General features: G+C 33.7%; 8 protein-coding genes and 1 long non-coding RNA gene across 10 annotated transcripts; 5 read left to right on the top strand and 4 right to left on the bottom strand.

Annotated features, from left to right (window-relative positions):
* Nucleotides 1-3745: 3745 nt before the first annotated feature.
* On the bottom strand, nucleotides 3746-5827 carry LOC125823965 (UDP-glycosyltransferase 74B1-like). The gene is made up of 2 exons (XM_049503313.1): nucleotides 5141-5827; nucleotides 3746-4489 (listed from the first exon to the last, which is right to left on the bottom strand). Exons 1-2 carry the CDS (start codon nucleotides 5786-5788, stop codon nucleotides 3761-3763), a joined length of 1377 nt encoding a protein of 458 aa, XP_049359270.1. The 5' UTR covers nucleotides 5789-5827; the 3' UTR covers nucleotides 3746-3760.
* Nucleotides 5828-12005: 6178 nt separating this feature from the next.
* LOC125823964 (UDP-glycosyltransferase 74B1-like) lies at nucleotides 12006-14332 on the top strand. Its single transcript, XM_049503312.1, has 2 exons — nucleotides 12006-12680; nucleotides 13575-14332. The coding sequence occupies exons 1-2, from the start codon at nucleotides 12036-12038 to the stop codon at nucleotides 14301-14303; spliced, it is 1374 nt and encodes a 457-aa protein (XP_049359269.1). The 5' UTR covers nucleotides 12006-12035; the 3' UTR covers nucleotides 14304-14332.
* A 451-nt stretch (nucleotides 14333-14783) lies between these two features.
* Nucleotides 14784-20658, bottom strand: LOC125823961 (DEAD-box ATP-dependent RNA helicase 22). Its single transcript, XM_049503308.1, has 7 exons — nucleotides 20299-20658; nucleotides 18106-18390; nucleotides 17817-17939; nucleotides 17294-17733; nucleotides 15889-16210; nucleotides 15397-15549; nucleotides 14784-15010 (listed from the first exon to the last, which is right to left on the bottom strand). Exons 1-7 carry the CDS (start codon nucleotides 20569-20571, stop codon nucleotides 14930-14932), a joined length of 1677 nt encoding a protein of 558 aa, XP_049359265.1. The 5' UTR covers nucleotides 20572-20658; the 3' UTR covers nucleotides 14784-14929.
* LOC125823962 (uncharacterized) lies at nucleotides 18539-19155 on the top strand. The gene is made up of 2 exons (XR_007442748.1): nucleotides 18539-18603; nucleotides 19063-19155. It is a non-coding gene; the product is annotated as an uncharacterized LOC125823962 (long non-coding RNA).
* A 1328-nt stretch (nucleotides 20659-21986) lies between the features above and the next one.
* On the top strand, nucleotides 21987-31750 carry LOC125823963 (DNA polymerase lambda). Of its 2 annotated transcripts, none has more exons than XM_049503310.1 (14): nucleotides 21987-22128; nucleotides 22221-22358; nucleotides 26534-26851; nucleotides 26968-27061; nucleotides 27172-27302; nucleotides 27586-27648; nucleotides 28395-28574; nucleotides 28651-28704; nucleotides 29235-29323; nucleotides 29950-30040; nucleotides 30703-30783; nucleotides 31270-31337; nucleotides 31430-31514; nucleotides 31617-31750. In XM_049503310.1, exons 1-14 carry the CDS (start codon nucleotides 22024-22026, stop codon nucleotides 31710-31712), a joined length of 1593 nt encoding a protein of 530 aa, XP_049359267.1. In that variant the 5' UTR covers nucleotides 21987-22023; the 3' UTR covers nucleotides 31713-31750. The 2 variants fall into 2 exon arrangements, with proteins under 2 accessions (XP_049359267.1, XP_049359268.1); XM_049503311.1 differs by having other exon boundaries at nucleotides 22001-22128; nucleotides 22221-22355.
* An 889-nt stretch (nucleotides 31751-32639) lies between these two features.
* LOC125823951 (protein PLASTID REDOX INSENSITIVE 2, chloroplastic) lies at nucleotides 32640-34434 on the top strand. The gene is made up of 3 exons (XM_049503297.1): nucleotides 32640-32924; nucleotides 33039-33134; nucleotides 34214-34434. Exons 1-3 carry the CDS (start codon nucleotides 32691-32693, stop codon nucleotides 34406-34408), a joined length of 525 nt encoding a protein of 174 aa, XP_049359254.1. The 5' UTR covers nucleotides 32640-32690; the 3' UTR covers nucleotides 34409-34434.
* A 1398-nt stretch (nucleotides 34435-35832) lies between these two features.
* Nucleotides 35833-47925, bottom strand: LOC125823955 (uncharacterized). Its single transcript, XM_049503303.1, has 14 exons — nucleotides 47822-47925; nucleotides 46931-47006; nucleotides 46205-46571; nucleotides 44579-44737; nucleotides 43293-43373; nucleotides 41642-41740; nucleotides 41311-41406; nucleotides 41090-41233; nucleotides 39964-40071; nucleotides 39767-39818; nucleotides 39654-39682; nucleotides 38545-38851; nucleotides 37323-37490; nucleotides 35833-36080 (listed from the first exon to the last, which is right to left on the bottom strand). The coding sequence occupies exons 3-14, from the start codon at nucleotides 46538-46540 to the stop codon at nucleotides 35857-35859; spliced, it is 1803 nt and encodes a 600-aa protein (XP_049359260.1). The 5' UTR covers nucleotides 46541-46571; nucleotides 46931-47006; nucleotides 47822-47925; the 3' UTR covers nucleotides 35833-35856.
* A 3274-nt stretch (nucleotides 47926-51199) lies between these two features.
* On the top strand, nucleotides 51200-52061 carry LOC125823957 (uncharacterized). Its single transcript, XM_049503305.1, has one exon. It carries the CDS (start codon nucleotides 51306-51308, stop codon nucleotides 51840-51842), a length of 537 nt encoding a protein of 178 aa, XP_049359262.1. The 5' UTR covers nucleotides 51200-51305; the 3' UTR covers nucleotides 51843-52061.
* Nucleotides 52062-54584: 2523 nt separating this feature from the next.
* LOC125823948 (uncharacterized) lies at nucleotides 54585-57714 on the bottom strand. The gene is made up of 4 exons (XM_049503294.1): nucleotides 56967-57714; nucleotides 55492-55690; nucleotides 54954-55388; nucleotides 54585-54861 (listed from the first exon to the last, which is right to left on the bottom strand). Exons 1-4 carry the CDS (start codon nucleotides 57493-57495, stop codon nucleotides 54792-54794), a joined length of 1233 nt encoding a protein of 410 aa, XP_049359251.1. The 5' UTR covers nucleotides 57496-57714; the 3' UTR covers nucleotides 54585-54791.
* Nucleotides 57715-59056: the final 1342 nt, after the last annotated feature.

The raw sequence follows: 59056 nt of genomic DNA, 5'->3' as shown, positions 1-59056 counted from the left end.
TATCGTAGTAATTTTATATATGAAATTATGAATAATATATTTTATATCTACCTATCAAATATCGTATAAATTATATCAAAGATAATACATAAATAATTTGAATCTTATCCAGCTACCAAATAATTTAGATGTTTTAATATTCTTTGATGACTAGTCTATGCTGGTTGAATTAAAGCTTATAATTCACGAGCCAAGTTATGGTATAACAAGTGAATGTTAACATGCGATAGCAGGTTAGTTATTAATTTATCGGAGTCGATTAATGTTTTTCATTAAATATTATGTATAATTATTTTTTATTAAGTGGCGTAGCTGTATAAATATTTCTTACATCATGAGTACCTAAAATTTAAACTTGTATTGTTAAGTTTGTTCATGCGAACAATGTAAATATTTTTATACCGCCAAAACATGCTACTAACAAATTAACTCCATTTAGGTCAAATATTGCAAAATAATAGTTTCTTGATTTTATATTACTTGACTTTTATTGATGTGTCACACTTTTTAAGAAACCTTTAATTAGTAGTTTATTTTATAAATTAATAATATTTTATAACTCTAAATATTGTTTTTAATGTAGTTATTTAATACAAAAGATTGTAGAAGGAAAAAGTAACAAAACTTTCTTGATTTACTAAAGGATTAATTACTTGGGTGGATTCCTTTTAAAAAATAATTACTTATTTTAAATATACTCTCTAATTATTACTATTTATAGCAATATATAACAATATTATCTACTTTATTAAAGTTGTGTCAGCTTTCTCTCTTTCGCTTCTTTCTCTTTTTTCTGTCTCTCCTTATTAAGCAAGGATGACAAATACTTTTTGATGAATTGAATGGTGAAACAAACATATCTCAAATGGAAGTTTGCTCATCTTGATTATTACTTTTCTATTTTATTTGAATTTTTATCATGTTTATATTATTTTTTAAAAAAAAAATCTTGGTGAAAAAATATTGTTCTTTTTGTTTTTTTTTTAAACTTAAAGATGGGCAAGCCCATTTTATTGATTATTGTTCTTTTTGTTGAATAAAAAGTTTCGCACTTTTATAAATTGGAGATGTTTCCTTAATATAGTAACACAATAATCATTAGGATTAAACAATTTTATTTAGAAAAAATATTCTCTCGATATATATAGTATAATTTTCTTTGTTGATTTATTGTCAAGATTTACAATTATTAGCTTCTGTGTAACACCTTGAAGTAATGCTTAATTGTCAATATATAAAAAATTTAATACATTTTGCATTAAATGTTTAATTCTCTTCTAATTCAACTTTAATATGTGTGTAATACATTTTAATTCATTTTGCAACTTAATGTCTCTTCATTTGTTACAATTATATTACTTGTCTAATTCATTATTGATACAAGTTTTATTCAGTCTACGAATCATTGACTGCTCTTTCGTTTGCTACATTTTGCGTTTATGTTTTATTTTGTTCTAATTCAACTTTAATATGTGTGTAATACATTTTTAATTCATTTTCTAGTTTATTGGTGATGTGCAAGAAAAAAACATGACAAATCAGATTATTTCACTACTACTAAAAATGTATTACACACATATTAAAATTGAATTAGAAGAGAAATAAAAATGAATGCAAAATGTAGCAAACGAATGAACAGTTGATGATTAGAAGACTGAATAAAACTTGTATCAAGAATTAATTAGACAAGTAATCTAATAGTAACAAATAAAGAAACATAATAAATTGTCAAATGAATTAAAGTTGAATTAAAAATGTATTACAGACATATTAAAGTTGAATTAAAAGCAAACTAAACATGAGTGCAAAATATAGCAAACTAAAGAACATTATGTAATCAGTAAACTGAATAAAACTTGTATTAATAATGAAATAAACAAGTAATTCAATCGTAACAAATCAACCAATAAACTACAAAATGAATAAACTTATATTAAAAGTGTATTACACAAATATTAAAGTTGAATTAAAAGAGAGATTTAAACATGAATAAAAAATGTAACTAATGAAAGACCAACCAATGATCTATAGAGTGAATTAAACTTATATTAATAATAAATTAAACAAGTAATCTAATAGTAACAAATAATAAACTACAAAATGAATTAAATTTGTATTAAAAGTGTATTACACAATACTAAAGTTGAATTAGAAGAGAAAAATTAAGAATAAATGAAAAACGTAACTAATGAACGACAAGACAATAACCTATAGACTGAATTAAACTTGTATTATTCATGAATTAAACATGTACTATATGTGTCTTATAAATTATTTTGATTTATCACTAAGAAAATGAGAGACGGTTGCAATATGTATTAAAAATGTATTGCGCATATCTTATAAATGTATTATTAGTGTGTTACCTAAATTATTCTTGTTGGTATCACTAAGAAAGGAGTGAAGTGTGGAATATGTATTATTCATGGATAAAACATGTATTATATCTATATTTTGATTTGTATCACTAAGAAAAAGAGCGATGTTTGCAATATGTATTACAAATGTATTGTGCCTATATTAAAATGTATTACAAATGTGTTACTTAAATTATTTTGGTTGATATCACAAAAAAATGAGTGAAATTTGAAATATGTATTGAACATGTATTGTTCATGATTTTAATACAATTATGAAATATATCTAATATAACTATTCATTTAAAAATAGTTATTTAAATGAAAATTTCTAAAAGAAGAAAAAGAATTAAATAAAAAAGAGAGGAGGAAGAGAAAGAACATGCAAAGAGACGAAGAAGGAGAAAAGTAAAAAGAAGAAGCATAAGAGAAAAAAAGGTAGAGAAAGAAGCGAAGAAAGATAGACAGTACAATTTTTAAAGAAAAAAAATATTATATTTAGTTAGAAAATTTATATTGTCATAAATGATAAATTATTTTTTAATATAGGATATTTATGTGATTTACACAGATAAGTAAAATGAAACATTTAGTTTGGGGTAGGGCCTGAGAAAAATGAAACGAAAAGAGTAACTTTTACTTTTTTAAAACATTCTAAAAGGAAAGTAAAACAGATGAAACAAAACAAAATGAATATATTCAATAAAATAAAAAGGAAAGTAAAACACATTAAACAAAACAAAATGAATATAATATTCAATAAAATAGGCAGACCTCAGGGATGGTGGGCCGGACTACCAGTTTGGAACAGGCCCAATAACCAATAATCTAATTAAGCCCATCATAAAATCATGCTTGACCAATAAAGGCAGTGACAAAGTTTATCACCAAACCATGTTTCTTTGTAATTTGCAAGATTTGAACCAAATATTAGATTAAATAAAACAAACTAACTGTATATAGATACATAATCATTATGAACATATTTAGATCTCACAGAATTCTCAAAGAAATAGAACCCTTAGCACTCATCTGTATACTATTTAAATACTTCACACTTCTCAGTTTATATGACATTTTTTAAGTCATTCCCAAAAGGAACGATAGTCTTTTAATTTTAGAAACTTATGTAACTTTGAAAAATAGTCAAATTAACTTTTGAAAAGTAAAACATAACAACTAATACAGAACATAAGGAGTAATTCTAATCCAAATTATAAATGTACAATTAACACAAAACATTAAAAGTAACTTCCCATTTCAAAAGGTCAATACAAGATGAGAAAATTTAAAAATCATATAACCTAATCTTCATTGCTCTCTAATGAGCTAAGCCATGAAAATAACACTAACAATAAAACCATATTTGATTGCTAAGCAATCAAGAATGTCTACTACTTCATCTAGCAAACTAAATTTAGACTTTCCACAAATTCATTAATAGCCTTATCAGAGCTACCTCCTTCACTAACTGTTTTCTTAGCCAAATCTCTCAATTTTGTTGCATTTTTCCTAATCTCAGCACTCTTTTCCCCTTTCATTACCTCATTTAAACAAAACAACAACTCTTCTCTTTTAACAATTCCTAACATCTCATCCAACTTAGGCCTCACACCAATCTCCCATATCTCATCTATAAACTTAGCATCCGTCATTTGATCAGAAAATTGAGGCATAGCCACCATTGGTACGCCAAGGCTTAGTCCTTCAAGAGTCGAATTCCATCCACAGTGAGTCACAAAACAACCAATAGCTTGATTTGCTAGCGTCTCGAGTTGATTGCACCATGACACAATGAGTCCTTTCCCATTTGTGGATTCTATAAATCCTTTAGGCAATTTGCATTTTTCAGTATCTCTTACAACCCAAAGGAAATTCATGTTGCTTCCTATTAAAGCATATGCTATTTCTTCCATTTGTTTTTGTGTGAGTGATACCATGCTTCCAAATGAAATGTAAATTACTGATTGTTTTGGCTTTGTTTTTAGCCAATTGAGACATTCTTCACTAAGGGGTTTCCATAGACTTGCTCCATATCCTTTGTCATTTTCTATTCTTCTATCCAAATATGATGATGGCACCATTGGTCCTATCAACTTTGCTGGCCAAAACTTTGAAACTCCTCTTGCTATCTGAAATTAAAATGCCGTTTAATTTTGTAGTCTTAGATAAAGAATAGCCAAAAAAGAAAAAAAATATTCTTTTTAAAACTGACTAAAGAGAAAGATAAATATAAGTATTTAGCGTAACACAACGTATCCGAATAATCCAATATCCGGCATCTTTTTTCCTTCAACTATTCAAAGTTTAGCATAGCGTATCCGAATAATATAAGTGGTAAACATAAAGCGCTAAAGTTTTTTTGTTCTTAAAATGTTCAAATCGTACTCAGTGGCGGATCCAAGATATCGATTAAGAGAGTTTGAAGAAAGTAGTGTCTAAGATTTAAACTTGAAACCTCAACGTGAGTTTTGATATCCCCAACCACTAAGTCAACTTCTAATCTTACATTCAAGCTTAAAAATACCATATAATACAATGTAATTTTTTACCGAGAAGGTTCGGGTGAACCCCTCGACTACCTCTAGGTCCACTCCTGACAGTACCGTAAAAATAAAAATCTATTATAAAAAATGACGTAAAGTATTTTTTTTGTTTGTAAAAGGCTAGAAAATCATCTCCCCGTCCCACAAAAGTCATAAATAAAGTAACAAAAGATGCTGGAACAATTATTAGCATGCAACCAAATGTATGAGGCCCCAACCAATTATTGAAAAACATACCTCTCCTTCAAGCTCTTGAAAAGAATTATCAAAAATCCAATCAGCATTTTCAACATTAGAAAATTGGCTCATTTTCATAGCTAAATAAGCAGGATAACTTTCAGGCTCTTTAATAAATCCAGGAACATCATTTGGGTACAAACAAGGCAAACCAGGCAATAACAATGGCTCATTTTCGTCGATTTTCACAGGCAACGAAAACGTTCCATGGTGAATATGAGCAAACACAGCACAAACCATAGCTGAATTCGTAAAAAAAGATGCTCCATATATCCCATGTTTTTTTGCGACATCAAGAGCCCATGGAAAGAAGGAATCATAAACAATGCAACTTATAGGATGTGTTGAATTTTCGTATTTTGTGATTATTTGTGATAGAGTTCTCGAACCATTTTCTTTGAACGATTTGAGGAATACGTCTGTATTTTGGGCTTGAGTGAAACCACCTTCGTCAAATCCATCAGAAATTGGTTCAACTGAGATGTTTGGTGAATAAATAGAGTTAACAGTGTATTTAGTTGTGGCTATTGTTGATTTAACACCTTTTGAAGCTAAACGTTTAGCAAATTGGAGAATTGGATTAATGTGACCTTGGCTTGGGTATGGTACTAATATAACATGAGGCTCAATTGTTGTGACTTTGGCCATTTTTTTGGTATAAAATAAAGAAAACCAAACACTTTATAATTTGTTTGAAAGAAAATGGAATGATATGCATTATTTATAGGCTACAATAGTATGTTGTACAGTAGATTACCTCGACTTAATGTTTGTATTGACTTTTAACTTTTTTTATCCTGAAAAAATTAAAGGAGACTAATGAAATATAATATTTATATTGATTTTTCACTTTGACTAATTTTTAGTTTACTTAAAAGGTATTTTGACTACAATTGTATGGTGTACTAGTAGATTACCTCGATTTAATGTCTGTATTGACTTTTGACTTGATTTTATCCTGAAAAAATTAAAGGTGACTTATGAAATATAATATTTGTATTGATTTTTGAGTTTGATTAATTTTTAATTTAACTTAAAAAGGTATTTTGACTTAAAATCAGGTAAGTAAATCTAATCATGCTACAAGAGCCGTCAAGATGGGCTTAGCCCGTGGAGCCGGCCCAACCCAATCTGTTATTGGGTAGGGTTGAGATAGAATTTTTTATTCCATGTAAAACTAGGGCTTATAAGCCCGGTTCATATAAACCCTTGGACTTTGAGGCTTGATTGAGGTCGGGCCGGGGTCGGCCCATGGGCCAAATTTTTTTATTTAAGGGTAACTTACAATAATTTCACTAGTATATAATCTAATTACTTAAATACACGTTATTTTATAATATTATGAATCTTACCAGATTTTGGTACGTCCAGATACATGTATCTTGAAATATATGGACTCAAAATTAGGTTAATTTGTTCTAGATACACTCTATCCAAGTAGATTCACATGTATCTAAGATGCATATACAAATCTCACGCCCTCGCCTTCCTCTAATCTTGTTTGTCACTCTCTTATCTCGCTCGCGTATCTGGTATGCGAGATACATGTTAATTACATTAGACTTCTTGCTAGTGTTATTAAATCAACACCATTGTTGGTCATATTTGATTTGAAAACCTTCTCATTTTCTTGATGTTATAGAATTATAAGTTTGAAAAAAAAAGAAAAAAAAAAGAGCTAGCCCGCCCAAGCCCTCGGTCCTTCTAGGGTTGGGTTGGATTGGGTTGAGCATTTTCATGCCCTTCCGAATGAAGGACCAGCCTGCCATAGCCTTTCAAATTCCTTGGTCTGCGAGGCTTGAGCCGGGTGGGGCTAGGCCAGCCCTTTTTGACATCTCTACATACTACTATAAAAACAATTGAAGCAAATTAATAAAATATGGTACTAGTAGAGTGACGTCATTGCTTACATGGAGAAGTGACGTCAGCAAAACATACGTAATAATTGTGCCTTAAATTCGGTTGATATTTCCATTTCTGGTACCACGCTTAATGTTGTTGTCTATATATAGAATCACTGAGCATGGCACATGTCACAACCCAATCCATGTCACATCTTAATTGTTCATTTCGAGACGCGGATTTTTATCGAGGCGGATTCAAAATTTAAAAATTAATTTTTTTGTGTATAACTTTTTAAAGTTTGTATAAACGTGTAGTTTTCGGATTTTGTATAATATAATTTATATAATGTAATTTGTATAATATATTTTGTATAATTGTTTAAAGTTCATATGTTTATGTTTGTATCAATTCGTTATTTCGAAGTTTATCATATTTGTATAATTTCAAACTTTATATTACTCAATTATACAAAAACACGCGAATTACACAAACGTACCTGCGAAGCATAGAAACGAGATGCGAATTATACAAATTACTGTCCTCTATCGCTCGCCTCTCTCCTCCCTCTTCCAATCTCGCTCGTCATAATAAACAAATACATATGTATGTGTAATATACAATTATATAACCGATATACATATACAATTCACCTCTCTCCCACTCTCTACCCTCTCTCGCTTGCTTCTCTCCTCCCTCTCCCAGTCTCGCTCGTCACTCTCCTCCCTATAACATGTAACTACGAATGGTAATTAGCAAACTATAGTTATGGAGCGTAATTAGACTATTTTTTAATGGTTATTTGCGAAAGTTCTTTTTTTTTTTAATATAATTTTTAAAAATTGATTATTATTATTTTTTAACGTAAAATATTATATTAACTCGCTTTAAAACACATGTAATTATGTATTTGTCCAACTCAACAACATTAATATCACATAAATTAGGGTCAATGATCAGAGAGGTTTAAAATATTATATTCTGATGCGTTTAAAAATTTAGTTAGCAAAGTAATAAGTATAAGAATCCAATGACAAATGAAACAAAGTATACGGATCTTTCATATCATTCCACCTGCATTTTATAAAATTATTTTGTTTCTTCTTTGAAGTTGTAATTTAGTTAACGTGTTGTACACGCCTCATCTTCAAAAACTTCACGTCTTATTCGCCAGAACCTTATCGACGCCCACCATGCATGTGTCTTAAAAGTATACTTTACTCCGGGCCCCAGTGGCCATGTCGATAGCCTTACAAGTTACAATATATTGAGGGTAGCAAATATTTATTATTATTAATAATTTAATCTAAAAATACTTTTATTATTATTTAATAAATCAAAATATGTTTTTTTTCAAATATTATATATATATATATATATATATATATATATATATATAATTTTATCAGCAAGTACTTATCCTACTTCAATCCGATTAAAATTAAGAATCTTTTTTTAATTTTATTTTTTATCATTATTTAAATGAAAATTAAATACTTTCGTTTCATAAAAAATATTCAGAAACCCGACCGGGATTTTCACGTCACTTTCATTTCTAGCATAATAGGGAATTAAATACTCTCAAAATTTAAATTGACTATCTCAAAGTCTTCCTCCTTGATTATGTTCACATACACAATTCATTAATAGTACGAGGTTTCACTATCGCAAGTTATTTTTCTAGAAAAAAACATTTATTAAATGGAGAAATATGAGTATATGACTGATCAAAAAATTTTAGTAACTCAATTGATTAGTTACGTAAAAAATTATTTTATTTGTGGAAGTCCGAGCTTATTTAAAGGTCTTATCTTTAATAGAAAACACTTTATATTCTAAAATAGGAGTATCGGACTATTTAGTATGATCTTCAATTAGTCGAGTCCAAAATAAATACCGATCACCAAATGGTTAAACAAGAAAATAAAGTTTAAGGGAAGAATTTCCCATTCTTGTCTCATTTTGCCGTCTTTTTTGTCTCTATTCATCTCAATAATAAGTTGATATATATCCTAAGCAAAAAAAATAATAAAAAATTGATATATATATATATATATATATATATGTGTGTGTGTGTGTGTGTGTGTCGTTTTATTACTGTTGAGTCTCTATTGGTTTATATACAAGTATTCAAATTCAAATTAATCACAACAGCATATATGCAGCTTACAAATTGTATAATTATTCTAAAAAACAGATAATATTCAATTTGAATTTGAACACTTGATTTTTTTGTTTTATTTTTTAATGTCGTGTAAAATTGTTTTTCAATTTCATTCGTGCGGCATTCAATCATGTATTGCTTGTACTGGTCAAAATTCAAAATAAGTACGGCCTAAAAAATTGTACGAATTGAAATAAGTATAGATTAAAACCAGTACAAAGTACATAAATCTTAATAATTTGAGCGCTAATTAATTATATCATATTCCGAAATTTTTTTAAATTGCAATAATTTTGATTTTTTCAAAACTCGCGGATACGTTGCTCCTTCGTCTAATACATAAGAAATGGTATATAAGTTATGTATCATATACATAATTACTAATCAGATTCATATTGATTTAAGGTTGTAATAATTGGGGTAATGTATCAACAATGACATTTGTACCAACTACATTGTATAAAAACAAAGTTATAATGTATCTTATATATAGATGTGAAGTGATGTATTTAGATATTAAGAGAGAGAAGGAAAAAAAAGATTTTTCTTATTAATTAAAAAGAAAAGATATTTTAGAAATTATGTTATCTTAAGTTATATAATTGCATAAATTTATATTTATTTAAAATAGCTTAGCATTAGAAATAAGCATGAGTTAAAAATTGATATAGACGTGCGAAAAAATAAATACAAGTTTAAAATATTATCAAAACTCATGCGTTAAAAGTAGGCAATTAGGCATCAATTGAAAAGTAATCAACTAGGCATCCCGTGTTAAGCTTTATTCCCTTTTTAGATTAATATAGTAGTTCTAAATACATATGATCAAGACGTTTGAATTAAAATACAAATATGAATATTAAATATTTAAGATAAAAAAGTTTACAATATCTAAATGTATAAAAAATATTTATTTTTATTGAAAATTAAATAGAGTATAAACTTCATATAAATTAAAATATATTAGTAAATTTAATATATCAACACATTAAAGTATATGTTTTTTAAGAAAATTATTGGATGATTTAGGTGTCGCGATGACGCACTAAGAATAACTTTTGGGTGCTGACTGGCGATAATGGTGATTGTTGTCGGTAGTATAGCTAGTGATGAATTGTTGATAATGAGTTTTAAAAGACTAGAATAGTTATTTAAAAAGTTATTTATTATAAGACTATAAAGTCTTCTCATATTTTTTAAACATAGTACCTAATTAAATTAGGTCACATAAATTAAAATGAAGAAAGTATTACCTAATTCATTTGTAAGGCTATCGACATGTGAGAGAGGAAGCAAATTGCATCTGAAATTTTAACAAAAATGATGATTGAATAGCTCATGATATTGATTCATTGAGGATTTGAGGGACCCTATAACCAGCTTTTAGAATGTATATAGGATAGAGAAGTACTTCATTTGAGGGAAAATATCAACACCTTTTAGACGAAAAAAATAATCTCTATTTACTTAAAGTATTTTTTTTATTTTGTTAAATTTTCTGTTTAGTCAAAATTGGACAATCAATTTAAAATAGAGGAGTAATGTGTTTATTCCTCTAAATATTAAGATTTATATTGAGATTTGAGTATCAAATATTTAAGATAATTTAATTTGTCAACATCTAAATGTATAAAAATTAATTATATTTATTGCTATTTAAGTAGAGTACAAAGTTCAAATACAATAGTAAATTTAATTTATCAACATATTAAAATATATTTTTTATAAAATTATTTGGTGATTTGGTGGTCGCGATAGCTAAGATGGATTGTGGGTGTTAGCCGGCTATATTGGTGATGGTGGTTGATAGTATAACTAGCACTGCCCTCCTCTCATTTTATATGGTATCCTTTGATTTAACACGAAGTTTAGGAAAAAAAAGAATTTTGAAACTTGTGATTTAAAATAATCCTTAGATATTTGTGTACATAATTGAGACTTGAGACTCATTTCGATGGTGTTTAGATTGGCTTAAAAGTTGGTTTAATCTACTTTTAAGTCAATTTTTATTTTTCTGAGGTGTTTGACAAATATAAAAACAACTTAAAATAAGTTTAAAAATGACTTAAAATAAGTTGGGGAGTGTTTGGCAAAGTTAAAAATAATATAAAATAAGTTAAAAATGACTTTAAAAAATTGAAAACCAAAATTAGACCTACCTACTTTTTATTTTTTGACTTAAAAGTCATTTCAGTTTGACTTTTTATTTTTTAACTTAAAACTATTTTTTTAAGTTAATCCAAATAGGCTCTTCGTTAAGGGTAAAGGATGAATTAAAGTTAAATTGTTTCTAATTATAATAATAATGTGACATGATCTTTATGAGACAAACTAAAAAGGAAAAAACACCACATAAAATTAGAGTGAGAGAGAACTTAGTAGTGATAGTGACTAATAATTATGATTATCAATTGTTATTAAGTGGTGGCGACATGTAACTGTTGCGGATGCAATAATGACGACAGCTAATAATGATGACGACTAATAACAATTGTTAGGAATTATCCAAAAACCTATTCATTTGTAAGCCTATCGACATAAGGAAGCAAATTCCATCTGAAATTTTAACAAAAATGATGATTCAATACATCATGATATTGAGGATTTGGGGACCCTATAAACAATTTTTATAATATATAGGCCAAAAAAGTACTTCAAGTGGAAAAAAATATCAACACTTTTTATACACAAAATAAAATCACTTTTTGAAGAAAAAAAACGTCATGAACCCCGCGTAAGAATGACATCATGCCGAGTTTCTCACAAGTAGAACATATAATTGTCCTATAAATAATCTTCGATATCGTTTCATTTTTTTATCATTCAAATAAAAACGCTACCAAACACATTAATAACTTTCTTTTTTCTATCATATTGTATACACCAAAAATGGTAGGTAAAAAAATTCAACCTCATGTTATATTAGTACCATACCCAAGCCAAGGTCACATTAACCCACTTCTCCAATTTGCAAAACGTTTAGCTTCAAAAGGTGTTAAATCAACAATAGCCACAACTAAATACACTGTTAACTCTATTTATTCACCTAACATCTCAGTTGAATCAATTTCTGATGGATTTGACGAAGGTGGTTACACTCAAGCCCAAAATACAGACGTATTCCTCAAATCGTTCAAAGAAAATGGTTCGAGAACTCTATCACAAATAATCACAAAATACGAAAATTCAACACATCCTATAAGTTGCATTGTTTATGATTCATTCTTGTCATGGGCTCTTGATGTCGCGAAAAAACATGGGATATATGGAGCATCTTTTTTTACGAATTCAGCTACAGTTTGTGCTGTGTTTGCTCATATTCACCATGGAACGTTTTCGTTGCCTGTGAAAATCGAAGAAAATGAGCCATTGTTATTGCCTGGTTTGCCTTGTTTGTACCCAATTGATGTTCCTGGGTTTATTAGAGAGCCTGAAAGTTACCCTGCTTATTTAGCTATGAAAATGAGCCAATTCTCTAATCTGGAAAATGCTGATTGGATTTTTGACAATTCTTTTCAAGAGCTTGAAGGAGAGGTACGTCTTTTTTCAACTCTTCTCTCGACTTTTATTAAAAATCTCGTGCTCCTATAAGAATTTAAAATCACTTGTTATGTCATGTGACAATCTGACAGATTGAAAATATATAAGAATATATTTAAATTTAGTTAATCAAATAAAAAAATATTTTTAAAACTATCAATAATTTAGAAGCGAAACTAATTTCAGAGGTGTTTTATGAACAAAAATAATGTGAACCACTTCATTTATGTGTGTGGGGAATCATATATTTTGTTGCATTTCAATAATTGTATCCCCTATCTTTTGTCACTTTTATGATTTTCTGTCTGGCATCCTGATATTTTATTTTCTCTGGATTTGATTCGTTATACATTATCACCGACTTCTGGTGGCAAGGAAAAGTTCTCCAAAAGTTTAAAAGTGTTTGGTTTAGAAAAGACTCCCTCTGTTTTTATTTGATTATTTTTTTTAGTTTATGTAAAAAAAAATGTCTTTTTTTCCGTCACTCTTCAATTTTAATTTTTTACATATTTAAGACCACGAGATTATACGACATTTTGATATATTCTGCATATTTTTAGTTTAAGATTACAGAATTCAAAAGTTTTATTTTCTTGCTTAAGTTCAGTGTCAAGTCAAAATTAGAAAACAAATTGAAACGAAGAGAGTAAGTGTTTTTGAGTTTGCGAGTTCAAGTCACCAAGGAAGCAAAAGGGTGGGAGCTCCTAGGGAGGGTAAAAAAAAAAACTAGCCTTTTTCTCAAAAGCACTTATAGAACATTGATCAAACATAACTTACCACTCTAATATTGCTCTAACATGGACAAATTCAAAATATTTTTCAGATTGATTAGTCAAATTCGAATTGTTATGAATATAAACTCTTTTTTTTTTGTATAAAAATTTTCAGATAGCAAGAGGAATTTCAAAGTTTTGGCCAGCAAAGTTGATAGGACCAATGGTGCCATCTTTATATTTGGATGGAAGAATAGAAAATGACAAAGGTTATGGAGCAAGTCTATGGAAACCCCTTAGTGAAGAATGTCTCAATTGGCTAAAAACAAAGCAAAAACAATCAGTAATTTACATTTCATTTGGAAGCATGGTATCACTCACACCAAAACAAATGGAAGAAATAGCATATGCTTTAATAGGCATCAACATGAATTTCCTTTGGGTTGTAAGAGATACTGAAAAATGCAAATTGCCTAAAGGATTCATAGAATCCACAGAAGGTAAAGGACTCATTGTGTCATGGTGCAATCAGCTCGAGACGCTAGCAAATCAAGCTATTGGTTGTTTTGTGACTCACTGTGGATGGAACTCGACTCTTGAAGGACTAAGCCTTGGCGTGCCGATGGTTGCAATGCCACAATGGTCTGATCAAATGACGGATGCTAAGTTTATAGATGAGATATGGGAGATTGGTGTGAGGCCTAAGTTGGATGAGTTGTTAGGAATTGTTAAAAGAGAAGAGTTGTTGTTTTGTTTAAAGGAGGTAATGAAAGGGGAAAAGAGTTATGAGATTAGAAGAAATGCTACAAAATTGAGAAATTTGGCTAAGAAAACAGTTAGTGAAGGAGGTAGCTCTGACAAGACTATTAATGAGTTTGTTTATAGTCTAAATTTAGCTTGCTAGATGAAGTACAAGAAATCCTTGATTATCTTTGTCTAGATCGACTTATTTTAGGTACTTTTAAACGCTTCTATAACGTTTGGATAAGATAAAAGATGTGTTTAAGCACTTGTTTTAAGCTAAAATGCTTACAAGCTAGCTAGTGGTCTATTATATTGTATTGTTTTCATGGCTTATTAGCTCAATTGATTGCATGAAATCAGATTATATTAAACATGGAATTTTTTGTTTTTTTCATCGAGTAACTTTGACCATGAAGACATAAGGAGATAGGAAGAAATCACGTAGCATCTTTTGTTACTCAAATTTTCTATATATCGTCTTTTAAAGTATGTTTAAAGATTTGTAACCTTTCACAAATATGGTTCAACATTCGTTTAACAAGCTTCTACCTCATGTGAACAAAAAACAATAACAACTACGCCTCAGTCCTAAAATAGAACTTGTTTGTGTGATCTTTATATTCAACTTCACTTCATGACTGGGAAATGTGTTAACTTTCATATTAAATACTCTGAACTAATTAATTTCTTTTACAGTAAAGGGATATTAGAATAATACTCTAAAATACAAACAGTGTGGAGAAACAAATGCAAATAGAAACTAACTCCCAAGACAAAATCACATTTTCACCTCATGTGGGAGGAAGCTTCTCTGCCTCTTTTCTTGATTTTATTGCGAAAGCTCCTTTTTCTGCTAAATGCTTTCTCCTGTGGAAACATATCAATCTTAATATAACAACAGAACTAGTTCTCTCCAAGATGAGTATATAAAGAATCCGTCGAGAAAGTGAAGAGTTAGAAGCAACTTTTGCAGGTGTCAAGCACATTAGAAATCCATCGATAATTGCTTATTAACAGTGTCAGCACTTTTATCCAAACACGTAACTGCTTATTTATAAAATCAGTTTCAGCATAACGAGCTGTATTTCACTGTTAGAATCAAACACACACTTCTATAACTATATGAAATTTATACGTTGGTAACTACTTAAAGCGGCTAGTCTGACATAGGCTTCTTTAGGTCACTATTACTAAGCTAGTTCAGAGGGTCTTTTTTCTCCTGATCTTAAAGTGTTATAAGATATAGAACGTACCACTGGCTCTTCAATTTTTTCTGCATGACGAATGGCAGCAACAAGATCACGGTTTGATTCTGAATATAGACTCGTAACTAGGCCAGGTTGGCCTGCTCTAGCTGTACGTCCAACCCTGTGCAAGAAATCTACAGCAGACGTGGCAAACTCTGCCTACAATGAGGAGGGGAAAACTTATCATGAAAACAATTGTGTAAAAGCACGTTATCTATAGATGTATATGGAACTACAACGCCAATAATGGCATCACAAGTACACTTAAGTAACTCCTCTAATAAAATCAATGTACAACTAGCCAATTAACCCAGCAATGCAGTAAAATGCAGAAATGTTCTTTAGTGAATGAGACATCAATAAGGCGTATTGGGTACAAAACATAAAGAAAAATGATTTTGTTTTACTTTTTAATTGATTAAACCACAATATTAGGCATCAAAGAACAACCAGAAACTGATTGAGGTAAGAACAATGTATTCACTTAAGAAAACAAACCTGAATAACATGTGAAACATTTGGAATATCAATACCACGTGCTGCAGCATCCGTGCACACAAAAACACCACCTTTCTGTTGGAAATCAAGTAAATTCTTTGTGCGCTCCTCCAAAGAGCTATCACTATGGTAGCGGAAACATTCAAGTCCAGCTCCTGTCAAGATATTAGCAACAGCTTCCACAGCGTCAACGGTATTTGCAAAGACCATGGTTCGGAGCACTCCAGGAACACTATCTGCCATAGACTTCCCATTTTCCACAGCATTTATGAGAATGTCCACTTGGGTGTCAACTGAAACTTCAATCCACCTCTGCTCCAACCTAAAGTGACAGCAGGGAGGTGATAAAAGCCATACTTGTTAAAATGCTCCTCAGAAAATTATAACAAGAATTGCCATTGAACTGAAGTACTGATACCGCCAAAAGAAGAACTTGACTATCCACAAATGACAACATAATTTCCTTGGTGAAGATGTTAAGTTCTGGGACCTAAAGAAGTATCTGGACGCAAACTCTTACATAACTTTCTATAAAATTAGACGAAATAGTTGATCCTTGCCATCCCGCTCTAGTGTTGGCAAATGGGCAGGTCAAAATTGATATGGGCTGGTTGAAAATGTTTTAAGACAAAAAAACGAATAAAAATCCGACCCACTCATATTTAATATGGATAAAATTCAGCTCGAGTAACATATAATAAAGGTCCAATTTTTTGCTCAATAAGATGATAACTCGCACACACATAATTTTCCGTTAGTTTCCAACATAAGTTCAAAACTAACGTCCAATTTGAAACAAAAATGAGTAATTAGTCAAACTCCGTATGAAATCTTTAAATCTTAAAAATTCAGATTCTGCAGTATCTGTTATTTCAATTTTCAAAAACTGAGAATCAATAAAAAAAGAAAACGGAAAAACAAATGGGATCGGCAAGATTGGAATTTAGAGATGGGATTTTAATTTAGGTTCCATCAAAGTGACTCAGATACTACTTTTTTGAAGATTTCCATCTGCCTTGCAATTTCCATCAGAAATGTGAAGCATGTAAAGATTCAAAAAAAGAAGATGATTCTTGATGAACAGAGAAGTCCTTGAGGTGCGCAGATAAGAGAAGCACCGGTGGAGACCAAGACAACGAGTTCCTTGGTTCGAGCAGAGGATTATTTGCAGTGAAGCATGGATAATATGGATATGCATACTTCTACCCTTTTTCCATAATTGGTTATATTGATTGATCCATATTTGATCTGATCCTAGTAAATCAATTTTCCAACCTGTTTTTAAGTGGGGGATGGACAGATACTTGAAAATTTTATCCATTTTGTCAGCATTACCCTCCTCCCCCAGGAATTACTTAAAAGAAACGAATTATGGGACTAAAAGAAACATAGAAAAAAGTGGCACCTCGGGCTGTGCTGATGAAGATAATTTCCACTAACCCAGGTAGCTTCAGGAAACATCCGCTTCAAAACTCCTCCAGCAGTTCTCTTCCCATTTTCAGGAAGGGTAGCTGCAACAAAAATGTACTGCTTGCTCCGCTCATATATTTTTCTCACTCTTCGCCAATCTCTTCTCTTTAACCCCTTGGTATCTGTTTCTAGATTTGCTTTATCTTCGCCAACTTCAGTATCTTCATCCTCATCTTCATCTTCATCTTCATCTGCATCTTCACCATAATCTGCTTTTAGGTCCCTAAACTCTTCCAAGTCTGAAGTTGATGACATCTCAGCTCCAGAGTTTTTAGAACGAGATAACTGCTTCTCATCAAAGCGAAGCATATTTATAAGTCGGACCACTTGGTTCTGGAAACTTCCACAAAGCAGCATATCTGCCTCGTCAAAAACCTACAAACCGCCAAAATGACTAAGACTGAATATTGGGAAATCACTTTCTCATAACCAATTTACAAAAATTCCAGAACTATTACCACATATTTAACACTACGTATAAACTCTGAACGTCTTCGCCTTTCTGGGTCAATAGAATAGAGATAATTTAGAAGTGCTGCCGGAGTAGACACCATTACATCTGGTTCTTTTACAGGCCAGACCTGCATTAAATTTCTTATTTGTTAAAGACATTGCAAGTTTATGAGGAAAAGCAGAATTAACATTCACAGAAATGTCATCATGCAAAAAAAAAACTCTGATCCACAGCAAGAAAGAATCAGTGTTCACAGGTAAACAAGGATAAACAATCACGATGAGAATGCTCACCTGTCGGCCACAAACAGCTGCAATACTGAGAAGTGGTGTACCACTATCATTGCAAAGACTATTAGCCATTCGAACCACTTGCTCACATAACATAACATTAGGGCAAAGAACAAGAGAAAGACGATTGTGCTTCCTGACATCCTGACCAGCAATAGCCCCTGAACTATCAGATATTTGGCATAGCTTATCAATCAATGGCACTAGGTAACCATGAGTCTTGCCGCTACCAGTCTCTGCAGCAACCACCACATCAACACCTGAAAGTATACTTGGTATACAAGCTGCCTGAATTTGAGATTATATATCATTACTATAAGATTTAACACTACAACCAATAATTGAAAGATATACTCAGAAGAAAACTAAAATCATATATCATGGTGCTATAAGCTAAAAAATTCACATGGTGAATATTCTGCAAAGAGTTGAAACTTTTGAGTCACCAAGGGAGCAAAGTGGGAAAAAGGTCACATCTGACTCTAGGGAGAGGGGCTTGCGGTTTACTACTAAGTTGCTCGGACTCTTCACTTTTGGTGCCGCATCCGTGTCGACTTGACATGGGTGTGGGTGTGGGTGTGGGATCCGTGTCCGATTTGGTCAACCAATTTTGGGTACTTTGACCAAAATCGATGGGGAAAGTTTGGACGGTTTTAATGATTTCTATAATCAATACAAAAGCTAAGATGAAATTGAAGAAAATGGAATACCTTTTGTAGAAATTTCTACGTCACTCCTTTAATCTCCTTCCAGGATTCTACTCAAGTTCTCCACAAAATATCTCATAACTAGGTATTATAACTCTATTTTTAGATATTTTAATTATTTTTAGGTGAATCCCCGCACCCATATCCATACATGAATCCATATCCCCGAATCTTAAAAAATTAGAGCATGGAGGATCCGACCTCTAGATCCGCACCCGTATCGGACACCCGCACCCGAGTCCGAGTAACTTAGGTTTACTACATCAATAAAAGATATTCATGTGAGTTGTGACTCTGCTCTTATGCAAAAAGATGAAATGTGTCTCCAAGAAAAGGATATGATACATCAGAAACAAACTTGTATCTTTACATGACACAAATTTAGACCCCACAAGAAAGAACACACAAGGGGCAAGAACTCTAATACAGAGAGAAGTAAACATGAAGCCTTGAGTATTAAATATAATTCAGTTTTGTCTAGCTACTTGGTCTTTGAACAGTTGAACTATTCAAATGAGATACTTGAGGATTATAGAGTTTATACGTGACTTTCTCCCAACTAACTTAATCCATTGTGACCTCTCAGTGAAACTTCCATAGCATGTCCACATTTGCTACCAAGCCTACCACATGTACCCACAGCACTACAAGTCTAGAATGAAGAGCACTAAATGATCTCCGTGTGCATATTTGAAGACATGATTTCACTTCCCTCTTAGTACATAATAATGTGATGCAAAATCCACAAATAACAGCACATTCAACCAAATAGCCAGTTTGGTTCAGATTATAGGAGTGCTGATGATCAAATACATAAGTGATTCAGATTCTGAAAGTGATTTTGATCATTGGTATAAGTGATTATGGGATAACTTGATTAATATTGATCATGCACTGAAAATTTGTTAGTTATTTTCTAAAAAGTTTCTTTTTATGCACCAGCTCATCAAAAACTTGACCTATGTGAGCTTCCAAAAGAAGACCTGGTCACTAACTCAAATGAAGGAGGAGTGATGCAACCTTTGATGGGTAAAAATAGTCTAACAATAACAAATCCTTTGAATACTTGGACCTCAATAGAGCAAATAAATTGCTTATCAGGCCCCCATTTAATTCAAATTAGGCACTTATCGCAGAAACTAATATAGTTTTAAAAATAAGATTAAATCGTGTAAGAAATCTAACTAACAGACCATAAGAAGAGAGTGGTACCCTATATTGCTCCGGACTCTCCAAAATTGTTGCCACACCAGTGTCGGGTTCTCCAAAATGCACTACTTTTGGAGTATCCTACACACATCTATCGACATTTTTTGAAGAGACCGAGCAACATAGGGCTGGAACCTACTCAGTAATGCAAGATATAACATAATACAACCATAACAGCTTTTAAGGAGTTCATATTTAATCAAAGAAACCAAAAAGATTCAATCTTTACTCACAATTTCCTATAATGACCAAAACTTAACAGAAAAGAAGTACAAAATACCTGAATTAAAGAGGGTCTATCAAGGCCAATACTAGATAAAGCACGAGATAATGATTCAGACACACCCAAAGAGGTCCAAGAAACACTTTCTTCAGCAAAAAATGTCTCATTTGTATTTGCTTCAGCAACTTTAGAGGCTGAAACAGCAGACCCAAATGCTCTAATCCGACAACACTGTGGTTGGTAAGCAACAGAAGGTCGGAACAAGAGGAGGTTTGGTGGAGATGACAACCTCCATAGCTTACAAATTGAAATTGAATGCTGTAAAATCATCAGCTTTACCCCTTTTTGCTAAAATTAAGAATTGTGGTTTCTTGATAAACAGCTATAGAGAAAATGGTGTTTGCTTTTATGGGTTTTTGAAGGGTTTAAGGTATTAGTAATTAATTGTTTGAAGCATTGGGGAAGATAAGATTTGTGCACAGGGTAGTCTCATTTTCAAGAATATCAAATAGGCCCTTGTAGTTTTGATATTACCAATTCGACATGTTGACTCTTTTTTTTTTGGAGAGATTTTTATTTTCATGTTTATAGATTTGAAAAATAATTTCTTTTATTCGATTTGTAAATGGTCATTAAATCTGATTTCTTTCTAAGAAAATTACTTTGTAATTATGTGATCTTTATTATTTAGTTTATGACGTTTAGGTGTGGGAATGGTTTTGGCCAACCCAAATCAAAGTTGAATTTGAATTTTTTTGGATATTAGAGTTGGATTTTTAAATTATAGATTGAACTTTGAATTTTATTTTAAGAATTTATGAATTTTGTATTGACTATCGAGTTTAGTATTATAGATATTTGAATATTCAAAGTTTTAAAATTTTATAACTTATATTTTAAATTTGATTTTTGAGATTTAGTGGGAATCCTAATTGGCAACGCTTAGGTGAGGAATTAGTCACATGTAGCTTGTCACATCACTAAAAATTTAGGTTGTTAACTGTTAAGGGTATTTGTGGTCTTTTGAGATAATGGCGAAGACATTTTTTATTCCAAAATATATCAGAGGGTATTAGTGGTTTATTTCGCATAATTCAGTTTGATCCTATATAAATATTTATGATAGTCATCATTGATGTCATACACATAATAAATTTCAAGTACAAATAGAGAAATTTTGTATTTAAACATTGTCTATCAATTATGATCATAACTTCACCACGAAAAACTATTGATGTTTACTATATATATACTCTTTCTATCCTTGAAACTTACACAGGTGAGATGATTGCACAAGTTATTTAAGTGTAAGAGCAAGAGACGACAAATATAAAAATGAATATGAAAGTATTGATGAACAACCTCAATATCCTTTTATTAAAAGTTTGGACAAAATCTTAGTCAGTTCAAATTGTATAATATCAATAAAAAATTGAAATTTACAAAATAATTTATAACTGTAAAATTCTTACATCAAACTTAAAAAATTTAAATCTTAACTTAATTTTAAATGCATATATTCCTTAGAGTTTAATTTTCTATCCATACGAAATAACTCGTTATGAATCCATTAGAAATGTATTAGTTTTTAAACTATGAAATTTATTTAAAAATTTAAATCTAACAAGTACATTATTTTTATTTATAACATTAAAAAAATAAAATAATTTATTCATAGCTTTTTTGTTTATAAAACCTCAAATGATCGACCGTTTGTGTTATTTATAAATGGAGGCAGGTATAATGAGACATCAAAACTGAAACTTTCAGAAGAAGACTGTAATGGCGCCAAAGAAGGATAAATCTTCGCCGTCTGATCCTAACGGAATATTTTCTGGTATGGTTGTCTTCTTAATCGAAACCGGAGTTCAATCCCGGCGGCTACAGGTTTCAACCCGATGAACTATCCACAATTTCTCTTTTATTCAAATTTTTCCTTTTTTTTCTTAATTGTTTGAATTTTATTTGTTTGGTTGCAGATATGGAAGCAGAAATTGGTGCAAATGGGGGCTAAATTAGAGGACCGGTTTACTAAAAATGTCACTCATGTTTTTGCTATGGATGCAAATTTGCTTCTTCAGAAACTTGATAAAGAACGTCTGATTCGCGCCAAAGTTGTGAGCTTTATTAACTCTTATACTTTGTAGACTCTTTAATTGAGACTTTTTGATGTTTTGTTTTTTTGGTTAAATGGGTATTTATCATGTTGGTACAGCTACATGAGAACTGGTGTCTACTAGGAGCTTTAGTTTGTTTGGATAGTATAGAAGAATGTGTCCAAATGGAACGGAATTCATATTTGTCTATCCATATGTCCATTAGTCTGGGATTGATTAGTAGTAGAAGTTATAGTTAAATTTGTTTATATTTTTCTTTTGATAACCTGGTGTCTACGTCAGCTTGTGAGAGCGTCGACTAATTGGGGGAGCAGGGGTGATGCGAGCAATATGTGAGATAGGACAATTGGTTGCATTAGGGAAGTTGCAAGAGAGGTATTGGGGGTTTCAAGGGGTAGCTTTGAGGACATCTAGGGGATTGGTGGTGGAATGGTAAAGTCCGACGGAAAGTGGAAGAAAAGAAGTCGGCTTAGTGAATTTTGTGGAGGGAAAAGATGAGGGGATAAGCGAGCGAATAGGGAAAGGTAAAAAGTGGCAAAGAAGGAGACAAAGTCGGTGGTTACGACAGCAAAGTCGACAACTTTCGATCGCTTGTATGAAAACCAAGGAACGAAGGAGGAGATAAGAAGTTGTACAGTCTAGCCAAGGAAAGAGAGACGAAGGCCCAAGACCTAGACCAAGTGCGTCAAAGACGAGGAAGAAGAGGAGGATAGAGACATTGTGTTGGAGCGTTGGAGCACTCAAAAAGCCGATAGGATTTTGGGTATTGAAGAGATTATAAGGGTGTTATTCGTAGGATGAGTAGGGGAAGAGTAGTCAAGCCATATGAGATTCTGGTGGAGTTTTTGAAGAGCATAGGCAAGGCAGGTTTGGAGTGTTTAATGTCATTTTTAAGACAACAAAGATGCCTGAAGAATGGGGATGGAGTATGATGATTCCTTTGTACAAGAACTAGGGCGATGTTCAGAATTGTAACAACTATAGAGGTATCTAGCTGATAAGCCACACTATGAAATTCTGGGAGAGGGTGGTGAAGATAAGGGTGAGAAGGGGTGTATCTTTTTTCGAGAACTAGTTTGGATTCATACTAGTGCAATCAACTATAGAATTCATCCACCTAGTGATAAGACCGGTGGAGAAGTATAGGGAAAGGAAAAGGGTTTTACATATGGCGTTCATTGACCTAGTTAAGGCTTACGGCAAAGTCCCAAGGGTGATTTTACGGAGATGCTTAGAGGCTAGAGGTGTGTTTGTAGCTTACACTACGACGATTAAGGATATGGAGGGAAGACCAGGGTGAGGACAGTGGGAGATGATTTGAAACACTTCCCCTTCATGATGGGGTTGCACTGGGGAGCTACTTTTAATCTGTTCTTATTTGTTTTAGTGATGGATGATTGATGCAGCATATCCAAGGTGAAGTGCCTTGGTGTATGTTATTCGCTGATGATATAGTACTAGTTGATAGTCTCGCGGTGGAGTTAATACTAGGTTGGAGGTTTGGAGGTAAATCCTAGAGTCTAAAGGGTTCAAATTGAGCAAGACTAGGACCAAGACAGAATACTTGGAGTGCGAGTTCAGTGATGCAACACAAGAGGTTAGCATGGAAGTGAGATTGGATGCTCAGGTCATCCCAAAGAGAGGGTGGGATGTTCCAAGTATCTTGGGTCTTCAGTTCAAAGTAATGGAGAGATCGACGATGAAAATAGATGTTTTTAACATTATTTTATTCGAGATCATGTTATGAATGGTGATATTGAACTTTCTTTCGTGAGCATTGAATTTTAATTGACTGATGTTCTTACAAACCCCTGGTTGAGGAATGATTTTGCACTCTCAGAGAATCTCTTGGAATTATTTCAGATCTTCTTTTATTTAATGACTTTATCTTTCCTTATATGTTTTTTATGTGAGTTCATTATTCGTTTCCCTCAATTCTGCAAAACTTTTCCTATTTGCTGCCTTCTCTCGTCTTTCCATAATCATCATATGCCCTTTTGCTGTATTGTCCGTTCACATCACAAACCCTTGAATTGCCTCTTAACTTATATCTCTCATATTCGTCCCTTTTCTTTCTTCACTCTTCCTAAAAGTCCTATTTCTCCTATCTTGAAGTTTTCCTCATGGCTAAATCACAGAAGTGTGCTCCCCTATAACCACTCGCAAGAGTGCTAGAAACAAAGGAAAAAGAATTGTTTCTTCTCCTCTTTCCATCGATTCGGATTTCTCTGAGGAATTCTTTCACCCATTGTGATCCGATTCCTCTCATGGTTATGCGGTCTAGAGACTAAGATACTTCTGGAGAATCTAAGAAAAAATTCAAGTTTGATCTTGGTAGTTCCTTGGATGTCAAAATCGACTTTTGGTGTCCCTCTAATGAAACCATTTTTCACTCCCTTAAGGACAAAACCCTCGTGCATGGTAGAATCGTGGATTTGAATCTTCTTCTTTCCCTTGATTGTCCCATAAAAGACTTATTCGAATTTCATGGATGGGCAAACATCTTCTCAACCACTCCCAAAATCACCTATGAGCCTTTGTTTTGCCTATTTATGCTAATTTCATATCTTCTATGCGTGGTGAACTGGAAACTCTCCTTGGTAAACGAATTTTACTTGACTGTGATATCTTTGATACTAACTTTGAAATCCATTGCTTTGGTCTCTCTGCGGTGGTGAAAAACTCTTAAGTATCAAAGATATCATAGTCAAGAAAAAATCGTTTACCGAGAAGGAGAGTTTTCAGTTTGCCACGCTTAGAAGATCTGATATTAGCATAAAATAGACAGAACAAAGGTTCATAGGCGATTTTGGGGCTGAGAAGATGTTTGCCCATCCCTGAAATTCGAAGAAGTCTTTTACTGGACAGTGAAGGGAAAGAAGAAGATTCAAATCCACGATTCTACCATGCACGAGGGTTTTGTTCTTAAGGGAGTGAAAAATGGTTTCATTAGAGGGACACCAAAAGTCAATTTTGACATCCAAGGAACTACCAAGATCAAACTTGAATTTTTTCTTAGATTCTCCAGAAGTATCATAGTCTCCAGACCGCTTAACCATGAGAGGAATGACAATGGGTGAAAGGATTCATCAGAGAAATCAAAATCGACGGAAAGGGGAGATTCCTTTTCCTTTGTTTTTGGCACTCTTGCAAGTGATTATAGGGGAGCACTTCTGTGATTTAGCCATGAGAATTTTTTTCAAAATAGGATTTCTTGGAAGAGTGAAAAAAAAAGGAACGAATATGAGAGATATAAGTTAGAGGCAGTTCAAGGGTTTGTGGTGTGAAAGGAAAAGACATAATTATGGAAAGACGAGAGAAGGCAGCAAATAGGAAGAATTTTTGCAGAAAAAGAGGGAAACAAATAATGAACTCACATAGGAAACATGAAGTCATAAAATAAAAGAGGATTGAAATAATTCTTTGAGAGTGCAAAATCTTTCTTCAAGCAGGGGTTTTGTAAAAATGTCAGCCAATTAAAATTCAGTGCTCACAAAAGAAAGTTCAGTATCACCATTTATAATATGATCTCAAATAAAATGATGCTTTATATCTATATGCTTGGCCCTAGAATGATGGACAGGGGTTTTAGTCAGACAAATAGCACTAGAATTTGAACAGGTTTAAAAGACAACTCCTAATTTTTGGTTGAGCATTTTAGAATTCTCAGTGATAATTGAGTAAATGGGCACTTCGCTAATAATATATCCTCTTCCATCTGTGAATATGCCTTCCTCTGTCGGTCAGTTGGATTCCAATTTATCGTTATTCTTGATCCATTACTTTCTTGGATTCTTCAAATTTCAATGTTTTTTTCACATATATGGTTTTTGTTTGTAAGATTTTTGACCTTTCTTGCTGATGTCATTCTTATCCTGCTGCTTCAAATTACTAATCTTTTTGATAGGCTGCTTTAAGGTAACATTTTGTTATTTTAGGACAGTTGAGAATTCTGAAATTCTTCTATATTACTGCTAACCTTTTAGGAGTGGCTTATAATTTTCGTCATATAGTTACGAACTTCTGAAATCCTTTCATATTCAATGGGCTTCGGTGACCTAAATATGTTGTTTTACACAAATTGTCTGTTTGACAGATGATGCATTTTGTAGTGATTGATAAAAAAATGTTTCTTTTTCCAACTATCTTGGTGATTGTTTTTCGTTTTTCTATAGAAACTTCTCGCATATCAGTGGCTAGAGGACAGCTTAATAGAAGGAGAAAAAGCATCTGAGGATCTGTATGTCTTATCCCTGCAATCAGGAGGAGGAGAGTCCCTTAGTCCTAAAGCTGATAATGACGGTCATTCTAGAGTTGCACTAAAGAAAAGTCGAATATCTGCTGAAGATGCCAAGAATTCAAGCCCAAGACACATGAATGACAATAAAGACCGTGTTGATTCACGAGATACTAAAAGTGCCTCTTCACTCGCATCACGCTCTTCAAGCCCAGAAGTGACAAGTCCTGAGGCCATTGATTCTCTTAATAAGCCTGTAAGTTCAGCAGCAAATTCCCCTTGCTTGATATGTTTTCCTGAGCAGAGGTACAGGTGTTGCCATGTGGACGATTCTCACCCGTTTCATCTATATTTCCACCATTATTTTACCAGGTTGGAACATCAGACTCATCTTCACTTTATAAGCCTCCGGATTTAAACCGAAATATCACTCAGATATTTGGGAAGCTTCTCAACATATATAGAGGTAAAATATCTTTTCATAGATTTATTTTTGTAGCTTCTTTCTCACGAATGCCTTTGAGTTAAAAGTTTAAACTTTCAAAGTATGATACGATGACTGATAGTTAATTATAGCACTGGGTGATGACCGGAGATCATTCAGCTATTATAAAGCTATACCAGTTATTGAGAAATTGCCATTCAAAATTGAGAGTGTGGACCAGGTTAAGCACCTACCTTCTATTGGAAAGTCGATGCAAGATCATGTAAGTGAATTCCTCTATTTAAAGCCTTACTAGAAATATATTTATTTCACACCATTTCAAATTGCTTTTTGCGCGAGTGAGGTTACCAGAGGTTGGCTTCTAGCTATTCAAACTTCATGAAATGAGATTGATATGACAAGCGGAACCATTTATCCATTAAATCACTTTCTTGGATTTTGGTTTCCTGATCATGAATACCTTCGCCTCCAGCTTAAAGTTAAATCTACCGAATAAGAGGACAGTTAAATCTACCGAATAAGAGGATAGTGTTCTTTGACTGCAGATTCAGGAGATAGTGACCACAGGAAAGCTGTCCAAACTGGAACACTTTGAGAAGGATGAAAAGGTGATGTTATGGGAATCTTTCTGGTCAGAAGCGCTCAATATGTTAGCAGTAGCTCAAGTCACTTGTCAATGATCATTGCGAGATCTGTACCTGATTTGCATTGTTCTAGTGAATTGTGAAGAAGCAATTTGTCGATCTTTTCTGAATTAGCTCTACTGTTTGTGTGTATGTGTGTGCTGCTCCTACATGTTATTGGACTCTGGCTCAATAATCAATCTTTGCTAATATGTTGACAGAAGTCAAAAGCTTTCAAAATCGTGCTATTATGCCTTATTAGCATACTTCATGTTCGTATATTTTGTTCATTTCTTCTTTCTGTATCCTTGTGCTGATTCACATATGGAAGGAATTGAACTGCGACACTGTTTAGTATTGTATTTAAAATAGGGAAAGGAAAAGCAGCATAAGCTTCATATACATTCAGACATTTTGTTTGGCTATTCTAAAGTAATTTGAAGCTGAAGAGCTAATTTTAACCAAACTTACATTATACTGCTCTCTGGAAAGCTTATTGGCTTAATCTCCCTGTAGTAGGAGTTTAACCAGGTGTTGCAAGATTTTGTCTGTAATAATTGTTTAGAGCACATTCAAGTGCTTTATAGCTTTCGTTAGGAAAATGGATAATGCACTTATAATATTCGAAGAGATCATTTCTCAGACCACTCGATCAAAATATCTCTAGAGTCACCTGAACTGAGCAAGCAAAAAATTGATGCCCTTCTTCTGACATTATCATGACTTTACAGGTAAAAACAATCAGCTTATTTGGAGAGGTTTGGGGTATTGGTCCAGCCACTGCCCTAAAACTTTATGAGAAAGGACACCGAACTCTTGATGACCTCAGAAATGAGGAGTCACTGACTCATTCTCAAAGGTTAGGGTTGAAATATTTTGATGACATCCAAACCAGGATTCCACGGCATGAGGTAGCCTATTATGCTTTGCTGTTTTTACTATCATGACTACTTGTTGCTTTTTCTAAAGAGATGATTGATTATGTAGGTCGAAGAGATGGAACGTCTGCTACAGGAAGTTGGAGAGGAAATTTTGCCTGGTGTAAGGCTTTTGTCCAATTACTTGTTGAACATTACTTTCATGTTAATGTACGAATTGCTGGACATTGCTCATTCCAGTCTTGAAGTGGAAAAGAGATGCTTATAAGCTTGAATATATTTGAGACTAAATGGAATTGGAGGGCCTACAGTCATGGTCCCATTTGCAAAAGGATTATTGATGCTGGTCAAACTAAGAAGCATTGTCGAGGAAGATTATGAAGAAAAAGTAATTGGATCGATAAATTCTTCTGAAGATATATGTTCAACTAGTTAGATCTTATTCTGCATTTTTAGCATGGAAAATAACTCAAATTTGAAATTTTTCTGTTTCTTCTGGGGGGTGGGGGCGTGGAGAACTGCTTTGCAATTCTTTCAATTTTATCATTTTGGGTTTGACTCACTTATTAAGATAATTTAATGTTTAACTATATTTTGGTTTTAAGTTTGGTCTATAACGTTATGATATTGTTGAACTTGGCTAGAGAAGTTAAAATAACATGCAACTTTTATATAATGAATCCCTTGCTTTAGGTGATTGTTGTGTGTGGAGGATCATATAGACGTGGAAAGGCTTCTTGTGGTGATATGGATATTGTTTTTACTCATCCTGATAGAAAAAGGTAAGGCTCACTCGTGGTAATCTCTCAAAAAAGGCCTTCCATTTTAGTTTGGTTGATTTCAAGTGTATGCTGGTTTAACTTCTTTTTTAGGTATTCACATCCCAATGTAGGGCTTATGTCTCACTCTCACATAGATTTCTTTATACTTAGCTTTTCTCTATGAAATCTGAAGGTTGTTCGACAGATAATTCTACAGGAAACACGAAACCACTTTTGGACTTCGATTCCTTTGTACTCATAATTATACAACAACATACCCAATGTATATTCATAATAATAAAGATGAAATAATTTTCTGTATGATGTTGTAAAAGTTTATTTGGGGGGGGGGGGGGGAGGCGTGTTGCACTTTGATGTTTATAATCTACTCCATGTTTCTCTTCACAAATATTCCATTTAAACCTTAAATGAAATAGGATTAAGAGTGTTTCCAGTGCTTGGTGGTTCTTTTCCCTCTCTAATCTTCTACTAACCCACCCACCTTGGTTACTTGTTTCTGCTTGACGCGCTTGCTGATTCCCTGTAGTATTTGTGCTTAGACCCTAAATATTTTTATTAATCTCCTTGTCATGTCAATTTCATTTCAGATACTTGAAAAATATGATAATTTTGCTTCATTATTTCAGTCATAAAGGCTTTCTTCCTAAGTTTGTAAAGCGTCTAAAGGACATGGAGTTTTTGAGAGAAGATTTGGTCTTCAGTGTTCATAGCACAGAGGTAATTACTTACTTTCAGTTTACAACCTGTCCTCTTTATGTTTCTTTATTAATCATGTTCTCAGCTGTCTTTCATTTTGAGCTTTTATGTTTTCTTGAACTGGAGCTTTTAAACTTCCAATTTACCTTTTGTTCATTCTCCCTTTTATTAAAGTTCAGGTGTCAATTTAGGTGAACTCGGACAGTCTGTTTTATTCTATTTGCCTGGAGGAATTAGTAATAGTAACTCCACTTCCATGGTTAACCTCGTCAATCCAAAGCTTGGTGCCGTATTTTATCTATTGTGCCTTTCTGTTGTTATAGTGGTATATCTACGACAATGGGGGCAATTGTGAAAATTAGTAGTGTCGAGATAAGTTTACTCCAACCTTTAGTTCTTACTCCTATCTAGATTGTAAGCGTTGTTCGGGATTTGAACAGAATGTAACGTGATTTCACTTATTTGCTTTGTTCATTCGACAGACACTATTCAAAGTATGTTTTCTTCTCAGAGAATTTTGTGGGTTCACGGCTGTAGTTTTCATGGAGTTGTCTAAGAAACTAAAATTAATTCTAATAGCTATAGTTCTATCTTCTTCAAATCGTTTTCTACTGAATGTCAAACTAAACGAAATCTTATTCTTGTTAACGGTGAAACTGAAGTAATGTTTCATATGATCACAGGGTACAGATTCAGGAGTTGACACATATTTTGGCCTCTGCACCTATCCTGGTCGAGAACTGCGACATCGTATTGACTTGAAGGTAATACTGATGAGATGTCATTTGTCAGATATTTTTGGTTGTTTACAGATTAAGTGGTCTATTCAGTTGATGACACGTAAGAGGAGTGCATATCCTTGTTCTGCAATATTTTTGGTGTTTTACAGATGTAGTGGTCAATTCCATTAATAACAAGTATAAGGAGTGCATATCCTTCTTCCTGAATTTGGCAATTAATTTTGCAAAAAACAATTCTAAAAAGAAGTTCTTATGATATATGAGATGCTGAGTATCACCGACGTGTTCGTTCTTGAGAATAAACAGAAAAAATAATCAAAGAAAAGTAGCTTGGTGTGAGAATAGCTTTTGTCTCATATTGGTTCCAAGTCCTTTTAACTGTTGACCACTTTTGTTATATGTTAAGTGTAAGATCTGGATTTACTTTTTTGTTCATTCATTGCTGCTGGAAAATAACCTGCATCAAACACGAGTATGTAAAAGTTGCAGCCTCTCGATTTCTGTTGTTAGGTGTATCCAAGGGATATATATGCATTTGGACTGATAGCATGGACGGGAAATGACGTCTTGAATAGAAGGTATGCCTCGTTTACTCGCTACCCCAGCTATACCAAGTGTTCATTTCGGCCACTTCTTTATAATCAAATTCCTATTCCAATGTTTTTTACAGGCTTAGATTATTAGCAGAATCCAAGGGCTTTCTTTTGGATGATACAGGGCTATATCCAGCTACTCATAGTTCTGGTGGAAAACGGGTAAATAGTTTGCTTTTGTGGCTGCAACATATGTTTCACTTTATCCTGTCTTTCATTGTTTCTTCATTTTCGTGTTGGTGTAATTCGGCGTCTACTACACAGACTAAAGGTAGTGCAAGCTTGAAGTTTGAAACTGAGAAGCAAGTGTTCGAATTCCTTGGATTTCCCGCGCTGGAACCACATGAAAGGAATTTATGAGAATCCCTAACAAAGATTTGAATCTTGAGCTGTGCCACTTTTGCTAGCTCTTCGTGGGACTTAGGACACCGGACTCAAATCCAAGGGAGAGTTTTTTTTTTGATCAAGCTGATGTTTTGAACTCCATGTCTGAAATGTATGGAACAAAATGTTATGTGATTAAAATAGTTACTACTATGTATATAGGTGTATCAAAGGGCATGTATAAAATAGTTGCCTTCTTTCTTGTCAATGTCGAAACACACACCATCAAGAACAAGAGCAAAAATGTGAAGTCCAGTCCCTATGTTCGTCTTTCCCTTCTGGTTTTTTGAAAACAAAAGGTTACAAATGATGTTTTTGCAAAACCTTTACGGAACCTGCATAGGGAGTTGGGGCAACAATATGTGAAGCATCACTATTTTTTGCACATATTTTGGGCATTTAGTAGCTATTTTACAAGAATTAGGAGATTTACTCAATTTTTCGTGTGTTAGCTCATGATTATTTTGGTGACTTGGCTTCTAGACCATTGTTTTGCAAAACATATACGGAACCCTCCATAGGGAGTTGGGGAACCAATACGTGAAGCCTCACCATTTTTTGCACATATTTTGGGCATTTAGGAGCGCTAGGAGCTAGGCAATTTTTTTAGTTTTTTCGTGTGTGTTAGCACATGAAATATTTTGGTGAAATAACTTTTGGCTATTATTTTGAAGCACACATTTACAGAACCCTCTATAGGGAGTTGGGGGAGCAGTACGTGAAGCCTCTCCATTTTTTGCACATATTTAGTTCATTAATATTTTGGTGATATAATTTTTCGATATTTTTTGTAAGGCTCCCTCAATAGAAAGTTGGGGAAGAAATATATGAAACTAACACATAAATATTACTTTCGAATATTTTGAAAAAAAGACAGCAATAAGCTATACTTGTAGTATAGATAAGATTTTATATTTTAAGAGAAAAGGGCTGTGTTTAACTCTGGGTGCTAAGATGGCTTCGGCTATTTCACTTGTCTCTTCATCCATTCTTCTTTCTTCTTCGTCTTCGCCCTCTGTTTATCTTCCAATTTCAAATTCAGTCAATTGGGTTTCATCTTCTTCATCATACACATGTATTTCCACTTGGGTTTCTCCCAAACGATGCAGTAGTAGAAACCCACAAAACCTTATTTGCAGAGCTGCTGAATACAAATTCCCTGACCCCATTCCTGAGTTTGCTGATGCTGTAAGTTTTCTTGTTCTTCTTCTTCGTCGTCGTCTTTTGTTTAATTGGGTCTCTTTTATTTCACCCGTTCGTAAAAAATGTTCGGATTTTTATTGGGTTTTGTTGGGGTTTTAGGAAACGGAGAAGTTCAGAGATCATTTGCTTAAGAAACTTCCAAAGAAGGATGTCTATGGAGATTCTGTTGAAGAAATTGTTGGAATCTGCACTGAGGTACTTCCATTATTGTTTCATCCACTAATTCTGTTCCGGTCAGTTTGCGTATAGCTCAACTAATTTTACTCGATACCTGATATCTTACTCTACAACAACATACCCAATGTAATCGCGATACCTGCTTCTCCCTCATAAAACGTGCTTAACAGCGTGAATTTTCGTCGAGGGTGTTCATGATTTAATACGTATGTATGAAAAATAGTTTTTGACCTATATATGCAGTATAATTTTCTCTGTAAAAAGCATATAATTTGTTGATGAAGGGTGTTCAACTGACCATCATTCGTTCTATGTACTCCGCCATTGCCTGCATCTTTACTCTTGTTCACCAAAATTTGAACAAATGAGAAGATACTAACTTAGCATAAATTACCTTTATTTCCTGTAATATTTACTTTTCTGCTGGCTTTGATGTAATGGTAATTCAAGAATCCTGCATTGCAGCCCGAAAATTGTTTATGCTTTAGATGACATTATGTAGTGTGAGACATAATGGTATGTTCATTTCTGCAGGATTCCACTATCAGTCGATGTGTTTCTCTTTAGCTGTTAGATAATCACAGTACTTATCAGTTATCACCCATTGTAATAGGAGTTACTGAATAGCTTAAAGGCTATGGATTTCAATGAAATAAATCTAGGACCTCTTGGTAGGCATGTTTTGCAATTGATACTGCAGTTACGTGTGCCACCATTTGGATCTAATTAATAGAGCGGATTAAATATAGAAGATTCACATAGCCCCAACTAACTTAGGATTGAGTTTGGGTTGATTGATTGATATTACTGTATATGATTTCCATTTTTTTCTGGACGAAGTACTTGCTAAGGAACAAATAGAGAAAGCAGTGAAAAGTCTTGTTTGGGGCTATATTACACGGTTTAGTATAAACTTTACCAATATCCTTGGAAGTTGAATGTAAATCTTTTGCACAGCATCTTTTCCCTTGGCCAAGATGCTTTTTCCTCATAGGTTTTTGAGTTTGCACTTGTTATTTTCTTGCTTGAAGCTGCATTTTTCCAGGAGCTGAATACTGAAATGTAAATAACACTGGTTCAAATAATTTATTGAACAGATCCTCAACGAGTTCTTACATGCTGAGTATGGTGGTCCAGGAACATTACTGGTTGTTCCATTCATCGATATGGCAGATACCATAAACGACAGAGGTTTACCAGGAGGACCACAGGCTGCGCGTGCTGCAGTCAAATGGGCACAAAGTCATGTTGACAATGATTGGAAGGAATGGAATAGTGGTAAGAAAAAATAATCCAACAACCAAGATCCAGAAGGAATTCGAATAGTGGCAAGAAAAGATGATCCAACAACCAAGATCTGTTGCCAGAAGTTTTGATGCATGCTATTTTTTTGTTGGGAACTCCCTTTACAGTAGTATGTGATAGTATAGGACTAGAAATTAGAGAAACTAGTCAGAAATGTTTCTCATTCTCACGATGGCTCTTTGTTATATTATTATGCTCACCGTTAATGTTTTAACATTGTTACTCTATGCTCATTTTTCAAATATTAGTTATTATACGATCTGAATAAGGTAATGTATTGCTCAAGAAACTCCTTAACACCAACCCAATGTAGTACATGTCATCTTAAATCTATTATCAATATGTATATTCACCTTTAAAATGGTGCACCAGTAATAGATAGAAGGAATTTCCTCCATAGGCATGTAGATGAAAAGTTTTACATGCAGAAATGTCATTACTTCTCCCACCCTAACCATTATATTTGAAGGTCGATTAGAATTTGCATTCGACTTAACACAAGATTTCAGAGGTGAGCAAAGAATTCAAGAGTTATATAATGAGATAGTAGAAAGTAAAACAGATTACATAAAGTTAACAAAATAAAGCAAGGCAACGAAAAGATGAAGACAGTGCCATGGAAGACATTACAAGGTAATGCATGTTGGGTTCTGAAGGGTGATTGGACGTCATGCGGAAGCTTACTATTTACAAATCATATAGTTGATAAATCAAATAACAAAAACTTATACTAAAAATCAAAATATTATTATATCAAAACTAATATAAAGAAAAACATTGAAACTTTAGAGATAATAGATCTCCTCATAAACAAGACTCTTAAACTACTACATTGTGGATGTTATTGTTATATGTGTTAGAAGAAAACAAACCTATATTTATAGAGTCCTAAAACCTTTTCTTACTAGAAAAGGTGTCCTAAAGGAGAGAATAAACCAAATATAAAATAATACTATATTTTCCTTTCAAGAAAAGTAAAAACATTTATGGTAATGTTTTATTTTTTCTTTAAAGAAAAATAAATCTTAAATTATGGTAAGAAAATCACGGCAAAATCCTAACAATGCATGGCAACGGAAGGAGACACAACCATGGAAAACTATTATGAAACCAAACGTCGCTTTTGAATGATTAAGCACTCAACAGGTAAAAGGTTCAAATGTACAACTGAATGCGAGTAGCTAACCAACAAGTCAGAAGTATCTACTATAAAGAAAGTCTACATAAGTAACTGGACAGATAGTATACTCCCCTTGAACGTGTTGTACTTTTCGTCAATGACAAAAAACGAAGGCATTCCCAGTTCTTCACACTCGTGATTATATTTAGTGTATGTATACTATGGATGGACTACATACGTACAACTCCAAAAGAATGTTAATTGGAACTTCCTGTTAAAAACGACCTCCACTCTCATACTCATTGAAGCAGCATTTCACAAGACTGATCGGCTACGTTCAAGCAGCTCTTCTCTATCAATGAAGCGGTCAAGCAAGTCTTGTTCCCGGAGGACCAAACAGTCATCACTCTTCCCAAACCATTTATACCTCTCCTTGGCAACATGATCGTAAACAGCATCCCTTAAAGGAGTAGGTACAATCATGAGGCAACTCAGCGCAGCGTAAGGTAATGGCAAGTGAGCTAGAACCCTCAGTGCAGCTGCAGCAAAAATCAGATATATTAGACTTGTGATTTCCACAGCCAACTATACCATTCCAATTCTAGTAAGGAAAAAACAAAAGCAACATACTGAGTATGCTTAATTCTGCAAGAATAGGAACGATCTGCAGAAAGGCTGCTACTCACACTGGATCTCAATGTACAGAAAGCAAGCAGCCTATGAAACTCGGTATTCCACTTTCGATGAATCATGATAACTTTTTCATTATAGAACATAAAAAGAATTAAACATAAAAATAAAAGGGGGTAATCTAGCCAATAGTTGATTCCTTTGTGATTTGATTAGAAGAAAGTTCAAATGAAAAAAATTTCCCCCCAATTTATGATTGGTAAATTACCTGACAAGTCATTCCAGGATTTCTAACTACTGTAAACTTTAAAAAAGAAAAAACAACTAGTTGCAAAGGGAAGAACAATTTTTATTGCAAAATCCCCCCTGTTACCTTTCTAACTCCCTGCTCAACTGTTTTTACCTAAGAAAAACCATCCAATTCAGACTCCTGAATACTGCTTAAAAATGAAATAGCAAATTCTTACAGATTCATGTCTTCTAGTAAATGAAGAAAAAATGTATGTGGCAGGAGCACAGGCAGGATAACAACTTGTGATTTTCAACTCCATGCCACTGTCAAATTCATGGCAAAAATTAAAAAATTCACCATAACCACAACCACAACCACGTTGATTTCCAAAAATACCAGTTCAAATAAACCTAAATGCTCTAAATCTGTTTGTTTATGTGCACCTTGAAACAATGGTAGAACTATAAATTACAATTCCAAATATATTAGCTGGAAGCACATTCAGTGCAATCGGATCTGAATTCATGGGGGTAAAGCTGTCCAAAGGATTGGCAGTAGGAGTTAGCACATATCTCATTACACTAACAATTAGCTCAAGCCGATACCCATCAATATCCAATTACCAGAATGTTGAGCGCTACGTAAAGCAAACTTCATAAACTAAATTTATCATAGCTATCTGCCATAGTATATTTGCAAACAATTTCTTGTCAAAGAATGATTGTGTAGTTCATGAAAGGACAACTCGGGAGCAGTCAGATGCATTGCGTTTACAAGTTAGCCAGGCTCTCGTGGAAAAGTTTAGATGCTACTTGGACATACAAAAATAAGAAAAAATATTTATATAATGGCAATAATTGTGAAACCACAATGAAGAGGTAGTCAAGTTGATACAGTAATACAGGGTAATAGTTCTAACCAGTGGAGCCTTGATGGTATAAACCTGGGCCTTCAATGAATAAGAAGCGACGACGAACGTCATCTCGATCAAGATCACACACACTCATGTAAGGTTCAGCAGCCTTTGACTGCAAGCAACAGAACTTGATTTTCTTATCCCTGTCAGCTTTAATCACCCATTTCACACCTACATATAAAATGGCAAGAAGCTCATATAAACTGAGACGACCAATTATGCATGTACCCCTCCGCTCCTGTGTCTATGCCAACGGAAGTTTAGACCTAAAGAATAACCATTTCCCCATCATCCAATGAGACAGTCAAGCAACTATGCTTCAATCCCAAACTAGTTGAGGCAATGAGACATTAATGAAGATTTCTCTTATAAACTAACTTTCTGTTCTTCGGTTTGTACAAGTAAACTTTGCCCAAAAGTGACTTGTCACTTTCTAAATGCTTGCCAAAATACACTACTAGGACAGTAAGCAAGCTACGTTGCTTGAATTCTCAAAATGGTGGCTCCTACCATCTTCCTGCCTACTAATTTATGTGAAAGATCGTGACAAATCTTAAAATCCTATTCAAGTTGATTAGATATGTCACTGAAACATAGTAGTTTTGTCATTATATTTTTTCTTTTAAAAAGAGATAAAGCAGCAATTAATGGCTGAGGAGCTTTGGGTTCCAACTTCGAAACTTCATGTACTACATTTTTACATTTTTGTTCAAAACTGAGAAAGTTGTCTTAACTATCATGCTGTACAACTCATACATTATTAAAGGATACATGTGTCACAAAGGACATAGAATACACGATACAACAACTTGAGCTTGCAAGTGCACATTGGATGTTTTCTCTCTCGACAATCAAATGATAACCATTTCACATCAGATAAGCAGAACTCCCACCTTTACCACAAAAATTAAATTCAAATTTCAAGTCATCAAGCTAAAAAAAAAAAAAATCACAAGTGAAGCCTATGACTGGAGACTTAAATGTACATGTATAGCCATGGCTATACCAACCTCAATAAATCCTCATGCCAAATTAATAATTTCACTTTCAAAACTAAATTGATGATAGCAAATGTAACTACAAACACAAAAAACTGTACAATAATCGCACTCCTGTACTCATTTACAACCTCCGATACTCAACTGTAGTCATAAATCAAAGCACAAATGCAGTATACATCTAAAAGCACGAATAAACATACACTAGGAAGATGATAAATTAATACCGTTGTGACAAAGATGACAAACGCCGTCATAGACAACGACACCAGGCTGAAGTAGATTCGGAGCAATCTCCGCTTTGGAAGCCAAGGTAGCTAATTGATCGCCGAGCAGCAAATCATCTGCGGCGAAGTTAGCATTCAACCGAGACGAACTAGAGAAAGAGGACGTCGAGTGAGAAGAATGCCGCCGGTAAATCAACGGCGAGGAGTTCAAATTTCCGGTGGCCAGTAACCGTAAACCCCTCCTAATCATCAAAATCTTCATCGCAGATGAATGAAGCATAAGAATTTCAGTTTTCTCGAGACTTTTCTCTATTTTAAAAAAAATGGAAAGAGAATAGCGTGGGACGCAGTACTTGCATACGTGTCAAGCATCTACGGTTCTTCGAAGAACTTATCCAACGGTAGATATTTAATTCATCATGTCAAGTGTTCTAAAAACTTCTATATATGAGGATCATTTCCAAGAGATTTTTGTTTAACTTTATTGGAGTATTTTATTTATATTTTATCAAATCAAAACATGTTTATTATTTTATTCAATACTCCTATTTTTTTTTAATCATTAAAAATCACTATATAAAGTAATAGCTACTCAAATTTAAAATTTCAAAATATAATTAATAAAATTGATTTGTCTTATCGATATAATCTTTTATGAATAAATAATTATTTTTTTTGGTAGAGTAAAAAATAAAGAAATAAAATCTGATTGACGGAAAAGAGAGAGAACGAATAACTTAGTCAAACAGTTTTAGTCATTATTTCTATTAAATGTATCACAGTTCAATGAGTCTTACCACTTATTTGATGCACACACATATAATCTTACAAATGAGAGAGACATAATTTGGATCGATAATTTCGCGAGTATCTAGAGCACAGACAGACCCATTGCTGAGAATTTAAAGGTAACAATGATAACATTTGTTCCAAATACATTTACATAATTCCTAATTGCAATAACATTAATCCAAAGAGGACGCTAAATGATCCACTGGTTTCATAGCACAAACCTTCTTTAGGTTGGTAAGAATGCTGGGAGTATAAATAAATCCTTAGTCTGTACATTTTTGCAATGTACGCGAAAAACCATCAGTGTGGCTTTGTCATTTCTCTAACTCCTCTTGAATTTGACCCTCTGTATTAATAGATGTAGTTAGATTATAACTTCCATGACCTATAAAAATGACAAATTCCGAGTGTGCAAGAAAGTAACTCTTACCAGGAAGTTCAACAGCCAAGTTTGCTTGCTGATCTGCATCAGAGTTTGATTCCTATAAAACAAAAGAGTAAGTGCTATAAAAATCGTCAAGGAGAAGATAGGTAATAATTCCAGACATGAGGAATATATGTAGTTTTTACGCTATTATTGAAGTTATGTTGTGTGAATGAAAGAAGAGAAGGATGTTACAGTATTACCCGAAGGACATGAATGATGCGGAAAGAAAGGAACCTTTCCTTCAATTGTTTTGCCTGCTCAAACACCAGGGCAATGTTTTGATTTTTAACCTTCCACAGACCTTGGATCTGTTTGGCAAATTACAATCTGATTAAAGTCAAATAAACTAAGAATAGAGGACAGCTAATAAGCAAAAGCTATGTTGCTCGGACTCTTCAAGAGTTTCAAACAGTGCCTTTTGAAGGATCCGACACGGAGGTGGCATATCTTTTGGAGAACCCGAGCAATATTGAGCAAAAGAACTTCTCATCAGATCCTTATAGCTTGTCAAATATTTTTCCACTGAGATAAAATGAGACTTTTTCTAGGTTCGACCTTTTCACAGTATCAGGAATCTACCTCTTCTGAATTTTTCCTATTTTGCCAACTCATTTCAGCTCATCCTTCATTAGTATCATCGCTAAAGCATAAAATCATTACTAATCTCGAAATATTTGTTAAAATTCTCCATTCTTTAAATCATATGTTGTCCTGCACTTACACTGAACTTGAGTTGACAGTGGTAGCTGACCTACGCATGAATATATTTTTTTGGGTGATAACTACTGATTTAACCATAATAAAAGTTGAAAAGCTTTTCTTCTTTCTTCTCTAACACGGTGGTTCAGTTAGTTCACAAGGAAATTATGACTACGATATGCCAGAGAGATCAGAAGAAACTTATTCCATACAGACGAAAAATACAAAGCAGAAGAGACATGAGGAAATGGCACTATGAAATGAAATTAATCACTTCAAATCCAGTTATTCCAGCTAAAAGATTAAAGAATGTAATTACGTTTTTTATAACTGTGCTGTCCCATCAAAAACGGACAGGGCACCTGCTACCTCCCACCAGCACAGGTACCAGATTACTAACTCTATCCACCAAGGTTTGGATAGATGGGAAGAAATAACCTAATGTTTTGTCTCAGTGGAGAATTGAACGCCAGACCTCATGGTTATCAACCAACTTCATACACCACTAGATCACACTTAAAACAGTCAACAGAATGTGACATGTATACTGCAGTGTACCATAAAGGAATAATCTCACACAAGGGAAAGGAGAAATACGTGACTGAGCACATGATATAGAAAACAAACCTGCATACAAACAAGCTTGGAGTCACCTTGAACACGAATACTTGTAAACCCTTCTCTAAGAGCATGTTTCAAACCCAAAATAAAGGCCCTGTATTCAGCATGATTGCTTGTTGCCACTCCTAAACCTTCACGTAGCCTGAGGGTCTATTAGAAGGAAGGTTGTCAGTACAAGTATGAAGAACCCAAGGCAAAAGTACAATTCCAAATTTAGTGATCATTACCATGCTTCCATCATCCGCCCGTATAACAACTCCCGCTCCAGCTTGTCCAGGATTTCCCTTTGAAGCACCATCGAATTCAAGAGTACATGACCGCTGCTAAGGATAACAACTATCAGATTCTTTGTACCAGAACACAAACCAACAAGAAAAATAATAAGATCCTAGCCTGATAGTTTGCCACAGAGAGTTAAGTTTACACCATTAATCTGTAAAAAAATAGGATTTTGCTCCTGCCAACCTACCATTAAGTATAAATTCATTTTCTTTGTAAACTACACATTTAGAAGTTATTTATGCTTAAAGATTAGCCATCATCTTAACAGACACTCACACCAGATGGTAGAGCTAGAACTTGGTCGCCCTTTTGTTGTTCTAACTTGACATGCTTTCTTGCGGAATCATTTGAAACAACCGCTGATCCAACAGCATCCTGCAAAGGGGATGCCAATAAACAAAGTAATTTCCATAACAGTGTTGAGCCAAACACAGTTTATTCATGCAAAAAATGTAACTGATCAGCGTTACAACTATTTTAATACAATATAAATAACAATCTTTGCAAAAAGGCCGGTAGTAGAACAAAATACTGCAAAGAAAACAATCCACTGACTGCAACTTTTATGTGCCTCTTGTACAATAACATGTTGCAATTCATCCAATTGTATGTAGAATAAACACCACCAAGATGGTCTATTCCCAAAAGGCAACAACATTTTCTATTGACATACTTAATGCAGACTTTTTTTTATTTTTTTTTAAAGATATTTAACTTACTTACTCAACGGAAGACTTTACTTAATGCAGACTTCTCAAAAATATTAAGTCTTGCCTTTTTGTTGACAAATAAAATTACCGACAACTTCCAAATACTCCTTTTTCAACGTTAACTTCAAAATACTCTTTTTTTCAACTTCACCAAACATTTGCAAACCCCTACAAAGGCTCTAAGCAAGCACACAACAATAATTAGCCAATTTCGACGACCTTAGCTCCAATAAAGAAAAAAGTAAAAAGATCTCCCATCTAGTCATATAGCTACACTGCCCAAAAACTCAAGGGATAATTACTCTTAATTTCTTCCTAAATAACCTTGAATCATTATATGAAAATTTTCATCAATGGGGAAGTTCCAGTTTAAAAGAAATAAAGGAAAGAGAAACAGACATCAACCACTATGCAGTATGCCAGTATCAATGCACAAACATGGTAAAGTATTATCTCAGGCCATCAAACGATATCAAGTTGATCCGATTCGTGATTTAGTGCAAAGGTTAATGCAATGGTGACAAAGAGAGAGACACACAAATAAAAGTTGATTAATTTCATGTGACTAAGAAACTTTTTATGAGGAAGAAGACTAATCTGTTGTCTTTATCATCCTTTTATGGAGTACTTCCTGTAAGATGCATGTACAAGTAACCTTGCTTTTCTTTCTCTCTTTCTGAAGCCTATTATCATGAGAAATTTTCTTTTACATCTCTGGTAAATGTACCACTTACCCGAATTATCTTTTCCAGGTCTACACCTGCATTACTAGGCAATGCTGTGGGAATAGGTTTTCAGAATCACGCTGTTCCTAGTACTTCCATGTTTGAGACTTACCACCTTATGAAATGATCATTGTATCTCTAAAAAACTGGGCCACACAGACATAAAAGAAAGATCCCTAGAATTCTCTCATAACGAATGAGAATAAAAATTGAACTTGCAAAGAAGACCAACTTGTGAGAAAAAACTGGAAGCTGCGAAACCATTAGTTATGGCATCTCAAGGAAAATTCTAGAAAGGAATCTATAAATTGAAGTGCATGCAAGCATAATATGTAAGTACATTGAGTTCCTTAGGAACCAAACCCTGTTTGGAAAATGATTGAGAAAAGTAATTAAACTTGGATTGTAGAGTAAAGTGGAAACAACTTCAGAAGAAATTGCTGCAAACCCTGGTAGACTTTTCCACTGCAAAACGATATACAACCATCTTACCGCATATTCTGACCACACTGCTTCCTGTGGCCTTTTCTTTGGCAAATGATCAGATGTTCCACTTTTTGAAGAAGAAGGTTGCTGCAAAATATGAAATACTAATAAAGCTGTATGACCAATAATATAAGAAAATGAGGGAAGAAGAAACATGTATTATTTTCTGGGCGCTGCAATTTTAAGATAACTATCAGAGCATACAACTGACCAGCAATTCCATATAAAGCAAAGGGTGCATGGAGAGAGCAAAATCAAAAGAACTTTCAGAGAGACAAACAGAGAAGAATCAAAGAAATAGAGAATGGAGAGGCAATGATTGTTGTAGAGGTTGTTTGGATTGGCTTATTTTAAGTAGCTTTTGGCTTTTAAACATTCTTATTTTTGGAGGTGTTTAAAAAAGCCAATCCAAACACCCCCTTAGTCGATCTTTAGTTAACTATAATGTGGACATGAAGATACGCAGTAGAAAATTAAATGGGCCAAATACAAAACTACTGATATTGTATCAGCATTCAGAGATAATCCTTGATATACAATATAGAAGAAACAGAAAGAAGTATGTCTACCATGCATGACGATTAAGAAGCTCTCGCAGTTTTCCCTTGTACCATTATTGAAATGGTAAGGGTGTTGTACTAAAATCATTAACTTTCTTTATTTAAAGAATAGGTGTGTCAGGAAGTTTTTCATTCATGCTATAACATTAAGGCACAAGCCAAGTTTTAAAGTTGAAAAAATTTCTTTCAATCTAGTCATTGTGGTTGGAATATGAAAACTCTAACATTTAACAGGTAAAGTTTTCAGACACTCTAGGCAACAACAACCATACACAATGTAATCCAACAAATGGGGTCTGGGGAGGGTAGGATGTAAGCAGACCTTACCCCTACCTTTATGGGGTAGAGAGGTTGTTTCCGATAGACCCTCGGTTTTTCAAAAGAAGTTTGGCCAAAGCAGGATCAGACTCTCTAGACAGAAGACACAAATTTAGCCAGGAACCTCATGGTTTTGTTTCTGGAGATCAGCTGCACTGGAAACATGACAATTCCAGTTTTTCTTTAGCTCATTGTTTTTAACAGTATCGTGTGATTCTTTTGAGAGTAATATAAAATATAAACTGATATTAAGTTGCAAAATATACATTCTAATGATGAAGCCTCAAAGCCTCTTTTTCCCAGAGACAGGAAATCTGTATATGAAACCTCATAGTCAACAAGTTCTGAAATCAAATATTCACCTTTGGAAAAAAGGAACAAATTTAATCCAAGAGAACTGCTCAGGAACTATACCTGAAAAGGGCATGGTACTAGAGTCCCAAAGAGATCTTCGGTAAGATCTGCAGCTCTGATAGAATAGAGAGCATTTTTAAGCCCACAAGAAAGAAGATATTCTTCTGTGTCCTTAGGCATGGCATAGCCTTTGTACACACTAACAGGAGGATCACATATCTGCCAGAAACAGAAGAGAAAGAGAAAACAACTCATTATATCAATTGCAAGTCTGGAAACTTCATTGTGATAACATCTTTTTTTTTTTTTATATACTAATATTTTATTTGTTATAACTAGATTTCACTAAAATAAGCCTGCAGCACCAAGGATGAACCAAAGTTTCACAAGATTTGACCCCTTATAATATGTGTATGAAGTCTATGAACCCACTGGGAAGTCATCTCACAAGCATCGTCCAATTATTGCAGAAGACCTATCTATCCGTACTACATGTTCTCAAGTACGCCACCTGGCAATAGGCAGATGAAGTGACAGAGAAATCCTAACAATATGGAGAAGGCGTGATTGCAGAAAATGAATAGAGAACTTAGGAAAAATACTTTCTAATGGAAGGGTAAACAATTAACTCAATTTACCTCTTTCTTTTATCCTCTGAATATTCACAGATATTGTTTCACAAATACAATGAGACAAAAGAATAACATATAGAAGACATAATTTCTTACACTACCCTCCGCTTTCAATTAGAGCATTCCTTAACAATTGTCAGTCACTCAATGAGCTTATCTGAAATTGCAGTTACTCCCTTCGTCCACTATTACTTGTGCAGTTTAGAAAACCAAGAGGTAACTTATCACTTAGTTCCTAATTTACCCTTAGGGGTCGTTTGGTGTGAAGGATAACTTAAAATAATCCTGGGATTAAATTATAGTGCCACTTAATTTGTTGTTTGGTTGGCAAGTCCGGGATAACTTATCCCAAGATTAATAATTAGTACTGGAATAAGTTATCCCTTCCCATGGGTGGTATAGTAATCCCGGGATAAAATGACTAAATGACAAAACTATCCCTTTAAACATTTTTTATACATTACTTTTCACATCCATGAAGGGTATTTTTGTAAACTTACATGTTGTTCTTAAGATTTATTATTTTAAATACAACAAACCAAACACTCAATAAAAATTAATCTTAGCATAACTTATCCCATCATAACTAATCTCATTATAACTTATCCCATCATAACTAATCCCATCATAACTTGAATTCAAACCAAACGACTCCTTATTATTAACCAGTCATTTTCTAGTGCATTTCCCATAATATTAAGTTTATTACTTTCAACGGTTGATGTAGTAAAAAAAAAGGTTGATGTCGTAAATTTTGTCATTCTAGTAATTGCTCCTTAAGGGTGTGCCAAGTCAATGCTGGACAAGTAAAAATGGACGGAGAGAGTAAAAAATAAGGTAATCTTGTTACTACACAAGGTTTTGACTTTTTGGCTGAATCTACCTATGTCAATTAATCATCAAGAATATGAAAAAGTAATTTTGTACATAATGTATGGATAATTTCTGATGAATAGTATTGTGTCTTTATATCTTCCCTGGGGATAAAAGTCATCTACAAACAATAGAACGATTCAACAACAGATCAATAAATGGCTGAAATAACAGTAGTTACCGATGATCCAACTTGGGTCTGGCAATCACTCAAGTTTTTGTAGACTCCAACCAGATCTCCTTTCCTAACAACAAAGAAACCATCTCTCTCTTCTTTCATTTCTGGAGTGGAATCAGAATTCTGCGATGGAGAACTATCTCCACTATGTTTTTTGGACGAATAGCAACAAACAGAAACTCTATTCAAATACAAGTTGGAATCAACTTTTCTAATTCTAGCATGACCAACGCTTGTCTTCCATGAAAGAGATGGAAATCCACAGATTGAACTCTTCACAACAAGATGGCTAGTCCTTGTTAATATTGCAGTTGAACATGCATGAAACAAGCTGTTCATTCCACAGGACTTCAGTCAGATTCACCAACTTCTGGAAAACAAAAAGGGAAAATGGAAAACTGTATCGTTGCTCGTTCAACTAATATATAAATCCATTTGAAGAGAAGAAAATAAACTTATTCTTCATCTAATTTCCTCTCCTCCATTTCTACATACACAACATGACCAAGTGAAAAAGTGTACAGCTAATAATTTGTGGAATTCTAAAATAAACTCCATTAAGATCAGAGACTTGTATTTTATAAGAACTTTTTTATGCCCAATTTCTGCACCTTTTGTTTGTTGAATGACAAAAGAAGAAGCTTTTTTAAAAATGTTAACTTTTCTTCTACTTAATGACATAAGCTAGAAAATAAAGAATAGCAAACCAGAGTTAAATGTTTTATTTACAGGCAAATTAGGGAGGATTCCTCCAGACATAATCAGACTCAGCTGCGAAGAGATTGAACAGTTCCAAGATTAGAAGCTGCAATTCCAAAGAAAAATCAAGGAAATCAACAGAAGAAGATCTGTAAAAGTAACTCAAAGAAAATCCAAAAGTTCCAAAACTACAAAGTATAAACAAAAGAAAGAACTACAATTCGCTTATCAAAAGACATGTTATGTGTGAGTGATTTTCCCTAAAACCTTCAGACCAGAGAAACTTATTCTTCATCCACTCTTTACTTTCTTCCACTTCTATAGACACAACATCACCGAGCGAAATTTGTCTAACTAATAAATCCCATTGTGCACAACTATACTCTGAACTCAACCAAGTTGACTGATTGATTATAAGAAATTTTTTTTTAATTACACTGATTGATTATAAGAACTAAATTGCCTGTTTATTTTACAGTCCAAATTCAAACAACAACAAAAACTAAATAGGATACAAGCTACTTTCCCCTTTTGCATCATTAAAAGAAAAAAAACAATATTCCATTTTATTTTACCAACACATATAATAGACAGCTTAAAGGTTGAATTTTCAAGAATATCATGAAGGATTTTTCTTCCTACAGCCCCAAAAATCCAAACTTTGAGTCAATATGCTTTGGAAAAAGCAAAAGTCTTTCATGTGTCCACATTATATTAACAATACAAGACCAAGCTGAAAAGGGGTTGCACAGAACCAAGAATAGAACTTCCAAACTCCATAAAAATGCAAACTTTAAGAGCAAAACTGTAAAGGGTATTCAGAAAATCGAAAAAGAATAGACTTTTAACGAATTTTGAACCCTAATTTGGGGTGGGGGTCATCAAATCGAAGATTTTAACAAACAGAGAAAACATACATACCCCTCAATTACCAGATGAGACTGACCTGTTCTTGAGTAGGACCTTGAAGCATGAACAAGAACGCATGGAGAGAGTGTAAGTGTGAGAGATGGGGGTGGGTGGGTGGGTGGGTGGAGTGGGTGCGAGGGTGTTTAGAGTATGGGTGAGATGAGGGTTGATGAGATGGGGTAGTGGGGTAGGGGATGAGTGGGGTGGGTGGGGGTGGGTAGGTGTAACTTTTCAGCAGCAGTGGTAGTACGGTTTTAGCCTTTGGGTGGGGTTTTTTTTGGCTAGTTAACCCGGTTGGGTTTAGTTAATTTCAATCCGGTCTGGTTCCAGTTTAGTTATCTTGTTTTGATCTTTTATCCACCAATTGAAGAGGAAAATGAACTCTGATTATTCGTCCTTAATTTTTTAAATATTTTTCATTTAGCAGAAATAAAAGAAGAATTTGACAATGAAAACAAAAATTTGTATGAAGAAAATCATATTGAGTATATATCAATGTTGATAAGTGGTTGACGGGTTGTTGTGTGATCTAATTTGATGTATTTTTAAAATTCTTTACTAAAAAAGGAAAGAAGCAAAATAGAGGTGCACTTAATCTTTTTCAAAAATGTTATTGAAGTGATAAATATAATAAATGTCAAGGGAAAACAATGAGTCGTTTGATTTGAAGATAAATAATATTGGAATTAGTTATTTTAGTATGATAATTTATTGACGATTTTGTTTGCTATATTAAAAATGACATGTATTACATAACTTTAAAATATCATCTTCTTTATTACATAACTTTATAGCCTTTGAACAACTTTGGATGTGCACAAGTAGACACTTAAACTTGTATAAAATTGAACAAATGAACACATTCATCCTACATGCACCCTACATGGCGTCCTATATGTATTATGACATGTAAGACACGTGTGTGTACTTGTTCAATTTTATACAAGTTTAAGTGTCTACTAGTGCACACTCAAAGTTGGAGGGCATAGTTGTTCACTGAAGCCAAGACAAGGGCCATGTTTATGTATTTGTTAAGGGTCATGAAAATGACAAGTTTAAATGACTACTTGTGAACAATGAATTTTATGTATGCATCTTGGTGATGAAAGCGTGTTTGTCTTGTCATACGTGGAAATCCACCTGAGGGTTATCAAACTCTCTAAGGAAATGGCGACTTAGTAGATCTGTGGACGAAAAGATGGCTCATAATTTCAATTGTGGAGTAAAGATATGAGAATCCTTAAAAACTCACGGTTCATAATTTAAATGAGGCTCGTCATTCTCAAATGTGAACCGCAATTCGCAAACGACCATAAAGAGAAACCTTTAGTCATTTTCTAGTTCATTTTTCAAGTCTACCTTTTTCTCACGGCCTATGAGATGAAATACACCATTCAAAGACTGGGTAAGTTTTCTTCTTCATTCGTAAGGTTAATCAAACGGTTTCTAACCCAAACTTAAGGATTTTAATGCGTTTTTTGATACACAAACCTAGGAATCGTTGAAGGAATCAATTCTTAAGTTCCAAAAGCAGTTCTTCGTAGATCTCCATCAAGGTTTGAAGCATTTGAGTATGTAAGACTATTATAGTGAGGAACTCAGTTTTTCCTCATGCCATGTACATATAGTTTCAATTAACCTCTGGTAAGGGCTTAGATTTGTATCCATAAGTTAAATTTTCGTTTTATACCCTGACAAAGAATAGTTTGAACGTTGTATCATCATGAGGCTCATGAGACGGTTATCGATTCGAGAAACTCCCAAACAGACTAAAGATATATGTGTACTTCAATTTTTGTTATTAATGCATATTTTTAGTTGTAACGTTTTATTGTTAAAGTGCATATGCATGCTTTACTATTCAATTGACTTTATTTATTAATGTTTATCATCATAATTACGTTGCTCTTTCAGCTCAGTATTTTCAGTCTTTAGCCAATTGAGTTATTCAATTATCTTACATAGCATACATTTCATATAGTGACGTCATTCTACATTGCATCTTTGAATTATGCATATTCAAGTACTTAGAATTGACAATAGACGCACCACTAGAGTCTCTCTCATTCATCATTGGTGAGGCCTTTTTTCTTTTAGAGGGCTCCAATTTATCTAGAGTATTTAGTAGACGCTTGAAATTTTACGTAGGGTGTCCATAAATTACACAACAAAAAAATTTATTGCTAGTGAGATTTAAACACGCAAGCACTGGCTCATTCAATCCGTTTAAAACCCATTAAAAGGGTCTGAAGCCACTGGGCTACAATAGCCTTTTATGTTAAGGGTGTCCAAAATATGTTATTTAATCACTTCGTTTATCATTTCACTTGTATATACAATATTTTTTTCTGACGGAGGGTGGCCTATTGAACACCCTGACTTGCATATGCTTCCGCCCCTAGCTTGTAGAGTATTAAGGTAGTCTGCCTGGGATCTGACTCGACACCTATTTTCAGTATATTAGAAATTTTATAGACGAGTCAGTTGTGCCATAGTTTCAATTCGTTTACAAACATCTTTATTATTTAGATTTCAGTTTTGTCACTTTAAAGCTATTGAGTTTGTTTTTGTTTCTCTAAAATTATTGCTTGCGCTCATTTTTTAAAAAGTTTTCACACTATTGTTGTAATATTTAGTTTAGTAGTAGACATATCAAGAGCCCACTACGGCAATTAGTGGTTCTAAGTGTTGGCCACATTCATAATATAAATTCGTGCGTGACTATTATTTCTTTCAAATGTTTTTCAAGTGTAACAATACCTAAAATTTCATACTTATCTCATGCCCTTATTTCTTACTTTGAACCCATTAGTTGACACTTAAAGTCGACACGAATTTTTCCTTAAATATCTAATTTCATAATCTATTCAAGATTTTCACATTAGATACAAAATGGTGACATGGTTAAAAACAAAATATTGCTCACTTTTCTTGGGCACATTAATGGATTTCAAATAATAATTTTTCTTTTGATGAGTATAGCCTTTATACTATTAGATGAAGTATATTTATGATTTTAAACATGACATTAATTATTGAGATCATAAAATAAATTGTGAGAGTATGAAAAGTCATGAAAAATGTTACGGAGGTATGCGAGATCATAATGAATATGTGACAGTAATCAAAATACGATAAAATTTCACTTATAAATAACACAATTTATACAACTATATTATGTTTAAAAATCTCTTATTTTAGTAAAGTAAAAAGTTTATATCTGAGAAATCTTAACTTTCACCTTATTATCGAGAATTTGATTTGATATCTTGTAATCGTCTGCCCATTTACCCTTTCATAACCTCATTTTTTTTAAAAATAAAAATTGCTATTTGTGCATTTTCCCCCAAATTACACTCAAATGGGCTGCACCATAATATTTTCCTTGTTGTGTTTCTTCCAATAAAATAAATTCATTGACGTAAAAAAAAGTAGCAAATCTACTTGTCCATCTTTTAGCCCAGGGCCACCGCGAACCACCGCCGGAAAATCAAGAATGCCACCCAAATCCGAAACCCAACTGGCATCATCCACCGCCAAAACCCAATTTTCCGATCCGTCTGATGACTACTCCATCGACCCAATTTTCCACATCCTCCGTGTTCTCCCATTCTCCTTCCTCCGCCCTCCAAAGCTCCGTCTGAAAATCCCAACGGTGACTCTTCCCTCTGCCATGACAGTTTTCAGCCTTATCCTTCTTACCTATTTCATGGTCGTCTCTGGCATCGTTTATGACGTCATTGTTGAACCTCCGGGAATTGGATCAACCCAAGACCGGTTCACCGGAGCTGTTAAACCAGTGGTGTTTCTTCCGGGTCGAGTTAATGGTCAGTATATTATTGAAGGACTCTCTTCTGGATTCATGTTCGTACTAGGTGGTATTGGGATTGTGCTTTTGGATTTGGCAACTGATAAAAACCGAGAAAAGAGTGTCAAGGTTTCTTTTGCATCAGCTGGGATTGTGTTTGTTGTCATTGCTTATGTTATGAGTATGTTGTTTATCCGTATCAAGATCCCAGCTTATCTTCGCTGAAAGTTTTAGCCTTTATCTTTGTTTTAATAAGCACTATGTTATTTTTAGGATTTCTCTGAATGGATTTAGTTTAAAGAGCTTGACATATGACACTGTTTGTAGAAGAGGAGTAAGTGAAGTTGTTTCGGGTATTTGTGGCTTTTGGTAGATGTTGGTTATTGAACTGTATGCAATCTTGGATCTCATGAATGCTTAGTAGAAAATTGTTGTCTTTGCTTATGTCATGAGTAAGTTGTTTATCTGCATATGATCTTCGCTGAAGAAAAGAAATCAGTTTGTGGCTTTGAGGAATTTGCTGAATGGTTTTAGTTTATCTCTCTCTAAGCGAGACTGATACGTGATAATCTTGCTAGAGTAGAAGTAACAGAAGTTGATTTGGGTATTTGTGGCTTTTGTTAGATGTTGATTATTGAAATGTATGCAATTTTGGATCTCATGAATTCATAGTAAAATTGTTTTCATTGCTTATGTTATGAGTAAGTGGTTTATCTGCATAAGATCCCAGCTTATCTTTGTTGAAGAAAAGAAATTAGTTTGTGGCTTTAAGGAGTTTTCTGAATGGTTTTAGTTCATCACTCTTTTTGCGAGACTGATACCATGATAATCTTGCTAGAGTAGAAGTAACAGAAGTTGATTTGGGTGTTTTTGGCTTTTGATAGATTTGGAGCATATGAACTGTGTGCAATTTGGTTCTTTGAATGTATGGTAGAAAACTGTTGCTAGAGGAAGCTGCATTTTAGCTATGTTTTAGTTGCAAATTTCCTAGTATCATATTATTTGTTAGGTTTTAAGGATGAATAGCAGAGGCATTTGTCTTCATGTTCAACCAGGGCACTTTATAAGAAAAATTATTCATTTGATGAACTTGTCACTTAACTAATTATTAATATCAATTAGTTGGGTGAACTATATGAATGTCTGTTCCGCTTTACGGAAGTTCATTTACTTCATATCAATGGATACACTTCTAACTTCTTAGTGAAAGGGTTTCTAAAATGGTTGAACTTATCTGGTGAAAGGATGGAAACATATTCCCAGTGAGAAAGAATGGGCAAACAACATGTTTGTTTCTTTAGTTGATGGATCTTCTTACAGTTGTGTCAAAGTCTTTTTTTCCGAACATTTCTTCCACTTTTTGTTTCAATTGTTCCTTCATTTGATTTGTCTTCCTTCTCAAGTCCCATATTAATTCTTTTTAGAAAATTTGTTTAAGTTACACTTCACGGTCATCAAAATAAAAAAAAATGGTTCAAGTTACACTTGTATTCCTTGTTATGTCATTTCATCAATTCATGATGTACTTATGGCTTTGGTGTTACACCTTTCTCGTTCTTGTACTTTTCAAGCTCATATTAACTATCGGTTTCCTTATTTTGGATGAGGGTCAAGCGTGGAGTTGCCATAATGCTTTCAACTCCACGCCCTTTTTGATTTGCTTGTATGAATAGCTTTGAGAGGATGACTGTCTCAATCCATGGATAGTCCAGCATGGTTTATATGCATTAGGCCTTCTATCAAACTGTCTTATAATAGATACATGGAACTTCTACTAGCTGGTTGCTGGTTTTTCCTTCAAAAGTCAAAGCTTCTCAAATACAGAAGAAGCATTATTAACACTGCTGACTAAAATGCATAATGCATTTCTAAGAGATTGTTTTTTTCTTATAGCAGTTTGGGCCTAATAGGTGAATATTTGAGGTATGCATCATGTTAATAGTTGGTTTAGTCTTTATAATAGCTCGTGTACACGAGCTTCTCAACCATCATTCTATCAGTCCTAGACTTGTGGACTTCATTTCACTAAGGTCCCTGCTTCTTTTCCTTCTTAGTACTTGTTATTTCACTCAAACCTGTTTTGATGATGGCATAATACCTCCCACAAACTCCTACTTGTTGTATGGCTGATGCGTCTATGCCTTCACTGCTTAATGTTGACCTGTGATCTCACTGGTCTGAATCATTTTTTTTCCATCTCTCTGATTGTTTTTGAAAGAAAAAGGGAATATAATAACAAGGTTTAAGGGAGGAAGATATTGGAAACAACCTTTCTACCTCTACGTACACTCTACCCTCACTGGACTCCACTTTGTGGGATTACACTAGGTATGTTGTTTAAGGGAGGAAGATCATTTTTTTTCTGAAATGTTATTGAAGCGTGTTAGCTGACACTTATTAGCCGTTGAATGTCTTGTCTTTCCTCTGCCTTGATACATTTATGGCCAACTTTTTGATAGAAAAAAGCTTCACCTGTATTTGTTACAAGACATGCCTTTGTGCTGAATCTACTGTACTGCAAATTAAACTCCAGCTTGTGCTGCAACATTTGATTGCTCTGTAGTTATAAATTCTGGACCTCACATATATTCGAGTCCTAGGTTACTTGGGCAGACTCGGTAGCCTAATGAAATGTTGAAGTTTTCTTAGTTGACATAAAAGTTAGATGTTGGGGTTGAATGCACGAAATATGAATTGATCTGTTGCAATTACATATTTTGGAAGTTCTGCAGCTGTAGAAAACAGCAGTGTTTTGGCATACATATATATTTGAAGTGTACGAACTGATTCGATGTCTCAGTTCTGAGAATTAACACGAGTATACGTGCAATGTCTCATAGAAAGAAGAAACTGGGACACAATTGAATCACTTTAAATGTTTCCCAAAGAATAGTGGGAATGACTTCCACAATCATCAAACATTGCAAAACCTGCTACTCTACACCAACGAAAAACCAGCCATATGCATCAACACACTATTTGTTTCCGTTGATTCATTCAGATACTAACATTTACGTACAAGAAATCAACAAACCTGACCTTAGTATTGAAGTGAACAATAAATCTACAAAAAGAACAACTGCAAAGACTACGCTAGTGTAAGTAACAATAACCCAGATACTGTCGTTACAGAAATGTGAATGCTGGCCATTGTTAGCTCGGGTTTTTTCACAGTCAAGACGGTATCTTTTGTGCATATTTGGATAAAACTCCAGTGAGTACAGCTTTCTCCTTAATTTTCAACCTGCATGACATTGCAGCAGTTGGTAAGTGAAAACAATGCAATGAGGTTAACAAAAGTACAATAGTATGTTATATCATGAGCCTATAACTTACTTGCGCGCAGATCCTGGAATATTCAATTTTGGGACCTGCTCTTTCTTTTGCTTAGGCTTTTTCTTCTTCTCCTTTGCTTCGACTTTCTTTTGTTCTGAGAATTCAGACTCTTCTCCAACATCCTGCTCATAACCCGAAGTGGACTCTGCAGATAAAGTTTCTGAATTTTCTTCATAATCATTCGTGTATGCTGATAAATCCTCCACCTCTGCAACATCGTAGTCAGTGGAAATGTTCTCCTCTGAATCCGAGAGGAAATCTGTGTCAAAATCATCATCCTGGTCTCCGTGCAGATCTTGTTCAGGAACATACTTAATTTTATCAACGGACTCTGTAGTTGTGGACTTTGGTGATCCGGGATTTATCATCTCACACTTTATTTGCTTCTGAACCTTACCAAAACTTATACTTCGTCCAGAAAACATTTGCACAAATCTACAATTACAAACATTCTATAGTTTAGGGAAGAATGCAAAGGTAACAATTAAATAGGCACCTCTTCACCCTTTTATTTCTTACGTATAGCCATAAACATTACCTTTGTGCTTCATCCTTAGACTTGAAGTTAATATAGGCCAGGCCTTTGCAAACAGGATTCCTGGTCTTCTTGTTCCCAGTCACAACTGGAACTATGTTGACTATTCCTGGAACTCCTTTCAAAGCCACTCGTAGATCCTTATCAATGTTCATTTTCTTAGGAAGATTGACCAAGCGCACACAGAGTCCATCCTGAACAACTTTGGAAATTGTAGAACTTAAGTGAAATACTGCGACACTGGTAACATGGTAAGAAACGCTTTTTAAAAGAATAGAAGATGCAGAAGGCATTGAAGCTCCTTGAGGTCTCTACTTTGTCCTCCAAACTCATTTGTTCTACACTAAGCATCTACAAATAATACTGACAATCACTTAACTAGTTAAAGCTGTTTGATTCCATAACATTCGTAATTTTAGTTCCAACATCTAGCTCAAGCATCTGACTTGGGTTGGGATAGAACAAATTTCAGCCCTGATATTAGTCCTTTTTAAATCTTGGTTAGAATTAAGAATGAACAATTAAAGACAAATAAGACGAGATTGAAAAGGGAAAAAGGGACTAATATGTTAAATATTGCTTTATCTGTTTACCATTGTTTGATAAGTAATAAAAGAATTTATAAACTTGTATACAAAGCAAGTGCAATAGGCATGATTACAGGATGTGGAATCCCTCTATTTTGTCTAGCATTACATCTACACCATGTACAATAACCAGATTGCACCCAAAAGCTAACAAAAAATATATTTTTGTTTAAGGCTATGTATGTTTCTCTTTTGCCTTGAAATATTCTGCTATTTCTTTCAAGCTCAGACAGTGCACTAAATGGCCTGAGCCCTGGTCTATAGTATTCCAAGTCTTTAAGGATTTCTTGCCAACCCTCGCTCCCTTCCTTTGTTCCAGCCTTGTGAGAACTCAATAACGAATTTTGCCATGGTCCAATTTTTTACTCAACAAGGTGTATTAGATGCTTATGCAGATGGTTTGGTGGTGGGAGAGTGTCAATAATTATTGCAGATTTCTCTAAAGGAATCGAAGTAAAGAGTTACCTTTGATTTAATTTCTCCAATACTCCTATATAAGATGTTTAGCATTATAAAAGAATCTACAATTCTACATTCCTAAGTATAACATACGTTTGGCAGAACAATTACAAACAATAGGTATAGGTATCACAATGCTCAGCTTAGCTCTTTTCCAAGTTTTGGTAGACCGAGTTACCCAATACCTAGGTTGGTTAGAGGTAGCAACTAGCAAGTATCTCGTGGAATTAATCGAATTGTGCACAAGCTCGCCCGAACACCATAGTTAGAAAAATGCTCAGGCCAGCTCCTATTAAGCCTTAAGGTGATAAAGGAGTCATTCTCAAGGGTAACTAACTAAGAACAGATACATAACTTGTTCATTGTTTCCCATCAATTCAGTTGCATTCTTAGATGATATAATCTAAGACCCAAATATTCAAAAGAAGTTACCTTTATCCTGCTGAACTTGTTTGGTATTTGCTTTAACTGGATTGTTCTTGAGCTTATTGATATTAGCAAGCTGAGCTTTTCTACTCTGCTCAATTTCTTCCATCAGCTTATCTTCAACTGAAGTATCATACTCTTTATCTACTCCAAACCCACGAGGCTTGTTTTCTAACCATTTCTTCATATTTCTCAATGGAATAATCACCTCATCATCATCATCATCTCCATCAACATCCTCCTTATCCTCTAGAAAATCATCCACATCAAGATCATCATCTTCATAGTCATCATCAAAATCCTCAATTTCTTCCATTTCTACCACAACATTCCCCCTTTTTTCTTCATCCTTGCGTGCAAAAACGCAACTCCCAGTTCGTTTTTTCCCAATAAGAGAGCGAATCCTTAAATGGGTCACTTTATTTGAGGTAAAAAACAACTGGGTTCGAGGAATCTTGGAAATAAGAGGAATACATTGTGAAATTGGGCTGGCACAACAATGGGGTTGCCTTGGATAACTTCCTAAGCTAAGCATTTCTATAACAGAAACTGCAAAACTTGAAATGGAAGTCGGAAAAAGCTCAAATTTTCTTGGATTAACAGATATGTCGACTTCTTCTTCTTCTTCTTCGTTATCTACTTGGGTTTATCAGTTATCAGTATAAGCATCTGGGGATTTAGCTGAGGTTTTTTGGGGAAGAATGAAGATGAAGAAGAGTATAAGATTTTATGGAATTTAGTGAATTCCCATTTGGATTGGATTAGAATCCCAAATAAAAATGGTGATTTTGGCATGAGACCTAATTGGGCCAGATACATGTATTAGGAATCTTTACATATATAGCCAATGTAATGTGTTGTTTATTGGGAAAATTACATGGTTAAGCAAATATATACTAGTTAATTAGTCATCATAGCTGTAGTTTTAGTTAATTACCACTCACGACCAATATTTAATGATAATTACGTGGGCTGGAGTTTCGAGTTTGTATAATTCATAATTTGTATAACTGTTTAAAGTTTAGATGTTTGTGTTTGTATAAATTAGTTATTTTGAGTTTATACAAAAATAACTTAATTATACAAACGTACCCGCGAATTATACAAATAAGACAACTTAAACTGTAGCTACAACTCGTAAATATGAAAACTATAGCTATATATGAAGTGTAATTAAGTTTATTATAGTGGCTATTTGCGAAAATTCCCCTTGTTTATTTTTGGGAAATCAACAAAAATTCCACTAGTTTAGGGTCTCTCGTGAATTTTTGAAATTGCCGTTCTTTTTACAAAGTTTGGTCTCCAAATATATGTATTTGGCGCGTCAAGATACATGTATCTTGGATATATGGGAATAGACTATATCCAAGTGGATTCAGATGTATTTTGGGTACTCTTCTATCTTGCTTATCTCCCTCCTCTCTCTCACCCTTTCTCACTCACTGCTCTCCTTATGTATCTGTATTTCAGAGTGTATCTGGTAGCAAAAATACATATATCTAGGTGTATCTCACGTGAAATCTAGTATGAAATTATCACTCAGTGAGATAATATGTAATTATATAGTTTTTCCTTATTTTTCCGAAATGATATAACATAAATTACACATTCATACGCAATTTTTAGTTTAAATAGTTGAGTAATAAGATATTTAGGTTAATTATACCAGGGAAAATCTTTACAGAAATAGCCAACATAATTCACTAATACTTACCTTTTCATTTACCATCATTTCATTTTTGGGGATAAAATTAACAAATACTTAATTTTGGCCTTTAATTAATAAATAATTATTATTATGGAGTTTTGAATTATACAAGTGAAATTTCATGGCTATATATATATATATATATATATATATATAATACAACATATATATAATTTATATTTTATACATTGTGTACACATTTTGTTAATTAGATGGGCAAAAAGACATTGAGCCGTAATTTTCCCATTTAATTCTTGGTCTACTTGATTGGATTCCAAACTAGCATTACAATCTTTGATCCTTTTTACTATCTATAATTATTAACATTATTAATCCTAATTCATGAACATGATACTTTCCTTAAGCATTTTGTCCAAAATATGATGTG

The sequence above is a fragment of the Solanum verrucosum genome, unplaced genomic scaffold (assembly GCF_900185275.1).
Source record: "Solanum verrucosum unplaced genomic scaffold, falcon-dt-bn FXZP01000786.1, whole genome shotgun sequence".
NCBI lineage: Eukaryota > Viridiplantae > Streptophyta > Magnoliopsida > Solanales > Solanaceae > Solanum > Solanum verrucosum.
Note: the sequence above shows the minus strand (reverse complement) of the source record. Positions and strands in the feature narration are given on the sequence as shown.

Excerpts from the sequence above, each read along its gene's own strand:
- LOC125823965 (XM_049503313.1), bottom strand. The coding sequence starts at position 5,788 with ATGGCCAAAGTCACAACAATTGAGCCTCATGTTATATTAGTACCATAC. Across the intron at positions 4,490-5,140 it reads TTCAAGAGCTTGAAGGAGAG|ATAGCAAGAGGAGTTTCAAA; the intron begins GTATGTTTTTCA and ends TTTTAATTTCAG.
- LOC125823964 (XM_049503312.1), top strand. The coding sequence starts at position 12,036 with ATGGTAGGTAAAAAAATTCAACCTCATGTTATATTAGTACCATACCCA. Across the intron at positions 12,681-13,574 it reads TTCAAGAGCTTGAAGGAGAG|ATAGCAAGAGGAATTTCAAA; the intron begins GTACGTCTTTTT and ends AAAAATTTTCAG.
- LOC125823961 (XM_049503308.1), bottom strand. The coding sequence starts at position 20,571 with ATGATTTTACAGCATTCAATTTCAATTTGTAAGCTATGGAGGTTGTCA. Across the intron at positions 18,391-20,298 it reads ATAGACCCTCTTTAATTCAG|GCAGCTTGTATACCAAGTAT; the intron begins GTATTTTGTACT and ends TCTCAAATTCAG. Across the intron at positions 17,734-17,816 it reads TACGTAGTGTTAAATATGTG|GTTTTTGACGAGGCAGATAT; the intron begins GTAATAGTTCTG and ends GGCGGTTTGTAG.
- LOC125823963 (XM_049503310.1), top strand. The coding sequence starts at position 22,024 with ATGGCGCCAAAGAAGGATAAATCTTCGCCGTCTGATCCTAACGGAATA. Across the intron at positions 28,705-29,234 it reads GAGAGGAAATTTTGCCTGGT|GTGATTGTTGTGTGTGGAGG; the intron begins GTAAGGCTTTTG and ends CCCTTGCTTTAG. Across the intron at positions 30,041-30,702 it reads TCAGTGTTCATAGCACAGAG|GGTACAGATTCAGGAGTTGA; the intron begins GTAATTACTTAC and ends ATATGATCACAG.
- LOC125823951 (XM_049503297.1), top strand. The coding sequence starts at position 32,691 with ATGGCTTCGGCTATTTCACTTGTCTCTTCATCCATTCTTCTTTCTTCT. Across the intron at positions 32,925-33,038 it reads TTCCTGAGTTTGCTGATGCT|GAAACGGAGAAGTTCAGAGA; the intron begins GTAAGTTTTCTT and ends TTGGGGTTTTAG. Across the intron at positions 33,135-34,213 it reads TTGTTGGAATCTGCACTGAG|ATCCTCAACGAGTTCTTACA; the intron begins GTACTTCCATTA and ends TTTATTGAACAG.
- LOC125823955 (XM_049503303.1), bottom strand. The coding sequence starts at position 46,540 with ATGAACAGCTTGTTTCATGCATGTTCAACTGCAATATTAACAAGGACT. Across the intron at positions 43,374-44,578 it reads TAGTACCATGCCCTTTTCAG|CAACCTTCTTCTTCAAAAAG; the intron begins GTATAGTTCCTG and ends CATATTTTGCAG. Across the intron at positions 41,234-41,310 it reads GGGCGGATGATGGAAGCATG|ACCCTCAGGCTACGTGAAGG; the intron begins GTAATGATCACT and ends TCCTTCTAATAG.
- LOC125823957 (XM_049503305.1), top strand. The coding sequence starts at position 51,306 with ATGCCACCCAAATCCGAAACCCAACTGGCATCATCCACCGCCAAAACC.
- LOC125823948 (XM_049503294.1), bottom strand. The coding sequence starts at position 57,495 with ATGCTTAGCTTAGGAAGTTATCCAAGGCAACCCCATTGTTGTGCCAGC. Across the intron at positions 55,691-56,966 it reads ACAAGTTCAGCAGGATAAAG|TTGTTCAGGATGGACTCTGT; the intron begins GTAACTTCTTTT and ends CAATTTCCAAAG. Across the intron at positions 55,389-55,491 it reads TCTAAGGATGAAGCACAAAG|ATTTGTGCAAATGTTTTCTG; the intron begins GTAATGTTTATG and ends TTGTAATTGTAG.